The sequence below is a fragment of the Argopecten irradians genome, chromosome 10 (assembly GCF_041381155.1).
Source record: "Argopecten irradians isolate NY chromosome 10, Ai_NY, whole genome shotgun sequence".
NCBI classification, from domain to species: domain Eukaryota; kingdom Metazoa; phylum Mollusca; class Bivalvia; order Pectinida; family Pectinidae; genus Argopecten; species Argopecten irradians.
In genome coordinates, this window is record NC_091143.1 from 40,519,595 (window position 1) to 40,591,683 (window position 72,089).

The window sequence follows — 72,089 nt, forward strand, 5'->3', positions numbered from 1 at the left end:
ATTTAAAGAAATTTAATTAAGTGCTAACGGATTCACGTTTGATAAGTCTCAAGGACCATAATGAATCGAAGAGTTCAAGTATTTTTTATAATTAATATATCTAATTGTAAATTCACGAATGATCCTGGTGGTGTATTGGTTAAACCAATCGCCTTTCATCTGACTGATCAGGATTCCATCCCCATCACGGACATGAAAAGGTCAGAGTTCACCTGCCTGATCATGTGAGTTTTCTCCGGACATTCCGGTTTCCTACTAGTCTCGCATTTCCCAGACTCTCGCCTCCCTGAACGAGAGTCTGGTCCGGTTTGTGTTTGAATTTTGCGACCGGTTGAGGACGCGCTGTAACGGTAAACAATTATCGACGACAGCAGACGAAAAGTACAATACATCTTCTTTGTGCATAACGTTATCGTGAAAAAGGTAATTTGTTTTATTTTTAACTGAAAATATTTTTTTCGTTTTTTAAGTGTGGCAAACAATGGTGGTTTTTTATTATTATTTTTGTATCCGTCATATTTGTGGGTGTGATGTTTATCTATCAGCCAATGAAAAGCTTTACCGATTTTTCAGTAAGCCTCGATTTAAAATCACAAAACGGAAATACGAACCGAACCAGACTCTCGTTCAGGGCGGCGAGAGTCTGGGGAATGCGAGAATAGTTTCATACCACTCTAAGACACCTCGTATGTTTACTTCATGGCCATCGAACGTAATTTGTATACATTATATAACTTGTTTCGTAATCGATTTAAAATAAATATGGATTATATATATACGTGTAATTATGAATACAGTCTTCTGCGAAGTGTAATGGGTTAAATTTGGTAATAAAATTTAAATATTATAAGTATATGTGAAGATGATATATAGTTCAGTGACGCTTTCATTTGCGAAAAATCACACACATCCCATTTTTTTCTGTTTAAAACTAACAATGTTAAATTTTTAATTGAGATTAAAAAAAGTATTTGAAGAATCCTTTGTGAGACATTTCCCTTTCCACACAGTCTACGCATGTACACCATTAAGACTGGTGAATTTCCGAAAGACTTAATATTTACAAGGATTTCCAGTACAACATTAAATTTAGGTTTTTGTTGAACCTTACTACTCTTTATATCATATTGTATCAGACAAGCTAGTAATAACCTTGAATGTGTTGCGGTTATTTTAGAGAAGTGACACATGCGCAATGCGACCTCATAGGGCATCATGATGGGTGGTATCGACTGATGGTATATTTCATTGTGTGTTATGTAACAAGAAAAATCACCATCAGTTCAACACCACTACAGGCATATAAACACATGTGTTAGCAGACGAATGTATCTCTATAAGTCTGTGTACCTCCCTGAAGTAAGAATTTTAAATGTTATCGTTATAGTGTATCGATATAAAACAAAATAAATGCCATCGTGTTCAATTTCTCCCAGGTTTTATGAAGAAATAAATACCATTATGGTGTTTCTTAAAATCATCGTTTTAATACGTTTGAACATATCCACAAAGTAAAAAGTACTATAAAGTGTTTTTGTTTCGCGAGGGTTTATATTTAGCGAGAGTTTATATTTAGGGAGGGTTTATATTTCGCGAGGATTTGTATATAGCAATTTGGTTAAAGCCACCAACGAACATTACAACTGCAGATCATTTTCAATATCAATAAACAGTGAGCAATGTAACGCGAATTTTGGACCCCACGAATAATTTCCATATTCAAAAAGCGAATTTTAGACACCGTAAAATTAAATACTTACTTTACTGTATGATGATATTAACACTTAATTGGGTGTCTTTTACATACATATTTGTCATAGTTGCCTATGTTTGTATCAAAGTTTTTACGTGTTCAACTTAATCCTTTTCCCAATAGTTTGGATATATCAGTCGTGTTTGATGTTTTTAAAGGAGAAAAATGTTTCAAAATTTGGAGAAAAAACAATAGATGGTACTCAAACATCCTTCTGTAATACACTCTAACCTGTATTTAAAGGTGCTTCTAAGTTCAAGCGGTCTGATTCCATTGTTTTATAAAATCTTTATGTATGAACTTTGCTGTTACAAATTAAGCGGTCAAGAAAATGACACATGCCGCTTCAGAAGATAAATTAGTCTCAGTTTTTGACCTTATGTTTTTACACCATGACGCCAGTTTCCGTTGACAAACGACTTCACCTTATAGAGGTGTTAACGACATCGTGAAACAGCGTTAATTCGGTTACGTTAAAACGTGACTTTCATCACTCATAACTGATGTCTCATCCGGCTATCTTGTCATTATCTTAGTGTGGCCAGTGTGCGGGAGGTCAAACTCATCCTTCCTTAAGGAAGACCGAGATATAAAGGTCACTATATGGTACCATATCTATTGCGTTGTTTTAGGCTAAGTCATCAAGGATGCTAAATTTCATAAACATATCAATTCAAACCAATCACCAGCATCTATTTTAAAAAACTCAATGGCAGAAAATGGTTTCTACAAGTTTGTCTTCAAGCAATACACCCAAGACATTTACTACAAGGCCCCCTACGCATAAAGTCATAAAGACTATGTGTAAGGGTCCCATACCTGCTTTTAGAATAACTGCAAATAAATGTTAGAGGAACCACAAGCTATATAATCGTCAAAATGGTTGAACACGAGAACAATGGTAGAATGATATTTAAGTATGGTGGAATGATATACAAAGGAGATATTTAAAACCATCAAACGTTACATACAAAAAGCAATAGCATCTAAAACATACCCAGTGGTTTTATAATGTCAGGGTATGACCGTTGCTGACAGAAGGAGGACTATTATAAAGTTTTAGGGTCGACATCAATATTAAACAAAAACAATCATTATCGATAAGTACTGTACTATCAAATTTTCGCGAGGGTTTTTGATATTATGATATCGCCAAATGTTTCATTAATTTTGAGTTTGACTTACAGTTTTCCTATAAGATTTGACCATCTACTAATTAACATTCGCAATACCTAATAAATAATGACATGGGTATATCAAATTTTAAGAAAATGAACAAAAAAAAGCAATAAAAAAGAGGTGAGACACTTTAATTACGTAGAGTGTAAACTATATCAAACTTATATATATATATCAGTATTGACAAGGAATGCCGTTCAACACAGAATGGATGTTTGTTTCACTTACAAAACTAAGAATGGACGTTTCTAGTCTTCCTTCACCAGGTTGTCATCACTTATTAGTGTCGGACGGAAGAAGTGCTCGGGGAGCGTTTTGTACTCTCTCTCACACTATATCTGGGGAGCGTTTCTGATTCTGGTGAGTTTCTCAGAGGTATTTCATTTTTTAAATCAATTGTTATCTTTAACGATAAAAAATGGTGATAATGTTGTATAACAAGTTTAACCGCCCCACTTGAGTTTTATGATAATATATGCTTAAACAGCCTGTAATGTATCGTTGTAATGTAGGTGTTTCACAATAACAAAAACAAAGGACGGCATCAGGTGCAGCACCATACAATGACAATATAGTTTACATCTCCTGATGTCACTAGGGGCAGACTTTCACACTGTGTTACCCACATATATCATAGGTCGTCCTATATACCGCCAACGACATTCCAACCCCTGTTTGGTGCAGGGAACGTTTCGTTAGGGATTATCTAATATTTTGTAAAAAGGAATTTTAATTCCGTACTACAACAAGAAGAGCAAGAAAAACAAGAACAAGTATAACAACAAGAACAAGAATAAGAAGAACCAGAACAACAAAAACAAGAGCAAGAAAGAGGAGAGGAGAAGAAGAAAAGGAGCATAAGAAGAAAAATAAGAAAACGGACATTGATATCTTAATTTAAGTATAAGAAAGAAAATCAAGAGCAGAAAAAACACAATCTCAAGAAACATTGAAAATTAAAAAGAAAGTTATATTGATAAGATTATGATTTAAATTACAATGGTTTCTAAACAAAATTCAGTCCGTTATTTTACCAAAGGGAGATGAATGGCAGTTTTATGTTTAAAAGATGTTTTGGGAAGCTTATAGAAAAAGCATGCATAAGGCCTTATTTGGGCAAATAAGTGCCACAGATAACTTCTTTAAGTGTTGCACTAACAATGAAGCATTTATGGATATTCAAAAAAAGAACTATAATCGTCAAACCAAACGAACTAAAGAGCTCAGGATCAACGAAAGATTATTTAGTGTATTGAGAAAAAAAATTGTTGACAGTATTTTACTCGTATCACGTCAAAAATGCACTCTTGGGTGTCAATTTATTCAGAAGATTGACGTTTTCCATTCTTCTATTTGCCGTGACAATGACAGTCGTCTGTAATTTGAATACCTGTATACCGTACCTATAACTGATAAAATCATATCAAAACAAAATGATGCATTTGATACAATATTAGCAGTGCAATAGCTTCGACATGACAAATACCAGTTAACTCCCCTTGGTGTGGCTGTGGACGGAAACTTCCGGGGATACTCAAATTTCTGATGGTACACAGACCTGCATTGTGGATCTGACGGCAAACACATGTCAAAACATTAACAGAAAATGTGTCAATTTGGAGGTCGAACTTCGGTGCAAGGGTGTGTATTTTACCCAACATTACGTAATGATTGGAGTTATAAAACTGCTATCTATATTTTATCGTCTTCCGGTTAAATGTTGAGAGCTTGTATTCATACGCACGTACTTAAAATCTGACGACGTCACACTGAACTTGAGACTAGACGTCAACCTCTGTAGATTTGCGTTTCAAATCAACAATGCAAAGACTTTATCTCCAATAGCCAGTGATTTATGAGCTTATTGATTGTGGCATTTTCTGAGCAACTGTACTTGGGTTTTTTTTCATTTTACTAATTTATCAGTTGTTCTTTCTCTTTGACGTCGACATTGCATCAATTGAACAATTGACTAAAGATCCTTGAACAAAACCTTACGTTAGTTTCGATCCTGTCACCACACTAAACCAATTGCTAATGACGCATTTACAAGATCTGCATTGAGTCAGACTATAATGAATTGAATTTGTTTCTGTGATGTGTAATAGTCACTCGGAAATGTAGAACATATTGACAACGCAAGCTATAGTCAAGCATTTGCACAAACAATATCATCATAAATTTCAAAAGTGTTCAAACGTTATACGCAGCCTATATAATAAACTTTTTTTAAGATGTCAAGAGTGTTTAATGTAAATATATAGTGATATTCTATCGGAAATGTTTGTGTTCTTTATACAGTAATTTGGATCTATTTGTTTTATATTCCATTTCAAAATAACTACAAAGAAGCTGTATAAAGCAATCGATGGATATGAAATATAAGATCAAATATTTCTTGTTTCTGTAGTAATGATAAATACGATAGTGTCTCCAGAGAGGATTTAAACGTCGATAGTGTTTTTAATATATGGTAATGGTGATAAGACATTAGGATGTTTTGAAAAACGATGGTTTATTATCAGCTTTATCATCACTTTATTATCACTTCATTATTTAAATTTTGCTACTTTCACTAGTCAATAATTGATTTGCCTTAATTTTGTTTTCATATAAATGTACTAAATCTTCATAAATCTTCAAACCTCAATACCACGAGAATGGTTCGAAAACTCTATAAACGCTATGTTGACGTCATAGTAGATACATCGACGTTGCGTATTGATTTGGAAAAAACAATCCATTAGAAAATCAACGGAGTCACACGTTTAAATGTATTTTATTTCATCAAGTAGTCTGGAAAATGAATTATACGAATTGATGTTATTTTGTAATTTCATCGGGTTATGAGATAGATTTTGTTTCCTACCTGCATTCATGCAGGTCTTCGCTAGTTACATGTATGCTTGGAAACCACAGTAATGCCAATATTTATATACATCCTTTGAAATAATAACACATTTCAACAACATGTTGGTTCAGTTGGATTAGTTTAATGTTCTATTAACAGCCAGGTTTTGGTGGTGAAAAAAGAGAGAGTACCCGGAGATAAACCACCGAGTGGCGGTCAGTACATGAAGACTGTCGCACATGGAATTCAAACTTTGGACATTTAAATGCATTATGCATTTATAAGTTAATGAACCAAACTTTAATTTAGTGAAATTGAAACGATGATCATGTTAACTCCTATTAAACCATTGCGTATCTTTTAAAGTGAACATTCGGGCAAGGATGACTAAAGTCGGTAAACATGGTGTGAATGTATCCAGTATAATTTCTTATGAAATGGAAAAATAAAATCTCTCGTCAAAATCTGTCTGCGTACGAAGAAATTAATTTAAAGTATAGAAATTCTACTACGTCCTCCCGGCTCACTATGTCCGTGGTTACATTTCCACGCAACCTCGCTTTCAATGCTTTCAACTTTTCTTTACTTTAATGGTCAGAACTGGGAAACTAAGCATAACTTGACCGTCGTATTAATATGCGAGAACTTTTGGAAGGCCAATGAACGCATTTAAACTGGTTTTCTTTGCCCAACTAATCACTTTAATATATACGTCTAAGCAAAACAATATCTTTATCATTTCTTTTGTGTTAATTGATATCATATTACAGAATTTCTCAAATTGCGCTTTTATTTCAACCTATTTTGATTATACTCCCTCCCAAACAGGACAGGCATTTTAAACGTTTATTGCTGTGATACTGGTATGTACACAAATATTATCTTCCAGACTATTTCTTCATCATTCGATAGGGACGCCAAAACAACTTACACGTGTGGGAAGGTAATTGGGATACCACCGACTTAGTCACTACTTTTACTCATAGGTCATATAGTTCACCCCTAATCAGTATCCCCAATACTACTACCTAATTCTGGGTTTTCCGTTTTATTTTAAGATGTTTGGGCCTCCTTAAGTTTGCTGTTATCGATATTTGTTTGAAGAAACTTAGTGAATACACATTGTGGTCTGCATTATGTATGTACCTAATGTTAAATCAATATTGTCAAATCAGTTTGACCTCACTCATCTAGTGAAATGTGTTACAAGGTCACAAACCAAAATACGCAGATACAGAGAGGGCAGCTACCAACGGGGAAAACCATATCGCAATTATTTTCACGGGGAAAATATATTGCACGACATTGAGGTGGGCGTGAGCAATACAATCATGGGGAAGGTAATACTATGTTATTAAATACTTAACTCCAGATGTCACTTCAGTGATATTTCATATTCTCGTTTTAATACCAAAACACAAAATGTACATTTTTAAACAAAAACATTAGATAATTTATTTGTTTTCGTGTAATGCTTTACTAGCAGTCAGGGTTATAGAAACGTCTGTTAAAACATATGACGATAAAAAAGGATTATAACCATATGTCTATGGAAGTGATTGTAGTATATACAAAAATTGCCGGGCTTTTTTTTTTGGGGGGGCGCGTGGTGACCGATGGGTTAAGATGTCTCGACATATTACCACAAGCCTTCCAGCTCTGGGTTGCGAGTTCGAATCCCATGTGGGGCAGTTGCCAGGTACTGACCGCTGACCGGTGGTTTTTTCTCCGGGTACTCCGTATTTCCTCCACCAACAAACCTGGCACGTCCTTACATGACCATGGCTGTTAATAGGACGTTAAGCGAATAAACCTAAACTCAATCAGGAACGAGAAACTGCCCGGTGTAGTATTCGAATTCGAAACTCAGAATTATAGGCTAGTGTCGGAATAACTTAAACCTTTCGCAACCAGTGCCCCTATATCAGAAAGCATTAATCTTTTTCTCTGTAGAAGCTGTTAAGATATCGGTCATTGTTTAAAGTGACAATTTAGACCAAGCTGCTTTGATAACACAAATCAATACATCATAATTTCGTTCTAGACAGCATGGGTAGAAACTAAAACATGGAAAACTAAATAAGAATATTTAAGCCCTCCGGAAATATTACACCTTCAGGTAAATAAACCTTCTTATCATACTGCCACCGGGGCCATAAATGCATAATATAACACACTGGATATCAGGTGGATCACATTTATGTGATGAAAATATTAACAAGGTGTCCTGAACTGTTTTTAATAATTAGGACCTGATAATGACATAAAAAATTTAGTGTTTCACCTCAATGCGTCTACGTCGTAAATCTAAAACAATGAAATAATAACAAAATGACATTACTTATTAGCGCTAATTAATTACATGTGTAATAGATTACCGCATATTTTTGAAACAGGGACTATTTAAGTTTAAAGTTGATAACTAGAATACACTTTTGAATGTGGCGGAGATTTTCAATGTCAAGTTTAATCCATCCACTAAGTTCAATTCGGTACATAAATATCAAACGAGATGATAAAAAATATATTTTGCCATCATACAAAGATTTCATTCTCATCGGGAACGTTGACCGAATTAAGGATGGCGGAATAAACTGTAGCATTAATGCAAACCTATACAATTTTAACGCATCCGTGCATCAAAATACTTTTCATGTTGCGTGGCAAATAAAATCGAACGTTTTCATTGAAATAGGATCATAAATCTATGTTTAACATTGCACCAAAGTTTTCATTGATGATAGTGACATTCTTCAGAGCGAATGTGTGAATATCTCTATGTCATTAGCATATTTTACACGTCTCTGCTATGAGTAGAACAAGATGGGTTTTGTGATAACATCTACAAGCATCTAATTACAAAGAGAGTGACACAACAGAATATCGTCAATATATGACTCCCTCAGACGCCCATAGGCTATAGTAGCGTACATTAAGAAATGTCCTTTTCTATGGCAATGCACTGTGAACAGGTACTTTATGAACTAAGACATCGCTCTGACGATACATACGACATGTTTGACATTGCTGAAGTTTTGTACTTGAATATAAAATGATGTATTTGATTCGGAACAGGCGCCACATTGACCACAATCCGTTACCCCGGCCACAATTCAATTATCTATGAAAGTTCGGGAACAGGTAATGGCGGACGAAATGTCCTGTTGAATGAGTGGTGGGCAATTTCTGAAATATTTCAATTTAATTTTAGCTATCTTCAAAAGAGTACATGGCTCTATAAAGCAAGTACATGTATATTTACATATTCAGTTTTCTCATTTTACAATTTCAATATTTAATTTTTGATGTACCTTGTATTAACATTTTTTTTCAATTGCGATTTCATATGCATGAACATATTCTAAAGTTATCTTTTTTATTTTATGAACATTTCATAGAGTTCGTTAAGTGTAAACTAGAAATGAAACTTAGTTAAAGGAAAGAATTTTATGAACTGTACCTATTTTTAGATATCATCAAATTTTGTTTCAAAATTGAAAAAGGCTCAAACAACATGCAGTGTCTATATTAGTTTCCTTCATATAGCGATGAGTATACACATGTGCTTTAGCAAAATTGTTATTTTAGATTTATTAATAACAGATGTCATTAAGTCAAATGTCAAGAAATATTGATTCAGCAATTTTGCAGCATTAGAATGTTATTTAGATGACAGAAGCCAGTTTATGCTTTAAACAAAAAAATTCCTCAATGAAATATTTTAACCAAATGCATTATATATCACCTGTCCTGCTTTATCATACTTGAAACATGATCGCCGATATCTTTCATCTTCATCTTAGTTTTGTGCCGGATAAAATCTTTGACATGACTGCTATCCATTATTAAGAATAAATTCATGAAAATATTTTGACAAAATTGACATACAAATCATTAGGATATAAACCATCTCATGATATAAGAATGTACATTGGTATCCTTAAATGGATGTAAATAAATGTCAAATTTAAATCTTACTTCGTTAATCTATTTTAACTTACTTTACTGACTCACTGAAATAGAACTTGTTGCTGTAATGGCTTTTAAAAATATATTTATAATTCAATGAACGTCAAACATTTATTATGTTCAGATACATTAAAATTCAATAAATAATGGACAGTATTTCAGGTGAATGTTTTTGTTATGTTATCATGATAATCCATTGGCGACGAAAATATTTTAGATAAGAATGATTTCCTGTATGCTTGATTTTTTACAATATTTTATGACCTCTTCTTATCGATGTAGCTATATTTAGAAACACTTGGAATGCTTACATCAGAGCCCCTTGTAAAACAGGATTTAGATAAATAAATAAATTTAATTTAACGATACAAAAAATATATGTATCTTAGTGATTATGTATGACTCAAGTTCTGCCTGGGGAATTCGTTATGAGACTTAAAGATGCTCCACCGCCGACAGAGCATAAATGATATTCATCATTTGAACAATAATTGGTGTTAATCGTGTATATATATATGTCTTATTAAAACAAAAATAATATAAAACAATTTATTTTGCCTTCGGTGCATGTGCAATAAGTACTTCATTCCATATAGGATTTAGTGCCACGGAATTATTTCGGAATGCAATTAATTTTTTTTAACTTGAAGTAAAAATAGAAACTCAAACTTTTCAATGGTGGTAATGGTGTAAAGTAAGTAACTTTTGTAACTGAAGAAAAGTACTAAATCGTCTGCTCCTGTTTTTGATAGTGAAAAAAATACCATTTGTCAGCGGTGGAGCATCTTTAAACCTAAAATATCTTGATATAAAGACATAAATTCAATATCGAATAAATAGTTAAAGGCCCACTACCTTTCCGAAATGGCTTTTGAATTTTAAAATAAGAATGCAAAACGAGATCGGTAATTTTGTAGAGTCGTAAAAGTAATGTACTTAAATTCAATATTTCACTTATCATCAACTTCTGAAAATGAATTAAATGTTTATTTCCATAACACGGTCCTGTTATGGTTTCCGCCGTCGTCCTAATTAACGCACTTTTAGTTGAATATCACTGCGCCAGACGGCAAACCAACGAAATAAACCTTCACTGTTAACAATAGAATATGCAGAAAATTTTTGGTATTGTAATCTCATTCATCTTATGCCATCGCTATAAATCTACTCCTGTACGAGTTTTTTTCGGAAAGGTAGCGCGCATTTAAAGATAAACTTGATAAACCAAGGTAGATTATTCGTTTTTAACTATGCAGATGGAATGTCCGTTTTGATTGTTTACTGTTTTATCAATGAAATAAAAGAACTGTTCTTGCACAGTCATTGTAGTTCAGCGGGCCAAAATGAAGAAGAAATATCCGGCATCCCAGCATTCAAATGATAAAGTGTCAAAATTATACTTTCATTTTCGATTGAAAATTTCCAAAAGTCATAATATTTATATAGTTTGACCTTGTTATATTAAACATCAAAAACTGTCAAAAATGAACTTTCATTTTCGATGGAAAATTTTCATATTAAGTCATCACATAAACATAGTGTGACCATGAAACAGATTTAAATTTATTCTGATTCATATTCAGCTGAGGTACTATAGTTACACTCATAGCAAATTAATTTCCTTGTGGTTACTGATCCGAAAATAGAGTTGTCTTACTGTATTAAAAGTCTTTTTTTAGAAAAGATCTCTAAATAAATTAAATAATTAAAAGCTGATGCAGACAGAAGAGATTTCGCTGACAAATTACATGAAGCTGATGTCAGTTTTCGTGACAAATTCACTTCTAAAGCGAAACAAAAGAATTCTTCCACCTCATGTATAAAGATGGTTTGCTTTCATTGGTTTGCACATCAATGCATTGAAGCAAAAGAGAGGTAAGTTATTCCTAAAAGCTCAGGTTTTTCCATTCGATTCTCCTTTAAACTTCATTCTGGTGTAATCTAAATGGTATCAATAATAACTGTCAATGAAGCTGGAAAGCCTTACTCTTCTGAAATTAGTGGATTTATTGTGTTTGCATACGGCTTATATATCAGACATTATATTATCATACAATACATTGTAAACGTGCTTATTTTGACACAATCACATTCTAGTTCAAAGGTGGTTTTGAATAAGCTGGCGTTAAGAGGAATTCGTTCATTCACTGTAATTGTGCTAATGCTAACCGAATAACAATGAACACTATCATATTTTAGCACACAATTTCTTACACGAATGCGCTAACAGCTAAAATAGCCATGCTTACCGCTAAAATACAATTACCACCAAAATAGTCACATTTACAGGATCATTTTGCTATATTGATTTCAGCTTTTTTTCAAGACAATAACACTCAGAATAGTATTTTGTCATTATTATATATTTTTTGGTACACTAGAATCGATATAAATGCTGAATGATGATTATTATTTTTGTTCCTTTTGACCTCTTGTTGCATATGAACATATGTCATGAGTGAATAAAAAAAATCTTGAAATCTTGAAAACTAACAAAACAATTAATCCAAGTATATATCACACACACGAATATGAAATAACATATCATCTTTAGTTCGGGTTGATAAGTTTAACAGTCAGGGTCATTTAAGGTCGTGTCCATATAGTGAAGGGAAGCTCCAGAGTACTCGGTCAGTATTTTGCAACTGCCCCACATGGGATTCTAACTCGTGACCCAGGTGGATGGCTTGTGATAATATGTTCAAGTATATTTTTTATCTTACCACTTGACAATCACAGTAACCAGCCTGACACATCGATACAATTAATACTCTAAATGATTATGACGCTTACAAATTGGACCACCGTCCAAATATTCGTTTAGAATATGTTACAAAGATCAGTTTCATTACCATAACTATAAATGGAGTCCCTTAACATTAAATTTCGAAAGAAAACCATTTCAAAATTTTAAAAGCAATATGAAATATATATACGCCATAAATTTCATTCTCACGATTCAATTAGAGTTTTTAATACTTTTAAACTCCATTTACCAACATGTGGGGAATTAGAACATTACAATGCATAAGTTTTAATTTTACAAGTACAAATATCAGCTGAAAATGGTTTTGGCGGTGTAACAAAATAAACATTATAATTTACATGTACATTGACAGTGCAGTGCTTACGGTTAGACCATAAAATTGTTATCCACAAATTCATTTAACATTTTTTAGTGTTATAAGTTATTGTATCTAGTGTTTTCAACTAAATATACGTAAGGTTTTAAAACAATAATTCTATAGTGCATGAATTCCGTGTTGTAACTAATGTTTATAAGGCATCATACAATGTACAAGTTTGTCTGTCCATTTGAATGATTTCTTCACCTTTATCCAATATTGTTAGTTTTCAATAGATTATTGAAGAAAAATACTATGTAACATGTTTGTTTTGTCAAATTTATGGCACATCTAACTTTTCAGATTATTTTCTCAACTTCTTTAATGCTTTACTACGAATCTTAAAAGGTAAAGAATTCTTTAAATGTTATGTTGATGAAACTTAATCCTGTATCAGAATAATCTGATTTTTTTTCTTTTGATTATAATGAAACTAAATTATTAAAAGGGCTTAACAGATAGCGATTTCTAACGAGTTCGTACGTTTTCCGACAATTCTCTTTATCATGAAAGACCATTACAATTTCCCACTTAGAGATACGGGCGTGTTTTTTTCTTAAAATCGATCAACCAATCAAATCTCGAGACCTATATCCAGGATGTTTATAACATAGAAACATACCATTGGCTGTCCTGGATTACGGTGTTATGCAACTGTTGACATGATTTTATGGCAAAATAATAAAAGATTAGATAAAAGAAACTTATCCGAACAGCTAAGGCAGACAAGGTTTTCCTTTATCACGTTTATTATTTGATGCAGATAATAGTTTAAGTGGTGTTCAGGACCAACGCACAACTTTGTTGCCAACAAAAGAAAATGTGTCTTTAATTATCTTAATTAATTTGTATTCGTTATTTGCAAAGTTATCTGTCCTTGTGAAAATATATTGCTTATGGAGGCTTGTACTTAAAAGAGTAACGCCCTACCTTTTTAGAGAAAACGATGCGAGTTTCGATTATAAAATAATGACGTCACAATGGATACCTACAAAGGGAGGTAACGCAGTACAAAGATGGACTGATCTGTTATAACTATAATCTCATCTGATTCTAGATGCTGATTCGGTTTAAGTGTTTGGAAGGACTTATTCGATTTTGTCTGTTTAACGCCCCATAAACAACTGAGTAAGTACTCAATTTACACGGTGATTGTCAACCTCTATATTTCAGGGGTTACTATTACTGTAGTCATAGCCACCCCTAGAATAGGTCATAGCAAAACTGAAGGTTGTCTGCGACAACAGGGTGCTAATTATAGTAACTCTTGAAGTATCGGGAATGGACAACTTTACATAATTTTAGGAGACTATGGTATTTTTGCTTTTTAATTTATTTTATATAGTAGAATTCTGGAATTTTGATCATTATTTTACTAAAACTTAATATACTGTGTTCCAACTTATCATGGCGTGCAATTTAGGTTCGCAGTCAGGGATAATAAATAAAATACTACGTTTACAAAATAATATCATCATATATCTTCATTTACTTGATGAAGTTATAATCATCATATGTTTTGCAGTAATTAAAAACTCACTAATAATATGATTCAGCTAATCACTTTTTGAACAACCGGGCCCTTTCCAGGTCATTTACACATTCAGATGGACTCAGTGTTGTTTTTTATGTTAGAAAACTTGTATCTGTGAAAGGGGAAGTAACCGCTTTTAGAAGTTACCCATTTAAATGTCATTGTGCCATCTTTAATTGATTAAGTTATTTTTCTTTTTAGAACATAGTTAATATTGTACTGTATTGTCTTCTGATAGTGTTGTGACTTTGTTTCATAAAGTTTCAAAGTAAAAAGAATACACATTCGGCAAGATATACAAACTCTCTCAAACTTTTAGCGATAACAAACAACCATTTTGTTGCACAATTTGTTTTTCTTTCATATTTCTTTCACAATAAATGAAATGATGAATATTTTGTGTCAAATTAAAAATAATAATAATAAAAACAGGTTTCAAAATTGGAACATATAATACGAAAGTTGAATAAGTTTGATAAAGCAGCAAAAGATAGATGACAAATCACCAATGCAGTTCTACTTGCAACCAGTCTGTGAAAAGGGAGACAACCACGTCTAGGCTGGAGGCGGTTTTGGTTCCTCTTCTATCGCTGAAGGTAGATAATACACATTTTGTCGAATCTTATGTACCTTATCACGAATATTGATAAATTTTCAAATAGTTTTTCATTGACGATTGTCCATGGTTGTTTTGCATTTCTCTGTTGTTGAATTTTTAAAACAAAATTATAACTAACATTTTCAAATGCTATAGAAAATTATGTTTTTTTTCTGTACTTACTTATAGTTTGATTAAAATACACGAAAAGAACAGTAAGCATATATATGTATGACTTTATACATTCTCAGATGCTTGATATTATTATGAATCGATTTTAATGAAAAATTGATAGGAAATGTATACAATTTTATAAAATGCTTACTTACTTTCACAAAGCATGTCAGAGAAGGAAGCTTGCATGCTGTCCAGATCTACATGACTCGACGCGGTAACTAAATGTTCCTCCACTGGAGTGTCAAGGACATCGACGAGATCATCAAGTTCAAGGTCGTCACCAATAGCGACGACAAATACTTCTATCTTCTCTGACCTTGCCTGGACAATTTCATCAATAACCTTATCGAGATCCGTCGTACTATCGTCGATGAAGATGACAGCTATTTTTCTGGCCTTTTTTCGTCCGCCATATGCAGCCGCGTATCCAACGTCCTTCATGTCATTTAAGATGTCTCTCGAAACCTCATTGGCGTTTTTCAGATCGGAAACAAAATCTTCTTTTGATTTAAATTCATTGAGATATATGTCCTTTTCATTGCAAATTCCACGAAATAGACCAGCTTGCATGGTCCCATCGTCCATGTTTCCAAAGTAACCAGTGACGTTCGCAATCATGTTCCGGACATGCGCTGATCGGTATGAACCCATCGCAGCTGAATCAAAACCAAACATGACATCGGTGGGGCGCCTTGCTGCGCAATAAGGAAGAACCTTTTCCGGAGTTACTGCAACAGAAGAAAGCAATTATTTCAAAGAATCACTAAAAAGTCATAAAAATGCAACTTTATGAACCACTATAAATAATTGGTTTATGTCAATAATTGTTCTTGTGTCATTTTGGATATGTTGGTAGGCTTTAGTGATATTTAAGTTTGCCATTGGTAATTTACTTTACGAAATCAGACTAAATGCATTTAAAGATATATCAACTTCAGCAAAATGTCGATCCCGTTCACTGCCCTACCAATAGCGGGCTAGAATTGAAAATTGAGCCTGCTATCCCTGTTGTATTGTCTTTAAAAGGCGACTACATACGGGATCGTATATATTTCGATTCTTCATGAATTTCTAAATTTCCTAACGTCTTCCTGGACATCGCCCCACATTTGGCCATGAATGAAGTCATGTCCCGTGCAAAAATGTTCCGAGTTCTGTCCTCTGGCCGAGAAACACCTTAGTCATAAAACTCGTAGTGTCAACTTATAGTTTGTGTGTTAGTCAGTTTATAATGTTAAAGGATGGATGTACTTCTCGATGTCTTTGACAGTATTCTTCAGTGAAATAACTCTACAAACTTAGTTCCACATACAAAGTCTAAAGAACATTTCACAGTTCACATTTCACATTTCACAAGCACACAACTTATCACATAAAAGGGAATGTGGCTTTCAATAGCCTTAACAGAGTTAATAAGCCATTCAGCATGATCGAACAACCAACGATTTTGTTCATGTCATTTAAATTATAATGTTTTAGTCGCAATATCATAGCGGAGAGCTTTAACCTCACTGAATCATACTATCAATGGCAAAAGAAAGAGGCCAACCCGGTCAGATTATGCTGCCAACGAGTACTGTATAGTTTTAATATATTCGCGTTTTTTTCATTAATTTCGATAAATTCGGGAATTAAAATAAATTCTCGAAAATAATTACACATCGCTTTTTGTCACGTGAATGATGGTTTCAATAACTATTAAGTTGTTTGGTGAAAAGAAACCCCCGAGAATAAGTTCTGAACAGTAAATCGTGAAATTTTACACCGCCAAAAGTAAGCAAATGTACAGGATACTAACCGCTCCTATTAATTAGCGTTATATTTTAGGCTTACATGTATAAAGATTTGGTCAGGAGACGCATTATGAAACAATAAAAACATGCAATGTACCATCTGTTGAATTTTGTCATCCCTGATAATGAAGTAATTAAGGACAGTGATATCAAATCTTATATTTCACCTATACTAGAGGTAAGCCTCGATACGCCAGGGGTTCTGATCTCTTACGATCTCTACACCCCTGGACTATCGCATAGTCAAACTGAAGGCAGCTCAGGGGAACAAATCTGAACCAATCACAGGTATGCAAAATTTTTCTTTGAAGACTACAGAGAGAGCGACGCCCAGCTTCAAAGCCACGCAGTTAACCGCAGTGTACCACTATACGTCAAAGGACTAAAATACATGTTCTGTTCTACTGACTTCAGTTTTACTTTGAGCTAATCCAGGGGTATAGGGATCGTAAGTGATCGGAACCCCTCGAATATGGAGGATGGAGCGATGTTACCACCTTAGTGTATAGTATGGCACATTATATCGAATTTGATATCTCACACACAGCATAATGTGAAGATTCTTTTATTAGAATTTAATGTCTTTACTCCATTTGATACTATTTTACTTCTGTTCAATTGACAATTTCACACATATAATTCTCGTCGACTTTATTTTTTTCTTTAAATATGTGGTTAAAGACTACACAAGATCGTGTATAATGTTTTAAGATTAAATCAAAGATTATATTAAAGATTCAATGTAACCTAAAGTCAAATTAAACCCCACACTTTGTTGTAACTATCTAATTCTGCTGTCACATCAGTATTCAATTAAAACCTATTGATTAATTAAGCTACTGCTGCTGAAGTTGGATTGTTTGCATCCAATCAACAACAGTCGTAATTAAGTAATATTTTGGTTGTGAGAACAAATAGAACAAATTATCGGTACTAGGACAAGCCGAGACTGTGGACATATTCTTCACTACTTGTGCCACATTATGATCTATCAGAGTAACTTCTCTTTAAATCACTCCGTCAGTACTGACGGAGTATCACGTGATTACTCCGCCAGAGTGACGGATTGATGTTAAATTCAGATACTGTGATACGTCCTAACATATCACTGTCGTGTATGTTACTCATAGGATATTGTTACGAAACGAAATACACTTACCACGGCATGCTTTATAGGCCAGCGTCCCTCGGATTTCATTCAAAACGTCATATCCGGCGACAGAGAATACAAATTGGTCTGACGGTTCACTTCCAATATTCCTAAGCTCAGTGATATTGGGATTATCACCTATGCCAACAGCAAAGACGAACACACCAGTCTTCTTAAGGAGTTCAGCTTGTAATTCTGTTTCTTTCCTATCCGACGATACACCGTCCGTCAAAACCACAGCGATCTTGGTAACGTTCTTCCGCGCTTTCGTGAATTCCCTTTCCCGGAGTTTCCTTAGTGCGACTCCGGTGTGCGTAGACCCAAGCAAGTGCGGAATGCGTCCGATAGCTTTTTGTAGATCCTTGGTATTGTTGTATTTGTCGAATTTTATGACCCGATAGTACCGGTTTGAAAACAGGGCCAGACCTACCCTCATTGCAGAAGGGCCAATTGGGAACAGACTGACAACATCCTGTAAGAATTTGCGTTGAATCCTGAAATTTTTTATCCATATACTAGTGGAACTGTCTACCAAGAAAAAGATGTCGGCTGGATTACCATCGCACCCTAAAATGAAACAACTAATTTTTATTTCGGGCATTCCATACCTTAGAATGTCACTACATCATACCGTTTAGCCGGTTATTTGCGCGGACTAAATTTTTCGCTATTCGATCTAAAAACGAGAAAATCATATGTTAGCGATTTTTAGAATATTTGCAATATGGCTTTTAAAGGTAGATATCATTCAACCATTTCTTATTGTGTCGTGGATCTAGTTTTCGCGACCATGGCAATATGCCACGAAATCGCGAAAATATCATCTCCGCGAAAATAATCGGCTTTATGGTACATTGTATTTGAATACAAATCAGATTATATTAACGTGATTACTGTAAGCCTCTTCATTTTCGCGAGATAAATTTTCGTGTAATTCATCGAGAGTGCTTGAACGCGAATTCAAATGTGACGCGAACAATTGTATAAACCGTATTATGAATGCATGACCGATATCATGAGACCATTGCTGCGAATACATGTAGATGTATTAGGGAAAATTTCGACAACAACCAAGATATGAAATATTGTATATATGCGAAAATAAGTATTTTACAATCTTACACCAAACGGAGCTGCCGTTTCGTCAGGAACTGACTTAATGCGAAATTTCACACACTGACATTCCAAGTCCCTAAAGATCGCCGAACTAATTAGAAAGTTTCAGAATGATTAACCTGACAGGGAATCTAACTATTTACCCTTCGGTGACTCATTGTCATACAGATAGACAATTGAGTCATGACATTTGAAAAAAAAAATCAACATACTTGCAATAACCTTTAAGCATCATACGGCATTTCACAAAGTATCCAAAATGAAGGGAACACGTTTCAGCATTAATTGTAAAACATGATAAAACAGAGGCAACGACGAAATATACGTCATTAATATCCTGGCCAAAACCAAATTATGCAATGCAAACTTGCAATTTATCTAAAATATCCAATTTTCTATAATTTGAATTCAACTTACATACAAAGTCATCCTCATCATTCTCCGGGTTGAATGTGCTGGCTCCTGCGACCTATTCAACAGTGTGCATTTAAAATATAACATCACTTACGTATTAAATGTTTTTGATAAATATTCATTTTTTATATTTTGCAAGTATAAAACAATAAAAAAGAATCTTCTGATCATATTTTTGAAGCCGTTCTTAATATTTAATGAAATATTGGAGTTTTTAAATAGTTTACCAAAATAGAACCATATTTTCTTATCTAACAATCATTTTTGATACATAAGAAAAGATAAACAATATATATATATATATATATAGATATATATATATAACAAATACCAAAAGAAGAAACACTACACATCCTAGCATGTTGTCTCTAGACGCTGAGGAATAGCGTTTAACTGATTCAGGGATATTCATTTGAATACATATAGCAGACGTCTGCATGCCTAATTAACTACCAGTTACTTACTTACAACTTTATCCGTTTGATCAAATCAATGTTTTTTTTCTGTCCATTGTCGTCATAGTGAGCAATCTTTTACGCCTGTGTCATTATATATGGATGTAAATGTGTTTTGGTCTGTAGACCATGAGTGGAGGTATCCTTCGTTGGTGTTGATTTCTAATTCCTCCAAAGATAAACATCTAAAAATTAGATAAAATGTAAGTCTGTTTTTCTTTGTCTTCCATAAGTGAAAGAGTGAAAGAGTGAAAGGGTCATGTCAACGATAGTATACTCTCACTACTCCGAACTTAAACATCTTCAAAGAATTACGATGATGCATATACGTGTGTTGTCCTTAATCCCAAATGCTAATTAATAATCTATATTTTTCGAAATACTTGAAGATGTTCCACCGTTAACAGAACATAAGCAATACTCATCATTTGAAGAATAGCTGGTGTTTACTCATGTAAATGTTTGTCTAATTAATACAAAAATAATATAAAATAACTTGTTTTGCTTTTGGTGGATGCGTAATCAGTACTTCATTTCATATAGGGCATGGACTTTTTCAGGACGCAAGTATTTTTTATGTTTTTTATCGTGAAGTACCACATGAAGCTCACACTTTTCAATGGGGGTAATGGTGTAAAGTAAGTAACTTTTGTAACTGTAGAATACTACTTATTCATTTGAACCTGCTTTTTATATAGAAAAACATACTATTCCCCAACAGTGGAACATCTTTACCTTAACGAACGACACACAGAAATATGCTTAAAGTTTTAGCAAATGTCTTTTTGTAACATTTTGAATATCAACTTATGAATTTTAAATGAAATGTACATTATATATGTTACATAAATATCCAGCGATTTCGCTCGTGTAATATTTTTGCATATATCACTTGTATTATATGACCTGGAGCGAATTCTATTGGCTGAAAATTCATTAAGACAGAAATAATAACATGACGCCAAGAAAAATGACGTGACGTCAGGATTTTGAGAACGACGGGGCAAAATGGCGACCTCCGCTTGATTTTCGCATTATATTTTTACGTGGGATACTTTAAAATGTAGGTTGTATGTAGTTATGTATTGAAAGGTATCTTGAATTTGTGTTCATTTTATATGATTTTCTGAAACTCGTCTCTAAGTTTTGATGTTTGGTCCCATCATATTTATCTGCTTACTTAGCGGCGACTTTTCACGGTTTCTTATCAAAATACGCGAAAAAATATTGCGCTCGAAAATAGATTGGTTTACAGTAATGATATGTAAGGTGTGACTTACATTGTTTAAAAATTACGATTGTTTTCGCTAAGGATTATAGTAATTGCATATAACATGTGTCACATGGAATTCATGAATAATTTCTTGCTGATTATAAGGACATTTATCGTTAATCGATTGTTGCCTCCAACATTTCACATCTAGACTTACACAGTCACGCCCTAAGTGTGATCGGCCAATTTCAGCTGTTTGGCAGGCGATAAGAGCATTTGTTTCTGCAGCGCCACTTTAGTGTTGGTAAGTACCATGATTACATGGTCTAATGATATCTGTATTATTATGATAATTATAATTATGATAATTATCCCATTAGAGACTTGTTGATCACAGAAATGCTTTTGAGACAGCAAATATACAATGTATATAATCGCTAACGTCACGTTATTGTAGGAAGGCATTGAAAAGAAATTTAAAAAAAAAATGTATCTCATGATCTATATTATTCTGTTGCATAATTGCGTAAAATGTTAAAACCTTAAAATATTTCGTCTGAAGACGTAAGACACGACAGAAAGGCCTTGCGATGATGTTACGCGTTCTGTTTTTTTATTTGTTTGAAAATAAATATATTCAGATAATATGATTTCTGTTAACCAATGTTAAAGACTACACTTAACATCTGTTAAGGAGACAGACAGCGATGTACATATATGTGTCATACGAAGATGTTTCATTAATAAAGTTATCAATGATAGTGAAAATCAACATTAGACAATATCATACATAAAAATCGATTCAAAGAAGCAAAGCAACAAAGAAAATAAATTTTGAACAGATCGAGAAAATTGAGAGTTAATCTGATGCATTATCTTAAGTGGAAAGAAGAAATTCATTTCAAACATTGTCTATAAGCATGCGCCTTTGCGTAACCTCCTGTATATGAGTGTTGATATCGGTATAAGCCGATTTGTTGCTTCATATCATCTCACAAAAGACATGTCGAAAATTTACATAACTGTTAATTTGTGACTCAAAAGAACTTCATCAAAATGTATGAAATTAAACAAAACAGCATTATAATATCCTATTATCGGTTATTTGCACGGGTCAAAATTTATTTTTATTCAGCATTAAAATAAGATATAGATAAAATCTTACATATACAGTTCTAATTCTATTTTCGGGTGATCGGATGGTATAGTGGTTAATGCACTCGCCATTCACCTAGCCGACCGGTGTTCGATCCCCAGCACGGGCGTGAAAAAGTCAGGGGTCATCTGCTCGATCACGTGGGTATTCTCCGGGAACTCTTGTTTCCTCCCACTCTTAGACCCCTTGCGCGCTTTCATTCGGGTCATCGAAACTGATTTTATCAGTTGCACAACTTGTTTCCCAATCGATGTAAAATTTCATTATGTTAAATCTTATATAACCTATTACTCACTTCCATTCATTTAAATAGCATTGACTAATAAAACGAGGAAATTATATATTTAAGCGGTTTAAAATATTCGCAATTAGCCTGTCAGGGTATATTTGATTTTTTTTCTCAATTTTTTCAATGGATCAAAGCAATGTCATGCGACACAGCGAATCATTCCGTTAAAATAACGGGCTATATATTTTGCATTTTCTTTTTTTCATTTTTAACTCTGCAGGCAAACTCACTGAACCCTATCTGTCAATGGTGCGACCGACATGTGTTTCCAATAACATTCATAACTCCATAACCCCAATAACATTCATAACTCCATAACTCCTAAATATGCTTCGCCTGACACTCTCCCTTGCGAGTCTTGATCTAGCCCACAGAGTGGGGGTTCCCCTCAATGGTTTAGTCACGATCACAGCGGAAATGTATTCTAGGCATTCATCATATGTCTATTTATACTTTTATTGTCGGTAAACAAAATAACAAAGGTATTATGCTATCTGATTACTCGTCGTGCAGCATTTCATAATTCCCTTCTATTTGGTACTTATTCATTTTTATATTTCATTTTTTTATCTTTTTTTTTCTATTTGTGATATTTTTATCGCATATGTATACAGTTCAGAACAAATGAAAGATCACATTTGCTAATTTGTATAGATATACTCTTTAGCCGACAGATACCTTATCGAATTCTATTCATGTAGTATTCCAAAGACGAACATTAGGATATAATTTTCAGCATTTCTATTTTTTGCAGTTCTGCACAATATTTGGAATTATTAGCATGTTAGTATTTTCTTCACATGTGATGCTGTCTATATAGCAAGTAATGAACAAAATCTATGATATTATTATTTATGAACTATTAACACCGTTTTTTTCATTACTTGCAATGTACAGGAGATTCTTCTATTTCTAATTGCGTTACTGCATATCATATTAAATGATTTTTCATGGTTCGATCGACAACCACACGAGATAATTATGCAAAAAAAAAACGAAAATACTAGTTCCTTTAACTCATTTTGGGATAATAAATACAGGCAGTATTTTATTTTCGAGACTTTAATTTCGCGTTTTATTGTCTTTGCTTTAAGTGCTTTGGTTTTGAAGAAAGAAGATGTCTAACATTATACGGAAGGGATTGAAACAAATTTTCCTATAGAAACTGTATACGTAATGACAATTTCCAGTTATGTTTAATGTCACACACAAATAAAAGACCTGTCAAGGTATTGAAGTGGATGTGAGCCAGAGTTTCCTGAGAAAATTCTATCGATGCTCGACCGAAACCTAGTCCTGTTATGATTTCACTGAATACCACCATTGAGGGTATTTCGTTTTTCTAATGGTGTTTGGCAATGTAGTACATTATATGTGTCTGTGGTATTACAAAGGCATCCGAACAAATTTTCACCTGGTTTAATCCATGTATATTAAATATCTTTTTACCTTTTTCCTTGGTACAAAAGGTTCAATATAAAAATAGACACGTACATCTTTCATGGATTATTAATATGCGATATCATTTAAAAATGTGTTTTTCTTTTTTTTTTTTTACATTCAGTACTAATTAACACACTACGCGATCTCTCACACCCACGGTATGTCTACAGTCAGAAAATGTGCATATTCTACACATATTTGATTAAGTGGTTTTTATTTTTCCCTAAATATACATTTGAGTTCATTCATTCCAAAAGCCTGATGTTACATACAGAGAAACTATGTGGCCTTTTGCTCCTATCCATCTATCACGTGATAAAACGTAGTACCGTATGGACTTCGCACGTGCCGGAAAGAGGTTGGGGAAATTACATATCAATGAGGAATGTCGTCACAGAAAACGTAGTAAACATTCTATAAACACATTGTTGCTATGATCCTTGACATTTTGACCCTTAATATGCCATGTGCACACACAATACGTCGTAGCCTCGTTCTGAGTCTGCTTCATTCGTTCAGGAAGGAGCGTCACAGCCTTGTTGACCCGGAAGGTCAATCCATATTTGAGCATATCATGAATAAAACCTGCATAACTTGCAACATAACATACGCCTTTGATTTCCGGGGTGGTTTTAAACGTGAAGTCATCCACAGGTATTTAAGTCCCGTTCTCTTTTCAAATGTCAGCAAACTGCAAACATACCCAAAGACGTAACAAGTAATAATTAGCATTAATCCGGACTCTCATTATCGACTCTTTGCTTCTACAATGACGATGGACGTAATTCTTCTTACTATAATGGTAAGCATATTTAGTAAACTATGGCAAGTTTATCCAATCATTTAAGTGAGTACTATGGCGATCCATGATTACATAATTATCCAACTAGGTTCATTTGTAATATACATGCTATAGCTAAAAATGAAAATGGTAACAATGTTTTTTTTGTTTTTTTTTTTTGTTTTTTTTGCAAATTTTCTATTTTAATCTCTCAAAAATAAAGATAAATATAATGTGTTGTGTTCCGTTTCAGATGTTTACAACTGTATTTGCTGCACCAGCTCAGCCACAGACTCAAGAAGACGTGTTTATATGTAAGTTGATATTATATGTTCGTTATATTAAAACTGTTCTTCACATCGAACTCTTTAATTTTGCAAATGATTCATTTTAATCTTAGAATGTCTCATTATCTTGCTCACATCATTTCAAAATATGATTTTTCACTTCAATAGGCGAAAATCAGCATTTTATAAGCAATATATTAAGCAGAAAAAGTAAACAATAATAGAATAACTATTGATTTTATGTTACAGTATGTGACGGGAATCCGGCAGATATTTTCTTCCTCTTGGATAGTTCCTCTAGTATCTGGGAACGCGACTACAACAAACAGCTTAAATTTATCCAGAAAATCGTCGACTTCTTCCCAGTATCATCTACAGCCACAAGATTCGGAGTGGGCATTTTTGCTGACCGCTACACGCAAGTGATCGGCTTCGACGACTTTGACAATGCTGATGATCTAAAACTCGCTATTGGTGGTATTGAAAAAGGTCTTGGGGATACTCAGACAGGGCGAGCCCTACGACAAGTCAGGAGGCAGGCTTTCAGTCAAGCTAGACCTGGCGTTGGACACGTTTTGGTTGTGCTTACTGATGGAGTATCGAGAAATACACAAGAGACCAGAAGAGAAGCTGCCCTTCTGAAGGCACAGGGTATCCATGTGTTTGCCATTGGAATAGGAAATGCGTTGGATACGAACGAACTTGAAGCTATTGGCAGCGACCCCAAGGAGACCCATGTGCATGAAGTTGCGGACTTCAACGTTTTAAATAGGATACGCAACAAACTGGCCTTCCAAGTTTGTAAAGGTAAATTTGATCGTATTATCTTTTGTTTGTAATTTGCGTTGTGATATGTAATCTAAGTTATTTATCTTGTTCTGAATGCAATGTTTTTAGACTTCAATAAATTATATAAGTCTATCATGCTGTTCAATTATGAAGAAAATGAAACTATGAGATCGGTACAATATCGTTTTAATGTCAATTTTTGTTGTTTTCTATTCTAAAGCACCCATTGTAAAGACCAGAGGTGTTTTTAAATTGACTCTTTCTTTCCATAACCATTGTCTAACTATTCCACGTAGATTGTTAATATCAACATTTTTTTCTTGAAGCTCAAGGACCTGAACCATACTGCAGCGCTGGAATGAACACAGATGTTATGTTTGCCTATGACGCTTCCAGTATGGGGACGAAAAATTCCAGACATGTACAAGAGTTCATTGGTGACACAGTTCAGAGCTTCGGCAACATGGATGACGGCACTATTCAGACTGGCGTGATATCTGGACAATGTCACGGGGATAACGTCAACTTGGATGAATTCAACGACCGAGAGGCCATGGCTGCCTACGTAAGAAACAACGACTTCACGGGGGTCGACGAGATTGTGCGAGACATGCATGAGAACAGTTACCAGGCAGCAAGAGGAGGACGGGAAACAGCGAGACGCATTTCTGTCGTCATAGTGGATGAAAACGTCGAAAAAATTAGGAATTTGGAGAGAGAGATGAAGAAGGCGAAGTCAAAGAAAGATATCCAGTTTGTGGTTATTGCTGTTGGTGAAAGTTCTGAGTTTGATGTTCTGAAGCCACTTGTGATGAAACCAACTGAAGCCTTCTTCTTTGAAGTTCCATCTCATAGCGACATAGGAAATATCAAGGGCCAATTTGTGGACAGCTTGTGTGAAGGTAAGTTATTCAATATCATACATATTATTTAACAATATATATTTTATTATTTAGGCCTAAGCCTCAAAGTATCGGTTTAAGGTGTAAATTTGATTATAACGAGAATGAAAATAAACATCTAAAATATATATAATGTTAGCAATATCTGTTATAAATCTGAACGAGTTAAAACATGTTGGTCATTTTGTTTATTTGCACTTCTCAATATAGTTGTGTAAACTAAAAGTTCATGTAAGGTTATGACGTATTAATTCCTTGGACAATTGAATCAGTTTAATGATAAAAATGATTTTTTTGTAATATTTATGGTGTATTTTCACGAAGATTATTTTTACTCTTTCAGGTTTCAAAGTACCCGGCCCTAGAGGACCAAATAAAGTTTATTACGACAACTTCGAGGATATCGTCCCAATCAGCAACCTGATCCTTGACTGAAAAAATAACAGTGCCTCTATTTCGATGGGATGTGACACGACAGTATCTTAATTTGAGAAAACCAAAATGATTGAAATCCTTAGTTTATAAATCCAAGAAGCTAAATGATATGAAATTATCTATGTAATGTGACATTTGTTTCCCATTTCTTGATCAGAAAAGAATTTAAGTTGAACACCATGGTGATATCAAAAGAAAAAAAAACATTTTATAGATTTAGAGAACCAAAGGGAGCGACGAATTGACTAGATTTACAAAATATCAAAACATTAAATCTCGAACAATAATCTGGAGGTTTGGAAACAGAGAGACAAAAGGAAGGATATTGTTTTGTTACATTAACGCTGATACGTGTCTATATATTATATGCAAAGAATATATTTTATATTTATTGTTTGGTTGTACGGCATTTTTGCCTTTATGTCCAATTGTGTTATTTTTACAATGGTTGTCTAAATTTCCGACCAAACGTTGTTATCAAAACGTTGTTATCAAATAAAATTAATTTTTATCAAAATTTGTGTTTGTATTTTATGTTGCTTTTTTTTCAAATGAAAAAAAGTCTGCCTGTCTTCGAGTTTTATTTGCACTTCTCACAGACAAAATTAAGACATAAACGTTGACTATGATAAACTACTCTATTACATTTTTGCAGCGAAATAAAAGGTTTTAATGTAAACATAAAAGCGATATACTTCACTCCAGTGAAAATATCAATTTTGATATTTTCACACGGTTTTGACCAATCGGAATGCAGCATTGACATTGCAGCTAAAATATCATTTTGATTGTTACGTTATTGGTTTGTGCGCGAAAATGACGATATATTTTTATGCAAAAATACGACGTAATAATCCCAAGGGCAAGTAACTCGGTACAATACAATGGCGGAATAACCTTTGGTGGATCTAGTAGTGATGGTCTTCTGTAAATGAAAGCGGAAATATCAAAATATCAAAGTTTCCAACTCACTCGATGAAATATAACTGGTATATATATTCATCAAGAAATAAGGAATAATATCTATCTATTTAAGGATTAAAGTCTCTTTCTGGTGGTTCTGTCGAAGGATAAAGTTGAGTAGGGTATCGATATTTGGAATGGACCGCGAATCCTTATATATACAGTCTTAACTATTATTTTCATAGCTCAAAATTTATAAGACTAAAATTGGATTATATCGTTTGGTTCCGACGGGCATTTGGAACAGCCACTCGAAGTGGCGGTAATTCCCGCCAATTTATCAATGAACATACAAATAAAATGAGTTCCGTCTGATGAAGCATATATCTTGTGTTTTCCCGGTATGAAACTATAAATCGTTATATTTATCTGTTGTAAAAAAACACCATGGTGCAAAGCAGTTTGGTTTTAATCTTACACAATTTATAACCTGGCAGGATATTTAACGTAGCTGTGACGCGGCGTCCGATTCAAACCGCCTGTGTCAAGGAGGTGTGACAAACAGACAGTTTCTTCGATTTTGTGATCACTTGAGTTCTACTTAATCAGTTCACGTTTGAAATTACTTGAATACATGGATGTTTACATAGTTTCTTGACATTATTTCCGGATTTTGGAGATTTTCAAATGTATCGGAACGTCGTTTCGAGGGACATGTACAAACACAGGTAGGCCCACAGGGACCTGGCACGAAATTTTTTTAACCAATAGTATACATACATATATTATAGTATCAAGGGAATGAACTCGGCGGTCGAGAAAAACGAACCTATTTTTTTTAAACCATGATTATTTTAATAAATGGGTTCTATACAACATTGACGGATATCTTACCTTAAAGAGAAATAATTTATCTTTCCATTGAGTGCTTGATGAACAAAATTGGCCAAGTATTGACGAAGTTATGGCTTGATGAATAGGGAAATTTACGAAAAATATGCTAGGTAGACATTTCCCTGTCCGGTCGAAATGTCGTCTCGGCTCTAATGGGTACCTCAAAAACCAAGCCAAAATCACAAAATCTACGCTTGTGGTGGTAAACAGTACCCATAACTGTGTTCATCCACAATCTCCTTTGGAGGTGTCATGACCCGTACTCTGTAGAAACTCCATTTAAACATCGTGTAGCCTACTTACTTTAACCGTCACCGCCATGTTCATTTTTCTCTCGGACCGCTTCTCGACTTTACATATCGTGACTACATTATGCAAATTATGTTATGTTGTGCTTGTCGGTAAACTCGAGAAGTGTTCCGAAGAACAAATGAACATGGCGGTGACGGTTCAAGTAAGTGAGCTACACGATGTTTAAATGGAGTTTCAACAAAGTACGGGCCATGACACCTCCAAAGGAGATTGTGGATGAACACAGTTATGGGTACTGTTTACCACCACAAGCGTAGATTTTGTGATTTTGGCTTGGTTTTTGAGGTACCCATTAGAGCCGAGACGACATTTCGACCGGACAGGGAAATGTCTACCTAGCATATTTTTCGTAAATTTCCCTATTCATCAAGCCATAACTTCGTCAATACTTGGCCAATTTTGTTCATCAAGCACTCAATGGAAAGATAAATTATTTCTCTTCAAGGTAAGTTATCCGTCAATGTTGTATAGAACCCATTTATTAAAATAATCACGGTTTTGAAAAAAATAGGTTCGTTTTTCTCGACCGCCGAGTTCATACCCTTGATACTATAATATATATACATGTATACTGTTAGTTTAAAAAATGTCGTGCCAGATCCCTGTGGGTAGGCCCACTACTATAAACGTTTACCGCTCTCTAAATGTTAGCTTATATGCATATTGTTGTTTCAAACACTTCAATAAATATTAGAGATATCTATTACAAGTATTGTAAAGCTACAATTGTAGGATTCCGTTTCATTGATATTTCGAAACACCCAAACGTACATTGTGTAGGTATAAGTAAGGAGGGCCTACTATATCGCCGATTCACAGTAGGCCTAGATAACGTACAGGACTTGTCTGTCCCGCGAGGTGTACAACAATGCATTGTCGTGCTAGGTCGTTTTGGTTAAACTTATCCAACGAAAGACAGATGTTGTACTGATATATCCTATCCATTTGCGTACAACCAAAGATGTTAAAAATACAAATAGGATGTAGATCTACATGTTGTAGCGAACTGCACAGACTCACCGACACACACTCACCGACACACAACATGTAAACATTGCGACGTCATCGGAATGTGCAAAACTGTACATTGTACAACATTGTTTATTTATCATACCCACGGAAGCATTGCTAAAGGAGGTACGGTAGTAACATAAACAATGTAACTTTTCTACATTTGTATTTACACACGTACATGTATATATGTGTTGAAACCTATTTTGATACCTACATGTTCATCGAACGTACGTTCGGTCCTGAAAACACCAAAAGTTTCTGATTTTGACCATTATAAATTCATTCGCGTGGCTCCAAATTGCGCGTGACATACTCAATCTATCGAGAAATAAAGTTGAGTAGCCTTTGGTAGAAATCAACGGGGTTTATACTATCAATTCACCACTGACTGTAAATATTTTCGCGTAAACAAAATTTTCAATACATTCGCAAATACATAAATTCGCGATCAAGGGCTGTTACTAACAAGCAGGCATTCATGTAATAATTAATGTTTTATACCATTATCTGAGTACTACACGAATTCGCGAAAAATTGTATTTTCCGAATATAAGGTGGTTTATAGCATTGTTCATCATATGTTTCTTACAATTTTAGTTAAATGCCAATAGCCGAGTTGCCGACATTGACTACATATGTTATGATGAAACGTAGCAAAGGGAGTGCGCGTGTTGTTGATAAATCATGTAACTAATGCGTTTAGGGAGTTGTCGGTTAAAGAAATCTAGTTACAAGTATAATAAGTAGCTACAAAAGTAAATCAATGTAAATCAATGTGATATCATCATTAAAGGAAGAGCTTTACACTCTTTATACTTTCTGTGTTTAAAAAAACGACAGGAAAAACATTAAAGTAAGACTGAGCGACATCGTACGAAGAAAATTAGGAATTTTAAGATTAAATACATGTATATACTGGTGGTTGGCAAAAACAAATAATTTAATATACTTATTTTTTCATTTCCCTGCCACATTTAAACTACAGAAGGTTTGTTTAACAACTGCAATTATTATTTTTGTAGAATTTACAGATACACTGTAAGTAACATGTTTATTTAAAAAACCGGAGTTAGTATGTCGGTCTAGCATCGCACAAAGACCGTAGAGTTCGTAGTAATTTTTATTTCCGTAAAAGGCATAGCCATTATGCTTCACAATAACTGTGTGCGTGACAGTAAATTTAACGAATAGTCGTGCTTATCCTCATTCCATCACAAAGTATACTATAGCGTTCAAAATAGTTTTGATTTGTCAAACGATTTTCTCTCTTGGTTGTAATACTTAGGTAAAACAGACAAAGGGAGATAATCAAATATATTCGTGTAGTTTATTATCAGTCAGTATTACGTACACACGCACACATGAAGAGAAAATAGGGACGGATATAGACAACAAAAATGACTGCCTGGTGACACAAAAAAACCCGCTCTAACCCGAGTTACTACCACTCGCTATATCCACCTCTAGATTATCTCATAATAAAATTGAAGGCTCTATTTTGACACGATATGATTGAGTAGTTTGATCACCTGTTTTACATCAAAATAAAGGAATAACGTGATTGGTCAGTGTTTTTCCTCCGGGTTTACTATGATATAAGCCAGGGTAGTTAAAAACACAGTGACAGTAAACTATGCAGTATCGAAAATGCAGTTGTAGAAATAAAAGTTGAAGTGGATCAAATAAAAACTACTTTAATTTTACTTAAGTACGAAAGATTTTATGAGATATTAGATTGAGTATCTAAAAATAAACAAATATAATGCCTCATAAACATTAGTTACAACATATGATTTATGAACTGTAAAATTATTTTATGTCATATGTATGTTGAGATGGAAACATACCTGAAACATACTTTACTATTACTGATATTACTAGCTTCATGGGCTGACCGTGTGTACTCAATTCAGTGCAGTGTAAAAATGTAGATAATTATACTGTTGGTTTTTTGGTGGGTTTTTTTCCTTAATGTTGATTGGATTTTTTTTTAATTTTGTCGTTGTTGTTGTTCTTGGGTTTTTTGTTGTTTTTTGGTATTATATTATTTGTACTATATTGCGATTTATTACAAAAAAAAATTAGCTCTTATTTTTACTTCTTAAGCTCTTATTTTTACTTCTTAATTAAAACGTATGCTTTTTTGAGTATGAAAATTACGGCATATATAACTTTTTACACACACGTCGTTACTCATCTCTAAATGACAACTGTTATCCTGTCATTTGACCTAGTCTCATCATGTTTGTTTGATTAAATAAACGTACTATTAAGGACGGCCTCCAATGTGCGTGGTGTGTTGCGTGTATGAAGTGCGCGGTGTGTGTTTCGGGATAATGCGGTATTCGTGTTGTGTCTTCTTGTATTGTGGAACTCTTGCTCTTTTTATAGTGCTACAAATGTATATCACCGAAGTGTGTCGCCGAACACACCAGGAAAGGCAACATACCACACAGTAACATTATACTGACAACGGGCATACCAGTCGTCCCACTCCCTTTATGCTGAGGGCTATGTATGAGCAGAAATTACCGCTTTTATAGACTATGGTGTGTCTCAGTCAGGAGACAGAGCTCACAGGGACGAGTGCTTAATCGAGCTCCAAAAGTGAGTTGGTGTCAATGGAGACTTTAGGAAATGAAAAGTAAGTTAGGGAAAAAGAAAAAAGAAAATCCTAAATCAAGTCCCCTTTAACGATCATGCAATAGAGGAAGGTACATTTCAAATGCCCTACCTGCATGGCAGGCGGTAAGTAGACATACGTATACACGATAAAACAATATAATATACAACATTTATATTTCATATAATATAACATTTGATTAAGACATGAAATGCTGATTTATCAAACGTTTCCGTTTTGAGTATATCATATCATGGTTTAGGCCTTTAGATTAAGAACACATCTATTGTTCAATACAGTTGTACATTCAGTATGACAATTACTATGATTTACTTCAAAATTGGAAGTATTCGTGGAGTGGATTTATTTTCTTATTTTGTTTCCATTACTATAAATATCCGCGAATATATCAACACACAAATACATCAACAAATTATGAAATATGACTTAATACATTATGGTTGCAAATCGCCGAAATTATCATTCCACGAACAGTTTGAAAACTGACGCAGCGAAAATATCCACATGCAAAACAATCCAATTTTACAGTATGTATGTGAACAATTAATTTTGTTCAACCCAAAGTACTTCAAAAGTAATTCCGTTCTCACACTCAAATTTGTATCCTAAGTGGATTAATCATTGTAAATACCACTCATATTATGTAATATATGTTCGGGCCTTATACTTAAAAATAGTTGTGGTGGATAGACTTATAATGTAGTGAAGCTGTAATTTGTTCGATCCCCGCTGTCTCTGTTGGACACTCATCCCGTGGCTGCATACAGCGAACTGGTCTTGATGAAAGTCACATCTGTTGAGTTCTTAGGAAAGGTAGGTAGCATCAACATATTCTTCATTTTTTGCTAATAGGCTGATGTATTAAACTACAATACTATATTTGCTAATATTTCTATGAAGTATATTTTGTAAGTATTTAATTTTTTTCAACAACATTTTCTATTATGACTCATCATCATAATCCTCCTTCTAATCACTATTATCAATCCAGTGATTAAAAATCCTCCCCCGCCGACGAATGGTATATTTTCTCATTCTAAAACAAGAGCATTAGTTTTAGTATTTTTCTTCAGTTACAAAAGTTACCTACTTTACCTAAATTCAAGATAATAATATTAAAAGTAATCAATTGCATCCGAAAAATTTCCATAACACTATGTCCTATATGGAATTAAGTACTCATTGTGTATGCACCATTATTATTATATGCATTTTTTGGGTTAGTTACTAGTTAGACACATATAAACACGATTATACATAAGTTAATGTTCAAGTGATGAGTATCGTTTATGCTATGTCGGCGGTGGAGCATATTTAAGGTACCCCAATATATCATAGGGTCATCTGGTTCTAATGTTAAAAAAGTCAAAAATGTTCATTATGCTCTCTTACTCTTCGTTCTCATTTTCATCATTCTCGTCATCGTCATCCTTATTGTCATCAGTCGAAAACCCATTCAGGTCAGTTAAAGATGTACCACTTAGTCATCAATACTCATTTGTCTACGAAGAAATTAGTTTAAATCTTTTAAAACCTTTATCTGTATTCAGATTGCATAACTGAAACCGCAAGATTTCTGTAGATTGTCTTTATTATGTTTGATGGATGGCATGGAAGAGACTACTTTAGGCCTACCATGCTGTTCAATCTTCAAGCTAGGCAGCTGACCACCCATATTGTTCGCTGTATGCATTGAAAATGGTCTAAAGATTTTATCTATGTAAGGATAAATTTCAATTTCGTAGTCTTTATATTCCATTGGGCGAAACCTACCTTTAATATATAATCTACCTACTTGTGTATAAATGAACATAATATTTATGTTTATTTACAATAAAATGTTTTAAAATGAAATATGTTGGAGAGACACAATATAATGTTGTGTTTACTGTTAATATGTTTTGATGAAAATTGTACTATACCGGATTTGAGATTGCTAAAATAGGTTTTGCCTGATGCCAAATTTTTTTAGCAATTTAAAATTTGTTGAATTTTGAATAATTTTTAGCTTTAAGCCTAAATTTAACTTTTAAATATTCGATGACGTACCTGAGGCTAACAGTGCTCTGCATGGTTCGCTGACAGAATTTTCTTTAGCGTAAACGTATAATTTTAATAATAGTAATGCAACTGAGCAAGTATTGTCCCTACGGTATATCATTAACATCACATGCGATCGTTATTGTGACGTTTTGATGTGCATTTTAAACTTTCCTAATCCTTTTTCATTGTAGCATGAAGATTCCCAACTGCCCGGACTAGCTTGCCATTGATTACAATTCCAGAACATTATGAGAACATTATGCTAGTTGGAAACCTGACACATAAAGCTTAGAAGCATAATCTCAACGATGCCAAATGAAACTACGTAGCTGTCTTAACTAGGAAATATATTTCATAATATTTGAAATAATCAGTGAATTGTAAATAAGGGGTATACATCACTAGTTTACAAAGTTTACATTTGTGTCCCTTCAGAACAAAACAAAATATTCTGCATGAAAATTCTATGAGATCATCTGTACATTTGTATTTTCCACCCTTGGGTTCAATAATATTGAAAGGGTTAAAGGTCAAAACTTTCAAAAATGTCTCAAGACCTTCTGACATTTGGCTTAAGGCTGCAACTAGTAAGTTTAATGTCTTGTTATGAATGTAAAAAAAAACTTTTGTAAATGGTATGTGAACCCAGAATATACGTTGTTAATATGAAATAGCGAGAAATTAGAAATTATACCAGATAGGCCCTCAATAAAGCAAAAGTAATGATTTCATTTTTCCATTTCCTGTATTTAGTATCTGTGTGTCTTTTATTTGGATTTTCACAAAACTAACAAGAATATTACATTCGTCATATAATATTAAAAAATATTGTCTATTTGATGAATTTTCGTTGAATACTTATGTGTTCAAGAACGTTCTCAATAAGCATGTATCCCCTTATCTTCTTTCATAAAATATGTTAATAGTTCCTTACTACTCGAAACTATGTTATACAGTAGGTATTTAACGTGGCATCCCTAAAGCCACTTTTAAACTCTCTTATTTCTTAGACTGGAACAATTCATTATAGGATTTCAGGGATGAAATTTTATATTTTGTACCGAAAAGTAAGGTTTGAATGTGTTTGTTGACAATTTGCGGCACCTCATATCTATATATGATTATGATGGTAATGAGAAACCCATGTACCTGTCAAGTGACACTGATGTATATATCCGCCTGTTCACATAATTGCATTGTTATTGTAGCTTCTGCTCTTGAACTGACAAGTAAGTATAACACAATTACAACTTGTACACAACCCTCTTAAAAGTCTAAATTGATTTGTTGGTTGTTGCACAGCATCCAAGAGGTATCGAGAAGTTAACATAAATCTTTACATAAACATTCAAAACAAAGGGAGATTACTCGGATGAACATGTTAACATCAAATTAAAGCTATCGTACATTGATCAAAGGTTTGCTATATAACTTGTGTATATAATGATCTTGATAAGTGCATAACTACTTCTCAACACGGTCACCAACTCATTTATCGTAGTTTTATAATACATATAAATAGTAACGAATAAAAACTAAAGTTCAACATAAACCTGCCTTAGAGAATTTAAAGGTTTCCACTGGAGTGAAGGCGTCAGATCAAGTCTCCACATTTGTTTGCTAAATAAGAGTATATCAAAGTATATCACAACAACAATTCACATATTTTAGTCAGTACTTTTTTATTTAATATAAAAAAAATAAAAAAAATAACAAATGTAAAGTTCAACATGACAATGTATACAAGTGTAAAACATTTAAATAGTTAAGCGTTGATTTATGTGTTTGAACCATGTACGGCATTTCATGCCTCATCAATGGTAATGAAAGGAATCAGCAAGGCATGTAATAAATAATACAATTTGTTTTAAATTAATTGTGACAAGCAGTTCTGAATACAGACGTATTCTATGAAGAAAATGTTCAATAATTTGTATCATAAACCAATGATAATAACGATGATTATAATGATAAATTAAGATTCTGTCCAATTTATAAATCAATAGTTCATGTCAGTCCTGGTGGCGGCGTATTTGCTTTACATATATAAAAGCAAGTTTCATTTCACATCGAGTTAATCATCCGGCGTTTAGCTGTTATGTAACCATATGATGCAAGTCGTCAATGGACTCTTTCCAAAACACTGTTTTCATAAAGTTCCAATCTAATGGCACGCTTAATAATAACCTTCCTTTAAGAGACACATCATTTTCAAAGCATCATGTTATATCATCGACTTCATGTTACTCAATTTACTTTTAAAAAGAAGGTCAATGTCGAAGGTGAGTAAAACCGCATTCCGATGTCAATTTCCACTATTTTATTCCATCCTGCCGGCCGGATGACCGATATATTTCAGTACTTTCGTTTTTACCACTCAAAGACGATGTCCAATTCTCTCTGGCACTTCTCATTTCTCCGTCCGTTGTGTCTGATCGTGTCATTCGTAGTCAGGTAAAATTGACATTTCTGAAAAGAGAAAGATGACCATGAATTAATTTTCTACAGGAGAAATACATTTTGTGCAATTTAGCAAATGAAATTTTGATCTTTTTGAGTGTTAAATTGATTGATTTTTTTTTTCAATGCATCCTTTTAATTTTACTTTTACGGAAGACTTTTTCATTTGTTTTTCTTTATTACTTTCTATGCAAGCAAACATACATATACATATCAAAATAATCTGTATTTGAACATTGAACACTGATTGTGACGTCATGTGCTTATTAGTGTAATGTGAATTTTTTCACAAAAGTCGACATGAATTTCGCTCACAAAATGAATATATTATTCTGTAACATGCAAAGACGAAATACATCTCAGTTGAATGTTTATCAGCAAATATTAAAGTGCTAACCTTGACAGAACAACTCGGAGTATTCCTCAGCGACGGAGTCCAGGTCAGTGTATGAAGAAACCATCATCAGATGATCCTCTGGAGGATTGGAACAGATAGCGCCCAATATTTCTTCATCCACCTCACCAACACCAACAACATACACCTTAATTCCCATGGCCTTAGCTATTTCGGATTGTACAATAAGCTGGTCGAATTTCTCTACGGTGTCGTCCACAAAAAGAACGGTTATTTTCCTTGCGTTTTCGCGTCCTCCCCTTGCGACTGTGTAACTATATCTATGCAGCTCTTCCACGATGTTGTCCAGACCACGAATATTCTTGTTTCGGACAGCGCTGGACATCTCTTCCTTGTTAGTGTACTGATTAAGATCAATTCTATTGTTTTCACAATGTCCAGATAACATCCCTGCTCTGATCATTCCTTCGGCCATGTTTCCGAATTTCCCCACGACATCACTTATGAAGTTGTGTGCGTGTCTCACGTTCTTCGTTCCCATTGAAGCTGAGTCATAAGCGAACATCACATCGGTCTCCATTTCCGCACTACAGTAAGCTTGGTATTTGGGAACTGACAGTAAAGAAGATGAATTTAAAATACATGCTTATTTCATCTGTCTTAAGTATAATTAGAAAATCTTAAACATTCAATTTCATTTAAATAATCAACAATTACATAACTTTGTAACACAATCTGGTATTGACTTAGTCAAAATATAAAATAGTTTTAAGACTGAAGATATTTTTACCCTAAAGTTTGCGGTCGGGTTCTTTTATGTTATACAGTGTGGACATTATTATAATTAACATTTCCTCACCTCTACAGACTTTCATCGCAAGTTTTTCCTTGATAGTCTCCAATAAGGTGAAATTTGCAACTTTAGAAACAAATTCATCACTGGGTTCGCTGCCAATCGCTTGAAGTTCCTCCATGTTGGGCCCCTTTCCGATCCCAATGGCAAACACGTACACCCCTTGTTCCTTGAGGAGTCTGGCCTGCCTCATGGTCCTCTGTGTGTTTCTGGAGGCCCCGTCGGTGAGGACCACAGCGACATGGGCAACACCTTGCCTTGCATTATGCTCGAACTCTCTCCTCACGTGTCCTAATGCTCGACCAGTGAAGGTGGCGCCCAACATATGCGGGATCCTTTTTATTCTGTTTTGTAGGTCTTCAACGTTATCGAAGTCTCCAAATGATATTTGTGACCTGTACAGGTGGGAAAATATCCCAACACCGATTCTGGTTCTGGTCTGTGAGATTGGGAAGGTGGCGACGATATCCTGAAGGAATTTGAGCTGTTGTCTGTAATGAACGATCCATATGCTTGATGAACTGTCTAGCAGAAAGAATATGTCTGCGGGCTTTCCATGACAAACTGAAAAACAAATTGATATAAATGAAATAATATAAATAAGTTAATTCCATCAAATTAATTAATATTCTTCAAAAAGCTTTCTGTGTGCTTAATATTTTTTATGTTAATGAGTCTCATAGATTTAAAATAATTTCCAAATTGAGCAAAGATAATGATAAAACTGAACATTTGTGTGTTTATGTAGAATTCTTTACTCTAATTAAGTTCCAATCTTACATTTTACAACGTCAAGTGGTTCCTCTGTTGTAGTAAATGGGGCAGCAAAGGCCACAGAAATCTACAAAATAACAGAAATATTTACAAAATGTGATAAATATATGACAAAAATCAATTAAGTAGAAAATACATTATTTTTTGTCGCCACATATTCTTTTCCTAAGATTATGACGTTTATAGAGCAAATAAGAAAGTGATATGCAACAATATACAAAGATATAATTCAGATATCAGGACGATGCATAGTTTTTTTTCGATCGCTCTAGAATGAATTAAAACATTCTTGAATTAAAGCATTTATACCATTATTAAAATAGAGATTATTTATCCACAAAATTACACTTACCAGTGATAAAATGAAAGTAGGAATAAACATTTTCGCTGTGACTTTCGGTATAATGACAATGAAATATAAAGGAATTCCGATGACAGTGTATGTCAAACTCGGTGTGCAGTGCTAAATGTCAGATATGCTGATAGTTGAGTCTAGCTCTGATGTGAGGAAAATTAGATTCGAGGATACTTATATACCTGTAGACCGACAACGAGGTCTAAATGAGTAATATGGGATGGGATATGAATAGATGAACAATATTCCATATCTATAAATACAACAAATATTCGAAAATCGCGACCAAAAGATTTATTCTTGCATTCCGGAAGTGAGTGCCAAATAAGGCAATGTCAAAGTTCAAACACGCCTTCTTGTTTACGAAACGCGTGGATACGCATGCAGTGTTGGGTTTGCGTGGTACGCTTCAGTCCATATTAGGATCGCGTTCGGGTCAGCTATCATGCGTGAACTGTTGATTTACATATGCAAGAAGAATTTTACGTCAGAATTAAGTCGGAAATGAGCACGCGATTGCATTTTTACGGTCTCGGTCGGAAACGACAGTACTTGAGATATGAAATGCTCGTGAAGCAGTGACCCACTTTTACAACAATGTTTTTCTTCATGTGGTTGATGTCTCGTCTGTCCTACCGCCTCTTTCCCGCACATCAAAGGACATCCAATGTCCAAGGGAAATCAAAATATGTGAACCATATCTTTATTAAGATTTAAACAATAAAGGTTTGTGTGAAATTTTCGATTAATTAAAAGAGTCATTGTTGTTATATTTAGACGCAGTAAGTCTATACTGAATAACACACATACATGTACTGTATGATTCGGCCACAGGAATCCCCAACCATCTTGAAACAATTGGCTTTGAGCTGTTGTGTAATTATTAACTTGCAATGTCACATGCTGTTTCTCCATCTAAACGAGCCAAATCGTGTCTTCTAAACTTGATTAGCTAATTATATAACCAGACAAACAAACATGTCAGTGTGTTTCTTTTATAATGGAAGGCTATATACCAAGCGTGTAAAAAACACTTCCCATACTTATTATATATATAAGCAGACACATTTTGCTTAATACCAGACGAAATTAATCCACAACAGTCATTAGGTAAGGAATTTTGGTCATTACCTTAAATGTTTAAACGATTCTTATTGATGCAATATACTTGTCAAATTCACAAGGGAACGAAATTGATATTAAACGTCAATATCAAAGTTAACGCATTTAAACAATTACAAATCCATCTCTCCGATGCATTATTTACTATTTACCTGTATGCTAATGAGTTTGATCAGGTAAGTCGCCAACTGACATCAATAATGACAATTTGTATTACGTTATTGCATGTTTCATGTATATGTAACCCTTAAAGTATGTTCATAAATGTGGTTGAACAGATAATAACTTTAATGCTCCTTCAGTTTTTATTTCATTTCATTTTATTTCCATATGTCTGATTACGTTCAAAAGACGGGAAATGTTCCAATTAATAGAAATGTGAGTTTGTCTAGTATGTGTATATATATATAACAGAGTCAATGAAGACATGTATTTCTTTGTATTTTCATAAGGTTTTCTTTTATGTTTTCACATATGAAGCTGTATGTTCAAAAGTAAATTGTGATGTGTTTTATTTTTAATTATGGTTGACATCATTTACAATTATACCTGTGATAAACGGCCAGACATATTGATGGCATTTGAGTCTTTTTAATTAATACAACACACTAAATGAAATTGCTTACTTGTGTAAATTATTAATGGAAAACCGTCAATCATTAATAACGCATAACTCATCTTTATGGAATTTGTGACGACGCCGGAAATACTTATTGCTTTGTCTCATAATACGAATACAAAATTTACATTAAAACAACAGAAGCAAGATCATAAGTGGAAAACTATATCTATCTTTCTGCTTCATCAGTAGTTAAGGTTTATTTGTATGATAATTATTCATAACATATCGCTTTCTTCCTTTGCCATGCAGTTAATACGCTTAAACGACCGCTATTTTATGGCTATAAAGGTATAGAAGCAAACCACTTTTAAATGGATGGTACATTATTATTTTTTTTTAATTTGTTAAAGTATCTTCAGTATTTTTTCCCTTTTTTCTTCTATTTTGTAGGTTATTTTTACCGTCTCGACAGTGTGAAATGCCAGGCTCGTTAACAGTTATTTAGTATGCAATTCCTATTAATTGACTTGCCCTAGATATGTGGGCTGCCAAAACAATGATAACCAAACAAAAACATTCCCATTGTGTCATATACAAATGCATATGGCTACCTGCCATTGTTTGCATCTGTAATTTATCATAAGGGTTTAAAGGTCAGAATCAATTCACCTAGTAACATGCCTCCATTTACAATGTACATTTTCATCGCTGTGGTTTTTCTGGGAACGTAGAAACGGGTCATTTAGGAGCTAATGTTTAAAACACCTTTTCTTGGATCTTCCGGATTCGAAGGGAACCCATAAACATTTTAAAATCATGTGTCCGGGTTATGTTCACAATTTACGACGAAAAACTTTAACCTAGTTCAGAAACTATCCCAGTTAAACCTATTAAACATTTTCACGGAATTTGCCTTTCGAGGAAGAAAATGATGTAGTTCACAATACTACTTTTAAAATAGTTCAATGTACTTGTCTAAAAATAAATTTATATGTCTTCGCAGCATATTTGCATACAATACATTGAAACTAAGAACTAAATCAGATACACACCATATACACCGTGTAAAACAAAATCCTATATAAGGGAGTTCACTAGGCCAATAAGATAAATATATTCTTACTATTTGTGTATAACACACATTTCTTCTCCCTTACACCACATTGTTGTTGAATCATAAGGTTATTGATACGGGCGTTATAAATAGCTACTTGATACACAAGAACGATATATAAAATTATATAACATGTATTTATTCCCGAATCTATTAATAAGTTATCCAACACAATCGTACATGACGCCATCAATGACCTGATAAAACAGGAATGTTTTACACATCCACGCCCGAGCACATCCTTTCTGTCGATGTTTGCTGATTTGGTGGATAATTCTGTTTACTATAAGACGTATCATGTTTACTATAGAACCCCTATTTCGCGCGTGAATCACACACCAACAGCGCGGCGTGTGCGGCAAGCTATTTATAGAATTCGCTGTCTACACCCCATTCCAGCCCTTCCCCCATAGACCCGTGACATCAACACTGAAGCTTGTTTTATATCGGCTTCGAGGATGACCACATGTCCAAAATTCCTGGCGAAGGAGTAATTGAAAACGTCTTTTAATTTGGAAAACCTGTTTATGAAAAAATATATAAGCTACCATTACTAGGCGTGTTGTGTTTCAAAGCTGTCAATGTCCATGCATGTCACAGTCAAAAGATTTGTAAAAGATATACTCGGATGTTTAGTGAAGTAAACCAAATGAACTCCATTGCGAAGGAGTGGGCGCATCGGTGGAATTCCAGTTCCTAGCTATTCAGGAATGAAATTAAATTGAAAAATGACATTTCATGATAATTTTGTAATTTTTGATTTATTCATTAAATTTGTGAGAGGTTTGCGGTTTAGCCGATATCCTTTTCTAATATATTAAGAATGCAAGACAATTGTCTAATGGGGAATGTTGACAGTTTTGATATGCCAAATGAAAAAATGCATGCATGCCACATCGTGATATGTTCTTTTCCAATGATTTCATGAAGGTAAATAAATTTGCTAAATTTATTAAAGGTAACATCAACTTCTTATAAAAAACAAAAATGCAAAAAGCATGGTTGTATCTTAATCCGGCCATTGTTAAATCGAACAAAATTTGAAAGCCATTTTAAAGTCTATGACAGTGGTACATAAACGACAAAAAAAATCGAAGCAAGTCATTTATTCAACAAGTCTTTAGAAGTATGTATCGGGCATTGGCATCAATGGTATAAAATAGATAAGTATAGGAATCATCAAAATTGATATACAAATCTGTCAATAAAGACCACCCAAGGGACCAGGGGAAAATGGTCTTTATAGCCAAGTGATCAATAAACATATGATTTTGTGTTGAAATCGACCATTAGGGACTCAAAGAAAGTTGTCTAATTAAACAGGTCGTTCTTATAGCCAAGTGGTCTTTATACACATGTCATATTGATTTGAAATTGACCATTAGGGACTCAAAGAAAGTTGTCTGATTAAACAGATGGTCTTTATATAGAGATGGTCGCTAAGGCAAGTTTAACTTGAACAGTATGCTTAGATTGATAACAAAGTTCCTAACTCAAGTGGTCTTTATACACATGTCATATTGATTTGAAATTGACCATTAGGGACTCAAAGAAAGTTGTCTAATTAAACAGGTCGTTCTTATAGCCAAGTGGTCTTTATACACATGTCATATTGATTTGAAATTGACCATTAGGGACTCAAAGAAAGTTGTCTAATTAAACAGGTCGTTCTTATAGCCAAGTGGTCTTTATACACATGTCATATTGTTTTGAAATTGACCATTAGGGACTCAAAGAAAGTTGTCTAATTAAACAGGTCGTTCTTATAGCCAAGTGGTCTTTATAAACATGTCATATTGTTTTGAAATTGACCATTAGGGACTCAAAGAAAGTTGTCTAATTAAACAGGTCGTTCTTATAGCCAAGTGGTCTTTATACACATGTCATATTGATTTGAAATTGACCATTAGGGACTCAAAGAAAGTTGTCTAATTAAACAGGTCGTTCTTATAGCCAAGTGGTCTTTATACACATGTCATATTGATTTGAAATCGACCATTAGGGACTCAAAGAAAGTTGTCTAATTAAACAGGTCGTTCTTATAGCCAAGTGGTCTTTATACACATGTCATATTGATTTGAAATTGACCATTAGGGACTCAAAGAAAGTTGTCTAATTAAACAGGTCGTTCTTATAGCCAAGTGGTCTTTATACACATGTCATATTGATTTGAAATTGACCATTAGGGACTCAAAGAAAGTTGTCTGATTAAACAGATGGTCTTTATATAGAGATGGTCGCTAAGGCAAGTTTAACTTGAACAGTATGCTTAGATTGATAACAAATTGTTCAGTTCCTAACTCAAGTGGTCTTTATAAACATATCATATTGTTTTGAAATTGACCATTAGGGACTCAAAGAAAGTTGTCTAATTAAACAGGTCGTTCTTATAGCCAAGTGGTCTTTAGAAACATGTAATATTTTTGAAATTTGAAAATACATTGATATGGTTATAAGTTATTCTGTTATAGTTGTTAAATTCTAATTTGTTTATATATCCATTAATCATAAATAGACTATGAAAGATTGAGTGAAAGTAATGTTTTTGTTTTTGTTATAAATGTCTATGTTTATGGTATGAAGGTAAGAGATGTGGTGAATGAGAGCCCTCCTGTGTGGGGACATTTGTTTATATTTTTGAAGGCTGACACCAAGGCCCCAACCTTGGTAGCCTTCAGATGTATAACATGTCTGGGGTATTAAATGTTTTCGTGTTAAATTTTTTTTTTAATTCACCATTAGGGACACAAAGAAAGTGGTCTAATTAAACAGGTGGTCTTTATATAGAAGTGGTCGCTAAGGCAGGTTTAGCTTGTACTGTATGCTAAGGTTGATTACCAATTGTTCAGTTCCTAACTCAAGTACAAATCATTTCTGTTAATAAACTTTCTTTCGCTTGCGATTTATTTTCGCGAATTTCGCGATCAAGGTAAATTCGCGAAAGTTTCTCTCCGCGAAATAATATCTTATACCATTCTTGCATTATAAGATTCAAAGATACCTCAACTTAATTTTAAATCCGCGAAACTTAATCGCCGCGAAAGTGTTATAAAAGGAAAATAGCGAAAATCAGTAGCCTCAAAAGAAACTTGGTTTACAGTAACTAATTTTGGCGACAACTTATTTTTGCAATTTCGAACCTAGGGAGTTGATTTCGTACCTAGGTACTTATTAGCGTCGATTTCGTTCCTAGGGAGTTATTCGCCTCGATTTTGTATCTAGGGAGTTATTTGTGTCGACTTCGTACCTACGGGGTTATTCGTGTCGATTTCGTACCTAGGGAGTTATTCATGTCGATTTCGTACCTGGGAAGTTATTCGTGTCGATTTCGTACCTGGGAGTTATTCGTGTCGATTTCGTACCTAGGGTATTCGTGTCGATGTTATTACACGATTTACACTCATATGATACTACTGTACCATTGAGGTTACCAATTTCGCGGTGTTTAATTTTCGCTTTATCTATATATAGGTAATCACACACAAATTGTGAAAATAAATCGCACGCTAAAGCAAGTTTGCTTACAGTAAGCGGCAATCACGGTGCAATAACTTCCATCTTTTCCGACACTTGTCACAGGATGTGATCCTTAGAACCTGTCACAAACGTACTTGTGTAAAACATCGAGCAATATATGTGTTTTGTAAGGTCTATCGGAAAAGACTTTTTCAATCGGCAGCACATCGGCACAGCACGCCTCAAGTAGGTATTTGTCTACTGTGATTAATGTATCAGGAATGATGTTTACCTCTACACACTGCTTCTTCGTTACGAGAGGAACTTTTTCTGGCTACCAATTGGTCGTAAAGTTGGAAATGTTCATCTTGTTTTGTTTTTGTGATCTCATAGTGGGTGTTGCTTTGATTTTTTATATCAAATTCATAAACAAGAAAAACAAATGTGATGTGTCTTGGTCTTATAAGGATTTGGAAGATCCCAGTTGTGTGCTATGATAAGGCTACTTCGTCTAATAGTACTTCTTTTCACGTCTGTATGCCTTGATTTAATTAATTTGAAATAGATCACAGATGTGTGATTCAGGTTCACGTTCTCCAGGAATTTAATTTCAAAAATAAATTATATTGAACGCTCTCCAAATTCTAGAAACTGCTGTCTTCCAAATTCTCCATTGAGTGTAAATCAACTTGGTTTTTTTAATTCAAAACAAAATTACCCTTCAATATGGTTTGGTAAATATTTTATTTTGTTTTATATTAACTTTCACACACAATCAATGAAAATGTAAATGTTTGCGTGTCATACACTTGTTTACACAAGTGTTAATCAATCTTGACACGTGACAAATTAAAGTGAACAGTCGGGCAAGGATGGCTAAAGTTGGTGAAATGGTGTGAATGTATCCAGTATTATTTCTTATGAAATAGAAAAATGAAATCTCTCGTCAAAATCTGTCTGCGTACGAAAAAATTAATTTAAAGTATGGGAATTCTAAAACGTCCTCCCGGCTCACTAACGTCTGTGGTTACATTTCCACGCAGCCTCGATTTCAATGCTTTCAACTTTTCTTTACTTTAATGGTCAGAACTGCGAAACTAAGCAGAACTTGACCGTCCTATTAATATGTGAGAACTTTTGGAAGGCCAATGAACGCATTTAGACTGGTTTTCTTTGCCCGACTATTCACTTTAAACTGTGGATGCAAATTGCTTTTATATATATATTTATTTTTTAATCTTCTAGATTTACAGTTTAAAATATGGCATTACGAACGCATCCATGTTCACAGTAACACCTACACAATTCATTAATACCTATGACTGATCTTCAACTTATTATGAAAGATGACATTACGTGATATGGTTTTTTGAATATTTTGACCTTTAAATGCATTTATATCATAACTGAATAATGTGGCCCATAATTACTTATATTAAAGTCACGAGGATATATCAATTACCTCTGATGCGTCACGTAAGTTAATAATCCACATCATGTGATCAAATGGATTTTATTACATAGACCTCTCTGATATTTATGATAACTTCAGGAGTTAATGCAGATGTAATGATAACTCTATATAAGTCAATAAGATTAAAACAAGATTATAATTGTACGTAGATTACATATGCAGTAGTTGATATGAATGATGTACTTCGGTAACTGCGTAAAATTATCAATAGTATGCTTCATTTATTATGAACAGATTTGCTCTTTTGTACAAGCACTTATACCCCATGCATCATAATCAAAGCAGACCCTAAGTTATCTCCAGCATGTGTGTCTAGACATACGATCCTACGAGCTATGTACATAAGGTAAAATATTAAGTAAGGTCAGCACAGCCCTCATATATCATATGTTTTGGGCGTTCATTCCTAAATGATGACAAATGATTATCAAATGTTATTTTCTCTAAAATTAATGTAAAGCTAACAATTCATATTGCATCTTATACTTTACTTCATAACTAAATATTCCAAGTGTGCGGGAGAGCTGGAAGCATATCCCGCTGTGGGAGCGCTTAAAGATATATATTTACCACAAAGAGGAATCATAAAAGTTTCAAAGATGGTGGCGGAGCTAGGCATTCTATTGTTCGGTTGTACAGTTTCTAACGTGCCACAAGCGGGGAAACCCTGGCGGTTAATTATACACTTGTGGCCAGAACAGATTAAAAAATACTTGTCAGAATGTATAAGTTTTTAAAGATACAATGATGGCTTAACCGTCCGGAAGTTAGGATGTATTTATACTGCTAAATATCAATAAATAAGAATTTTCTCTGTCATAAAGTGTCTTTACGGATATAAAACGGTCGTAAAGTAGCACTAAGATTACCAAACTCGCCTATGTAATAAGTTACGTGAGTAACCTTGACGCCGGACATTCTTGTCCCAATTTCGTTTGTTTACACAAGACTGAAGACATAACTTACAAAAAGAGACAGATGGACATAATTCAAGTTTAAGACGAACAATATGTAAACAAATAGATATTTTAATGAAGACGCCTGTACATCGATACTAGAACCAGGTGTTTCTGAATAGTGAGCGTTCTCTATATCACCAGCGACATCCGACACACAAATATAATATTGACCTTTGCTGAGGTAATTATGTTTTTCAATAACTCTGTGTAATCCAATAATGACCGAGACCAGGCGGATTGTCTGATCAAAGTTCCTTATGTCTTATATTAAAAATTATTTTTTACTCGTGTCGATTTTATTGTGTCATATACCATATTTAAGCTAATTACATGAATTTATTCTGAGGACTTACATGCAATCGTTACATTACGGTAATAGTGATTCGGTGACACATCGAATCCGATGGCCATTGAGAGGAATGTGGACGCTACACTTACGTGACCACTATAATTATTTTTCACTTTTTAAACGACATTTCACCTAAAATATTTGTGATTTCAAATTCAAAATGGAAGTTTTTCAAAAATTATTTTTGTCGTTGAGACCACCTTTTTTTCTCAGAAAAAATAAATATGTAAGCAAACTGACGTTAATTACATGTTGTTTTGTCCACAAGGCGTGTTAGATATTTGTATATAAGTACTAAAGGATGCACTTTCGCCATAGGCGTTTGATACCAAGGCAAACTCTCGTTAATATTCTCTGAATTTGTACAGAAATTTTGTAAGTTGTAAACGTATAACATCCTGTTTAATTGAAAACATTTTATTCAATTTCATAATGTACAAAGAAAGTCCTTCCCTTGTCATATTTTGCATCTCATAGCATGTTCATTATCAATATAAAAGCCAACAAATAGAATCATCTAATGTCAGTAAATCATACTTCGGATTAAATAATGTCGTTTTGGATTTTCTGATGAAATTTATTTTCAATGGATTCATTCATATTGTCAATGAATACAATCTATTAAGTTATTGGAATTATATAAAATATATTTTAATAAATTTTACTGAAGAATTTATTTCGAAATAAATATTAAAACTTGGTGTCACCAATGTGTCATTGCAAATGAATGTGTCAAAATTGACACTTGATTAGCAGATTTATAAGTATTATATATCGTAGATTATATATTACATATTGCAGATTAAAGTTAAGTCAGTCCAGCTACGTGGGAGTTCCTGATTGTCCATCATCGCCAGTCAAATTGACTAGTTCAAATTTGCAAACTGCATGCTTTTATAAAAATATTTTTTTAATCGGCAATTCCCCTCAGATTGTTTAAAATGGTTGCGGTATGCCAATTTCCTATTCAAAACTATTAAGAATGCAAGGCAAGTGTTAGATCATTACATACAAATCATTTGTACATATTTAATTTGGTTTAATTGGATTAATGCCATATTCAAAAGAGCGTGTTCAGTTTAAATGGTGTAGGAAAGTCGGGAGTATCCGCATGAAAACCATCGACCAGCAGTAAGCACCTAACAACTGCCCCACACAGGATTGGAACTTTTGACCGAGAGGTGGAGGGCTTGTGGTAATATTTCTGGACAGTATATGTTATTGCGTAGTTTATATCATTAAAAAGAAATGTTGTTGAAGATTCTCTTCGCTCTATTTCCTAATAAACGCCAAATTTTGTAAAATCTACCACAAACGAATGCAGAATCTTCATCCACTACTTTAAACCCGAAACCCATCAGTCGACCTTGCAGGACCATGTGCAGTTGGTATGTGTCGAAATGATGCACGCTCTCTTCATTCGTAATGTGTTTTGATAGACACATGCGGTCTTTAGTATATCGTGCATGTGTCATGCAGTGGATTCCACTTCACCGTATGTATATCCGGAAATCCCAGATCATATGGTATGTTTATACATTACTATATGCCAGACACAGGAAACAACCTAACGATGGAGTTCCCTAATTCCCGCAATCATCAAGATACTGAATATTTTAAGAAACTGACAGAAACGTTTTAATTGATAAAAAGTGTTTCTGAAAAAATATGTATATTTGTTACTTTTTATATGTTACATGACATATGTTGATTTTAACTTCAAAAATAGATTTTTATCACACCACCGGAAGGTTGAACAGGGAATGTGTTTTCATTTTTGTAGATCTTTCGTATCTTTATAGATATGGCATTTGAGATATATCCCATGGTTTTTTATGTTAAATTGATATTACATATCCATATAAGCAGTAATTGGATGTTGAAAACATAATCACCGCCATTGATCAAGAGAATCTGACAAAAACTAAAGACCAGAGCTAACTTATAACCCCCCAACCCCCAACCAGCACCACCCCCGCCTCTTTTTTAATTTTATTCTTATAGAACTTTTTAAAGTTTTGTGAAACAATATCAAATTATTTCCACATACCTATTCTTGGTTGGAAGACGTCACTGCTATTTCAAGTGGTATTCGTATCGATGAAGTTTTACCGTATTTTTTCTTCATCTCATTATGGTGAAGGATACCACAATCACCTTTCAAAAAATTTACTACACCACCCAACTGCTTCGTCAATTGTACTCACTTAATAAAATGATGACAGGATGTTACAAAAGGAGAAAAAAAAGAAGAAGAATACCCTCAATAAGTTTGTCTTCAAAAACTTAACAGCATGTTCTTATCTTTTACATACTATACACTATGACATGATGTTTTCGTTGTTGCTACGAAAACAATCACAAGTATAAAAACAACGAAGATGGATTAATATAAAACTGCAATCATGGCACATCGACTAACCATGAAAATCCTCTTTACCACGAAAGAAGGTGCCCATGAATATCGTATAGAACTAACTCTTCCAAAACGTAATCAAGGTAACATACCAGTATTCTTGAATAATAGTATTCAATTTATGTGTTCTGGTATTTTAAGTGCATATTCATATAGTACATGTTGTAAGCAAAGCATCTTAAATTTGAAATAACACCAGATACTTAACATCATACATCCAACATGGTCACATTTAAAAGTAACACACGAAAGAGTGATGGTTTCTATCGAAGTAGACGATTAAAATAGATCACATTTCTCCTCTTTAGGATTGTGACATAAATTGGCTTTAACCTGGAGGTGTTTGGCGAGTGAATATACGACCAAAGAAATTACTTTTAACATTTAAATTGATTTGAATACCGAGTCTGACTTTATTTCTATAATCCGTGTGAGGACTACATTCTGCCCACAAACTAGTTTATTAAGCGCGTAGTAGCCATCGATGTTTTAAATGAGTTGTTAAAACACGCACATTCTTACTTGGATTTTGACTTGATGGTTTACCTATAGAATGTCTTCATCACGTATTTAAATCATTAGCTATAATGAAAAGACAATGGAAACTGGATAAAACATATTTATGTAATTGTATTTGCTACAGAACCATTGAATGATATTTGGTCATTCATCCATTTCTATGTTTTAACAATAAAATATGTCTATTAAACATTTTGTATAAATCTTCAAAATTCAAATCACATTATCTGTGAAATATTACTATTTGCGTGAAGCAGTGATGTCAGACAAATGGACCTTTCCAACGTAGTCCGCTTAAAGTTTCGAAACACGTTGGCCGACATACATCCACTAGCCCTTCACCCCGGTGTTTCGAGTTCGAATTCCTTGTACGATAGTTACCTACTACTGTTGTAGATTGGTGGTTTTTTCTGCGAATACTTTGGCTTTTCTTAATCCCTAAATATGTCATATCCCTTGTCCAAAGGGAGTTAAATAAAAACAAATCTTCAATATTTATATATCAAAACATATTCACTCTTTTAAATGTGCAACTGAACCCAGATTTAACCCAAATTTCTTTTAAATATGTCGTAGAAGAAGTAAAAACAAGCAAGCTCATCCGGAATACATGGTTCCTTTCTCTTCATATTTTTCAGAGCGCTTTCATCCTTATTTTGTTTGCCCTGGTGTAATTGAATTTGGGTAATGGTTGTTAGACTTTGTCGGCATTCTTTATCTTTGCAGAAGTTGGTTGGTTGGTTGAACAGTACGGCAGTAAGGACGTCATTACCTGTATACAGTATATTGTGTATGTGAATTAATGTATGTTTTGAGAGGCTGCGGTATTTTCGTGTAGTGTCTCGTGGTAACAGTGGTTTTCTTGCCCTTTTCATAGTGCTATCTCACTGAACACACTCCACCCAGTCACATTTCACTGGCAACAGGAAAACCAGTCGCCCAACTACCTTTATGCTAAGCTCTAGGCAGGAACAGAAACTAACACTATTATAGACTATGGAGTGTTTCGGTCAGGGGACTGAACACACAGCATTCGTCACAAGGGCGAACGCCTAACTGAAGGTCAAAAGCGAGGCGGTGTCAACGAGACGTTAAGAAGATAAGAGGAGTTATCTACAAACAAGAAAAACATTAATATCCCAAATTAAGTCGCCTTTTACTAGAATGTGATAGGGGCACAGGTGCAATTCTAACGCCCTATCCGCGGGACAGTTATGTGAAGTGATATTTTCTTTGAAAAAAACCCCAAATATATATAATTTGAATATATTGAGAAATAAGATTGTGGGTAAATATTAGATTAATTTTAATAATATCTAAAACCCCAGTCATTACCATAAAGTTTATGCGCCTTAAAATATAAATATCAAAATCTTAATTTAAAACACATACTTGAAATATTTCATATTTTTCTAAAATTACATTTTCACCAAAAACCACACATTCCGATCCCTATCCCCTAAGTGTTATCACTGATCAATTGAAATAAGACATTGATCCCCAAAACATTCACCACATAGTCATGGTACGTTATCATAGCAGACTTTCCTTCCCAACGTGACGTCACGTTTCATTCATACCATCACCGTTTCCTATCTAAGGAAGCGAAGGGCGATAGGCTAAGAGGATCGAGTAATACATAACAATGAACGCTAGTGTATATCTTACTACGCAACATGTTCAAGTAGTCTCTCGTATATTTTAATCGTTATTGACAGTTATTTGACCAATGAGAAGCAAGGAGGGCGGAGCCTCTTCCTTTTCTGGCATAGCTTACTTTGATGGTAGACGTGAGAAAATCAATCGACTCCTACTTTTTCTCATACTTAAAAATATCGCGTGGGTTATTTTTATGAATCATTTTCTTGTGTATAAATAAGACTTTTCCAGCATCTTCATCATTAACTCAAACTAAGGGCTAACTGATTACTTTAACTTTGAGAAGACCTTGTAGATAAAATGAAGCTACTTCTGTTGTTTGCTGCGTTGGTAAGTACAATGATATATCATTATATTAATTTCTAAATTCGAAATATGTATTATTATTTTTTAATTTGCTTTTAGCTTTCATGATTTTATTTTTTATCTGTGATGTGGTGTAGTAAGACAGATTAAGCATGAGGTCGTAATTAATGATAAGATATATCTATTTTTTGGCCATTACTTGGTATCCTTTGCGCATTTAACAAAGATATACAGTGTGGGTTAGTGTGGTTGTGTTGTGAATGTGGCTACATTTTACCACAAACCCATCACTTTTGTTGGTTCTCGAGTTTGAATCTAACGCGGGTATTTGCCTGTAACTGTAGGTCGGTGTTTTTTCTCCCGGAAAAAAAACATTTTTCTTCGCCACCATTATTAGTTATGTCTTTGTTTTTCTATAGTTTAAAAATGACTTAATACAAACTTGTTTTGGTTATGACCTAATTGTCATTATTTCTTGTCTAATTTTCATTCAACCACATATCTATGATACAGCAAACAATTAGTTGTTCGCTAAGTACATCAATATTACGGAATTACTGCCTTATATGAAATTACTGAATGCCTTTATTTAATCTTCATCTGATGTCTCAGCCCAGAGTTACTTATTTTGTGCTAGTAACATGTACGTACAGGATATATATAATTAAATGTATTATGTCAAGCTTGCAATGTACGAAAATTACATTGCATGTGAATAAGATTCGAGGTTGTTCATAAAGGTGCTCTCGTCAATCATAAAACAAATCAGTAATATACTTAATATATTTCACAATTTAATTAAGGCATATTCATCAATGACAAGAAATGATATTATAGCAACACCATGCTTCACAAAACACATTAGGTTTTATTCAATGTTTTATTAATCTTATTTCCTTTTTTCCTGTTTGACAGGTATTCCTGCAAGTGAATGCCCAACAAAGATGTAAGTGTTGTCAAAATCTTGTATCTTGTCGAGTTTTAGCAAGTTATAATATTAATAATAACATTTAAATTTTGCTAAACTTAACTTCTTACATTCTGCACAGACCTGCTTTTTCACTTGTAAATGCGCGAAATCATAATTAGTGAAAACCTATTATTGTCATACATAGTCTGCTATATAAGATTCGTATACACACAAAATCACTTAATACAGATGTATTTGCTTCAGAAAGAGTTAATCTAAGACTATTTAGTTCTATTGTATATAAACACATATGAATGTTCTTTCAAAAGAGGTTTATTGCTAACATCTCAATGGTATCATGCCGTAAACTGTAACCCACAGCGGTTCGTCCTGTGGAAAGAATGTGTAATGGCGAATTCCTTGAAATCCGTTGCAGTCACAAAGCCATTATTAAAATTCCATTATTCAAATGAGCAAAGGCGTCTGCTCTCTCCCGCGCATGTGCTTGTGTTTCGAACAGGTATTGGGTTTAACATTATTGTTTGTGTGAAAAATGTCATGAATTAGTAAGATAAATGGAGTCATTTTCGCAAACAATGCAATGGTAAAGCACTCAATACATATTAATTAAAAAAAAAATCATACAACAAAAATTGTTTACAAAATGTACAATTCCATAGTTTAAAATGATTGAACCTTTACTTGAACAAGTTATTCATAGTTTTACTTGTTTTGCAGCTACTGAGTCGTTGTGTGATGAGGCAGCTGATGTCGTGTTCGTACTTGACACCTCCAGTAGTATCTGGATGCAAGATTTCAAAAAACAGCTGGAGTTCGTGGACAGTGTTGTCAGCCAGTTCAATATCGGTCCTGACGGAACCCGCGTCGGAGTGATGACATTTGCCAGGGGATACTACGTCATATTCAAGCTGAATAGGTACAAAAATAATGCTGACGTCAGAAGTGCAATTAAAAGGATCCGACACAGACAAGGAGACATGACAAATACTGGAAGGGCTCTCAGCTACATGGCATCGCGCATGTTCCAGAGGGGTAGTGGTGGGAGAGAAGACAAGCCTCACATTGCCATTGTCATCACAGATGGGAAATCCCAGGAGTCAGGAAAGACACTGAAGGCTGCCGCGGAGGCTCAAAACCAGAACATCGAGATCTACGCCATCGGTGTAGGACCAAACGTCAAGGAGAGCGAGCTGAGAGGTATCGCCAGCGATCCTGATGACAGATATTACTTCTCTGTGGAAAACTATGATGACCTTCTAGCCCAGAAAGATGTCTTCAAGCAACGTGCATGTAGAGGTAATTATCAAGGCCCCGAAAAAAATGTTCAGGAGCGGTATCACTGATTAGCACATCCACGTTTCTTTTGGTACTATATTGGTTCTGATAAAAACATAGGCGATATATATTCTTTTGGAACATGTTATTTATATCGTTATTAATAAGTGGATGGGTTGTTGACAATTAAGGTGTTCTACCCAAACAGAGAGATCTTAAGATAATGTTATCCTTTGTTTTATTCTTTGTCATCAGAGATTCAAGCTAATTGGCATCTTTGTAGTGTTTGAATTATCACGTGGTTAAAAATTTTATCGATAAATTGCTATATCAAAGTAAGTTGGCACTTCTGGTAAAGAATGTTTTATGACATCGTGCAGTCATCAAGGCTATATAAATCTTCACTAACGGCAATAGGCGACAACGAACCAGATACAACAAAAAATCTTAAAACGTTTTCTCAATACAAAAATGCCTTTACAAAGTGGCGCTCTTGACAATAATGTACTTCATTAATGAAGGTGTCATACTACTCAATATATATTGTTTATCAAGCCGTGTAATGTCTAGTCAATAAAGTCTGGTATACAGGTTCGCTGGGGGCGTTCAATTAAAGGCCCTTTTGGAGTCGATAGATGAAGAGCCTGTTTGTAAGTGGATCCACTCGCCAGACCACTACCATCTTCACTATATACATTAGGGTCCTAGATCACATTTTATAAGTCTTGGCAGTTATAAGAGACTTCTTCTATTTTAAGAATAATGGTTACTTATACTAGGTGAACCGTGTAGATACATAGATATCACATTAAAAGTTCAAATCACTTTCATCGCCATAAATATTTATTTACTGTAGGTTACAAATATAGAAATAAAAAATGAAACGTAATGATATCCTTTGCAAAACATGAATAAAGCCACTTTTGACATAATGTATAAGGCAAAATATAAACTTACTTTTCAAGTTCTTTCACAATTAAACTTAGAATACACATCATATTTTATCAAAATCATTCTAGAAAATCTTACCTATACTATTGGCGTTGTTTTTTTAGGTTTCGTTTTTAACCGGCGTGAAACCTGTATACTACCTTCTATATTTACGATACCAACGATTTATAGCACGTAGACTATCCACCTGTTGCTATTAAGTAATCGATGAAAATTAATCGAATTACGTGGAAAAAATGGAAAATCTAAGTAAATAACACAGCCTTTCTTTGTAATATCGGTTTACAACGGAACACAAATAAACATCATCAATGTAAATTAGTTCATAATTTTTTTAAACATGCAACTTCAAATTCCTTTATTTTATTTCCAATTAAATGTCGCGAACTTTACTATTCAAAATATTTTGACGCCGCAAAATTCAGTAGATTTTCAGTATTCGTCATGCATACGTCTATCTCATCTAATCTATTTTTTAACTTCTTTCTAATTCGGAAAAATTATCTATTTTGAATTACCCAACATTAGCATTGCAGTTCGGTGTCCCGTTGCGCACCGGATACATATGTTTTAAAATGCACCAATAAAACGGTTTCAGACTTCCAAATAGTGCTGAACCTGTCTTCATTACCGCCCACAGTTTTCTACAAACTATACAATATAGCACCCTGGCATGACAGTGTGTTGTGTGGAGGGTCATAAGTCAGCAGGGGTACGGATCGTAAAATATCTTCGTCGTGTTAAAAAGTCTCTTACTTCACTGTTTTTCTGGAACCTTTGAATGAGTGAACTCTCATTTATGATCGAGTGGCTGCCAAAATAGCAGTTATATCTGCAGAGGAATTAACAATGCAGGCATACCGGAACAAATGTATTGTCATTAATCATAACTAGATAATTGATGCATTTAGGAACCCCTAGTGCTTCCTAACTCACGTAACTCGTGTCAGCGTGATGCGCAACTGACACGGCTACGGAAACTGAACGCAAAGTCAGTTTGCGGGGATGATTTGTTTTTGCAATTTCTCGGGACATTGCTATGGTAGTCAGAAATTAATCGATGATATATACTGATTGTAACCAGATCACAATCTTTAATTTATTTTGTTTCGCGTTTCATATACCCGTAAAACAATAGGATATATTGCATTGTTCTATATGAGGTTTGCGATAGCACAGCATTTGTTTTCATCCGTATCTATGTGATTATCATATCAAATTTTATCTTTTTTATTGTTCCTAGGATCGACAACAATACGAAGAATCACCACCACAAGTACCACTTCAACAACAACAACTACAACACCAACGCCAACAACAACAACTACAACACCAACACCCACAACAACACCTGAACCTACCCCACGACCTACGCCTAGACCGACACCTAGACCTACACCCCGCAGGACATTCAGACCCATTACTCCTAGACCTACTCCTAGAATAATCACAACTAGATTAACACCCAGGCCTACCCCCAGAAGGACCCCGCGTCCAGCCATCACCTCCATCAGTGGAGGATCGAACACATGGACACTGCCACCATTCGGGGACATTGACCCATCTATCTTCATCAAAGGTATGTAACATTTCCGACGCCTCTTTTCATCATTTGATAAGGAGTAACGTCGCCTGCATGATGCGCAGGAACATTCTATGTTTTGCAATGTTGTGTCATTTGTGGGGTTTTTTATCTTTCTGTGACGGATTACTGTAAACGTTGAAATTTTGACGGAGTGATTGGTGGTATTTTCGCGATTTCCTTCCGTAAACATTACACATGGGGCTAATTTCGCACTTTAATGACATCATGGGTTTTTTTTAAAGTATGTCATTTTAGCGTTTGTACATTCATTGCTTTCCTTCAATGAAATGATAGTGATAATTTCGGATATTAGTAAATAAAATCATCGTTTGCTATTGCTTGCTGCATGTGACTGCAGTATAATCACACTAATTTATTATACTATTATACAGCCTGTACCGGAAAGCCAGCTGATATTTACTTCTTGATGGATTCGTCGACAAGTATTGGACAATACAATTTCGAGCGTCAGAAGGCATTCGTCAAGAACATGGTTTCCCGGTTCGACATATCACAGGACAAGACAAGAGTTGGGGTCGTGACCTTTAGCAATTCATACAATCTGGAAGTTCCACTCGGATCCGCAAACTCTATCGGAAGTTTGTCCGACGCCATTCAGAGAATCCCATATGCTTACGGTACAACGAACACAGCAGAGGCGATCCGATTTGTTCGAGAAAGTGGTTTTACGGAGGAAAGGAGACGAGAAGGCGTCGCTCACATCATCATCGCCCTAACTGATGGATTGTCACGTGATCCACTTCAAACAAAATTAGAGTCGGACCTTGCCCGGAATCAAGGAATTTATCTATTTGCTATCGGCATTGGAAATGGCGCGAAACTTGAAGAACTCCAGAATATTGGCAATGAGCCCCATGACAAGTATGTGTTCCAGGTTAGAAGCTTCCGTGCATTGGATTCCATTAAAGATCTCTTGGCCGCTAGGACATGTGAATTGGATATTGAGAAACGTAAGTATACATTTCTTTAAATAAAATATAACGAAAAAGAAGTCCTTCATGCATCTTTAATAATGCAAGTTTAAAATTTGTTAAATTTTCTTAAAATAACTTTGAATTAATATAAGGCCATCCAAACGGGGAGCCATATCCTGCTAATACTTTGTTATGTTATTTTCTCTGAGTAAATATGGCTTACTATCCTTTAAAAGCTGTAAGGTTGCACATGTGAAGAGATGCGAAAAAGAATCATTTAATACAGAGAATACAATTTATGTTGGGTTTTTTCAGTTTGTGGAAGCCGGGATATGTCTGATGTCCTTTTCATGTATGACGTGCTTTCCATTGGACGAACGAAAACTAGCTACATTGCGAAATTCGTCTCCAAGATTGTCCAGAGTTTGGATATCCCATCTGGAAACGTCCGTGTGGGCCGGATGTTGTATGATTGCCTGAATGACGCCTACACCGCCCTCACATCACCCGATGATATCCATGTTTGGTCAAACCAAGTTCTCCCAGGCATCACCGATCTGATCAGGAAACTTCGCGCTTCCGGATTCTCCTCAATAAATGGCGGAAGAGAAGGCGCGAAATCAGTGGCCGTTGTGTTCCTTGATAACAGACTTCACGATATCGACCAGGTTGTTAGACAAATGGCGACCATGCCCGATACTCAGTTTGTTACTGTCATTATTGGAGCAGACGAGACCACACCTATCCCATACTTGGCTCACAACACCTTCATCCGTGTGCCGTCATACAGAGAACTAATGTCCTACAAAGACTCATTCCTAGAGTTGCTCTGTCCGGCCATGGAAATGGACTATTTTCACATCAGACTGTAATAGCCATTGTATTATATTTCCGTCCAAAACACCTAGCTAATATTTACTTCAGACAAAAAGAGGCAAAATAGTCTTAAGTCTTAAAATTTATGTAAAGTTGAACCTCGTTTTCTCGAAGTCGACGTACCTTGGAAAAATGTTAAAATATCAAGGTAAATAAATGAAGGAAGTTTGTTTGGTGGAGATCAGAAGAATACTTTGAGTAAAAGAGGATTTGCAACTTTGAGATATCGAGTTTCTGAATAATCTGAATAGAGTAATAATGCTTATGGAAATAATTCTGTCAGAGGAAAGCGAAAAGTTTTGCAGAAATACAACTGAACCAAGGGAGATAACTCCTAAAAAAGTTGCGCATTATCGGTGATTTGTTTATGTTTGTTGTTTGTCATTCGTTTTATACTTGTTCCTTGCCAAAATATTTAATGTTATAAATACATCTTTTTTATATTTTTACATATTTTTTTGTAAATGAAATATTAAAATGAAAAAAGTCTTTTGTTTTCAATGCTATACATACTTTCACTTTTACATTTATTAACTTTAAGGAATTCCTTAACTAGAATTCTCCAAGAAAAAAATCTTTAAGATAAGGAAGTTTCCCTAATTTCTGAAATCCTTTCCTACGAGAAATTTTAAGTTTAAGGAATTCCTTATGTAAAAGAACGTTTGTGATACTGAGTCCTGCTATATGCATGATTGATAGCAACACATGTTATTATTGACCGGGCCAAGTTCCATGAACACTCCTTAACTCAAATTTTCCCATAAAACACATTACGAAAGTCAAGGAAAACATGTAAAGTTAAGGAGCCTTCCTTAAAATCTGTAATGATTTCCTATGAAGAATTTTAAGTTAAGGGATTCCTTAAATTTAAGGAATGTTCGTGAAACTGGGCTTAGGTTAAACACGAACATCAATGTCGGCCGTCATCTGATACATTTTACACAGCCAAATACAAACAGGGGTGTTTGACACAGGCAGACACACTTTCTTGTTTTCCATACCACAAAATATCAAAACAACAACACATTGACTATTAGAATTAAAACAGTCATAATCCCATGAACTTTCCATTTATTTCGGTACATACTGTATAACATGAAATATTCGTTGGGTTTAATTTTCGTTGTTATCCTTGATGTTAATGAACCACGTATGTAAAAACAATTGATTTGATACATTATTGAAAGCACAGTGACATCAGTTAACCATGAATATTGCTACCCGCAAAAAATGTAAAAGTTCCAAACCACGAAAATAAAGTGTTAGCAAATACTTCATGATATTCAGTATAACCGCTCGTTAAAGGGACTAAATCATTAAAAAATCATGTAATAAAAGATAAAATGAATTATAGAACTTAAAATAATTGTAAAAGTTGTGTTCTTTGTGTTAATAACAAAATTTTAAAGTTTGGTTAACAGTTTTGTTCAAAATAGAGAAAAAACTGAAAATAAATAGAAACGACCTAGTCACTTTTTCATATTATAAACTTTCGGCGAGGTAAACAATCCCTGTGTGCATGCGCGATGTGGGAACTTTCACCGAAGGAAATCTCATCTGTCTAATCTGCTATCGACTGAAAACACCAATTTATCGACTACAAGTTCCTGATTACTTTGTTAAATCTAATAAACGTTGAAAGGTATGCAGAAGTTTTGTGAAGAGTTTCAAAGTGTAAATATTCCTATATTGCACAGGTTTTTGGAGCTATAAAGAAGAGTTTTCATTATATTATATGGTTATATACTTGATTCTACCATTATTTTATTTTCATTTGTCATGATATTAGGTACTATAGGTCATGATATGGTAATCAACAAATATTATATTGCACTCGGCCTTCGGCCTCGTGCAATATAACTTTTGTTGATTACCACCACCTCGGGTTAAATATTATGAACTAGAGCACAGTAACCCTGAAATATTCCCTTATATCACTAGTTATATAACCTTTTTCCATCTGATTTACTTAAGATGCTCCACCGCGACAGAGCATAAATGTTATTTATCATTTGAACAATAATTGGTGTTTAATCGTGTACATATGTTTAACTAACACAAAAAAAGTATAAAATAGTTTCTTTTGCCTCTGGTGCATGCACAATCCCTACTTAATTTCATATAGTATATAGTGCCACGGAATTTTTTCGGGATGCAATTAATTATTTTTCATATTATTAACTTGAAGTAAAATTAGAAGCTCAAACTTTTCAATGGTGGTAATGGTGTAAAGTAAGTAACTTTTGTAACTGAAGAAAAATATTAAATCGTCTGCTGCTGTTTTTTGATAGTGAAAAATACCATTTGCCAGCGATGGAGCATCTATATATATCTAAATTGCATGTGTATTTTTATGTATTCAAAGCAAAAGTATACCTTACATATACATTGTAGACCTATGTAAAATGTATATGTTTGCTTAATAAAGCACGTGACCTGTATACATGTATAATATATACATAATTAACGGGTGAAAATACCTCTCACTTCTTGTCATATTTCCATCACATACTTGTCCATGTATGTATCGACTATTACACTGAATCAGGCAAATATAACTGATAAAATATAAGTGGCCTCTTATAGTGGTGTTATTACATCTATATCCATTAGCCGGATGAGATTTTCAGCGATCCCGATTTTGAACTCAAAGCTGCACTCAGTTCTTTCCGTTATAAACAGCCAATGCCGACAGATACAGTTTCTTGTTGTGTTTGGCGATATTTTAACGTGTATAAACATTGCCAATATTTCAAATAAAATGTTGTAATTTTGAAAACATTCTAATTTCAGGTATAAGAACGTTTGTAGGAAGTTAAAACCCTAAAAAATCTATGTAAATCTTTTTTTTTCTTTCTAAATATATATTTTTATTCAGTAATCAGCAAATACAGATACATATGCAACATTCTTATTTTATTCTCTCATAATTTATGAATTACTATTTTGTATCAATATTAATTAATATTTGTATAAATATTACATTTTGGAATCTCACCCTTTCACTCATATAGTAGTACTGAGTTCTGTCGTTCAACAATACATTATTCTTTCATTCCATAGATTGTTTCTGTCAATTTCACCTCACACTTCCATTTTTTACATACAGCCTTCTTAAATTTCACAGAAAATCACACATTTTGGAATATCACCCTTTCACTCATTAATAGCATTGAGTTCTGTCATTCAACAATCCATTATTCTTTCATTCCCTAGATTTTTTTTCTGTCAATTTCACCACACACTTCATTATTTTACATACAACCTTCTTAAAAACAGAAATCTATGTAAATCTAATGATTTAGTCCCTTTAAGTAAACGATAAAAAATGTACTTGAATGTCTATCCGTATTGGTTGACACATCCTGTTATACAGTCTGACTCCGTGAAGAACTGATTAAATGCTTTCACTATTTTGCGAACAGGTTCATGAAACAACAATGCCCTTAAAAGTATTTCAGTGTATTCTCTTTTTTCATGTATGCTTATTTAAGAGCAAAACCAGAAGTGATACATCATCATTTAATATTTTTACTGACTAAACCTTGATTAGTAGATTACAAACAGTCCCATCAGTTACTGAATAATAACACCATTAATATTTTCTTCTAAATATATTCTCTTTTTTCCTTTGTGCTTATTTTAGAGAAATAATCCCAAGAGACACATCATCATTCGATATTCTAACTTAACCTGGATTAGTACATTACACAACACAGCAGACCAGGGGTTCTTAACTCCGTCGGTGACGTCTATCATACAGATGTAGAACAAACACATGTTATCACATAACTGACCCTTCTAGCCATATCATACGTCAATATCATAAATATCGTTAGAAGCATGTGTTATAACACTATTGTGACGTCAGTTTTGAGGTCACAATCTTTATATGACGTCGCATGATTGTCATAGTAGAAGGAAAAGTCACATCCGAGCCGGATTTCTGTTTTATATAGAGACAAACAATTAAAAGTATTACTTATATTTCTACCGATAAAAGTAATACTTTCCGAAGGGTTCATTGCGCTCCATTGTGCTGCTAAATGTTTGTCTTTTTTCATTTTGCTGTTCGTATCATATAATGTAATCGTATTCGTTTTGTGTGTTTTGATAAGGGGCAGATCGCCTCAAAAATTTGACATTTTTTTGGTCCACACGGTTGGAATTACTTCTTTGTCCCATAAAAGTTATGTGATAAATAGAATCTTACTCTCGTGACTATGTAATATGAAATGTCACTTGTCTAAAGGTTCGTGGCATATCATATTATTGAACTCGTTTGATAAATTTCATATTGCATAGCCTTTTACAATATGTATGTAAGATCATCTATTTATGTCATAACCTTAGTTAAGTCACGGTTGGTGACAGTCGAGGAGGAAAACTCTATTTATAATGGCCGATTGGTATAAACCAACTTATTTTCGCTGAGACTTGATTTCGCATTTTTATGCCCAACATTTCGAGATATTCATGTTACATATTACTTTGTATATACTTATAGGTAATTAATTGTTGCGGTGAATTATTTTTTCCACATTCTCATCAATTGTGAAATACGCGAAATATGTTAGTTAACTGTGATATATGTTTTGTTGACATGTTTATTACTATTAGATACCCTGGGTATTTAACAGTAATCAGCACAATCTAGATAAAATAATTTAAAGATGCTCCATGATATTTTTTCTCTTTTCAAACAGGAGCAGACGAATTAGTATCTTTCTTCAGTTACAAAAGTTACTTACTTTGCATCATTACCACCAAAAGCTTGAGCTTCTTATTTTAATTCAAGATAAAAAATATTTAGAATGATTAATTGCTCCCGAAAAAAATCCATGGCATTATGTCCGATATGGAATTAAGTACTTATTGCGCATACACAAAAGCAAATTGAATTCTTTTAAATGTATTTTGCGTTATTTAGACACATATAAACACGAGTATGCCTTATCGGCCGTAGAACATCTTTAAAGATGCTCCACCGCCGACAGAGCATAAATGATATTCATCATTTGAACAATCATTGGTGTTTAATCGTGTATACATATATATATCTAATTAACACAAAAAAATGTAAAATAATTTATTTCGCCTTTGGTGCATGCGCAATCAGTACTTCATTCCATATAGGATATAGTGACACGAATTTTTTTCGGGATGCAATTAATTATATTTCGTGTTTTTAACTTGAAGTAAAATTAGAAGCTCAAACTTTTCAATTGTGATAATCTTTACCTGTCTTTGGCACGTACAGTGATTATTTGTACTGGGCATGTCTCTTTACAAAATTTATTCATAAACTGTATAATATGAGATATTCGTGGGTACTTTCTTTCACGGTTTGGAACATTCAATTGCTTTGCGAGTAGAAATATTCGCGGTTAGCTGATGTCATTGTGTTTTAAAAATGCCTCCATGCATTTCCGTTTTGCTTATACATTCATAATTCATTAGAACCAAGAAAACAACGAACAATTCTACCACATATTTAATGTTATACAGTATCGATGTACCCAGTACCTCCCCTGAATACAGTTTCTTTCTGTTGCCAGTACTTCACTGTACTAAATACTGTATAGCGTAACATTTCCATTATCATTTTTGATCAGTTTTGCATCGACTAACGACTAATATGACTTTCAATGAAGGTTCACGCCACGAATGAAATTAACCATGCATAGTTCACGTTATACAGTAACTAATTCTAATTGATTGGAAAATGGTAACCTATTCATAGGAAGTGGTTCTCAGTACCTCACAATCCTATAATTCCTATCTGTACATAAATGTATTCGTTTCTTGCACGCCATAGCTCTCTGTAAAGAATACCAACATGTGATAACCATAAAGATGATTAGTCAAATGCAGAAGGAATGCATCGTCTGATGTCACGACAGAACGAAACAGAAAAAAAAGTTTAAATCATGAGAAATATTTCGTATTTTTATTTGTTTTATTGACATTTGTTGTAAATACAAAAATAACAATGTATAGAGTCATTTATTAAATTAATGGTGTAACTTCTTTTCGAGGTTATCTCCCTTCGTATACTCTCCTTCGATTTGTCTACCATTCTCCTCTTTTACACCATGCATACAATTATTATTAGAATGTCTATGATCAAGTTTGGAATCCATTGTATCTAGGACCGTCTAAACATTAAATTATGTTATTCAAATTCATGGTTTAAAAGCATGTAATTCAGACAAGATTCAAACTGAATGTCCCTGTCAAGAATTAAGGATTTGGCATCATTGCAATTTTTCATTGTTCACCAATATCTTGTTTGCTGACAAACCGGGCTGTAGCCAAGGAAAACCAAGCATTGTTGACTTCCGCCCTCTCTATAGCACAATTCGTTCAACAAATCAGTGACACATAGACGTAAATATGATGTCTAAATAAGGCTTGAACTTTTAAATAATAAATACTTGACCTATGAATATTCAGCATTGTCTTTGCATTGCCAGTTGCATACGGCAAGTTTAACCGCCCAACAGACTCTCTACTATTGTCTGACGTTTCACAGATCACCGGAGTCTCTTGCCCTGGCATCTCGTAGATACATGACCTCATTTGTGATGAGATAGCATAGCTTCTGAAGGAACTCCAGACGGTAAGCATTAAGCGACATGTAGGAAGGTATGTTCATCAGGTAGTCGTTGTGTGGGTAGGTAGCAAGATCACTAGCAACTCGAGCTAGAGACATATCACCAATGGCAATGACCATGACATGGAAATTGAGGTCACCTTTCAAAACTCTCGTTGCCAACTCAATGTTCTGTGTACTCTCGTCTACAAATAAGACAGCTAAATTCTTGGCGTCTAATCTATTTGGAAACGCCATTCGAAGCTGACCTAGAAGAGTTTCAATGCCAGGAAACATGATGTTGCTGAATGCTCGAAGGTCGGTATCAGTGGTCAAGTCAATGTTGCTATTTGGGCAGTTGTCGGATCGTCGACCTATCCTCAGCTTTCCAGAGGTGGTTTGTAGTTGTCGAGTGATGTCATGAACAAATGACGTCAGCAGTCTTGCCTTTCGGGCACCAAGACCGGGAGCGTCGTAGACAAATATGACGTCAGCAACGGAATTTGAGCCGCACTCTGAAATTTAAAAAAAAATATATTATTGAAAAAACTACAATGTCCAAATGGATTAATGGTGCTCTATTCCATTTTCTTACATAGGATCAATGTATTTGTACTTACGCAACAAATTGCTCGGTTGATCTGGAACCACTCCACATGCGCTTACAGCAACAAGGCTCCTGATTGTGGCTAGAGCAGCAAAACTGCTGACGTGGAACACATATTTGTCATCCGGGTCATTTGCGATTCGCTTGAGTTCCGTCTTATCGACGTCAGTGCCAATTCCTATGGCGAACAACTTGATCCCAGCCTCCCTGCTGAGACCAGATTCGCGCTTCGTTGATATGGGATCCCGTGAGATGCCGTCTGTCAGGATTATTGCAATCTTTATTGCGTTCTCTCTTTCATTTGCTTGTGTAAAACCATACATACGGATAAAACGTATGGCATCAGAAGTGTTTGTGAGTCCACTGATGTACTCCGTGTTATTGAGTTGTCGTTTGATCTGTTCTTTGGTCCAGCCTGACTGTAGCGACACCTTCATGTAGATGTCGGTACTATACACGATGATGCCAACTCGTGTTTTGTTATTCCTGAAGTCAAATGTGTCGATAAGACTGGTGACGAATTCAATCTGTTTCCTGAAGTCTTCTGGCCAGATGCTGTTCGAGGAGTCAAGTGCAAAGAATACGTCTGCGTCCTTGCCACCACAATCTGCAAAGACAATAGGTCAAATTATTCAGGAATAACAAAGAAATAAAGTAAATAGCACATATTTACCGTATAACAAATTGATTCAATGCAACTTAAATTACATTAAAAAAAACATTTTAATCTTCAATGATATTTTTTAAAGTTAACAATATTATTCGATTTTTATCTTTCGTATATTTATTCGTTGTCTTTTTTTAAATATCGATATTTATGTTGCGTATTTTGAGCTGTTTTGTCTTTATTTTAAAAACATAACAATTTCAAACTATAATTACTGTACTTTTTCACAGCATCGAACAAAATATTAATCAAGGGCAAATGTCAGTTATTAAATGTAAACTCTAGTTTCTGTGCCGATCAATTAAAAAAAATAACGCTGTGTGATATTTTCTTCGCAATAAATCTTTGCGCTTTGATGAATTAGTGCATTCATAATATCAATGGTATATAACACATTTAATACATACGAGAATGTGCATAAAAATGATAATGCATTGTTTTCGCATTTTCGTGAGACATTGATCGTGGAATTTTAAAACCGCTGAAATTTATTCTTCTCGTTAAAATAGTTAAAATCGCGACCCGCGTAAATAATCGGTTATACGGTAACGTATATCCTATTTGACAATCTATTTTGTAGTTGTAATATCACGTGAGAACGTGACCTATATCATCACTAGTTTCACCATTAACCACACTACCAGGCTACACATGCCTTTGATGGTAGGAAGCCTTCGAGGGATAGCGTCCTTTTAACCTCGACTTCAATGTGTTACATCCGGTCTACAAGTTAAGTAGTCGCCGCCTTGTGTACACTTGGCTCTCCAGTGTGGTAGCATTGAATGTAACGTTATTGAACATAAGGAAGTCTTGCCTATGTTACCAATTGAAAAACTTTGTCGGTGCATTATATCAATGGATAAATAATATAAATAGATTGTTTACGTGCAGACCCTGTAAAAATGAAATAACACTAATTAACCGAGACTGTCTCAATTTGGAATTTTATTTAATATATTGGATAAAAAAATCAAAACGAATGGAAAATGTAAGACATGATGTGAAAATTAGTGGGTGTAAATTTCGTTAAACATATCAAGGATTATGCATTTTGAACAGCACTGTTTCCCAAAACAAAACTTTTTCTTCAACTTTATTTATCCGCATCATATTTCATCTGAATTTTCATCGTATAATGATTTCAAAATTATCTTAATTGGAAACACTTACATTGCTTGGGCTCGTCTGCAATAGTGACATCAGGTGACAATCTATTGTAGCGACGGCTAGGCCTTTGGGCAGGCTGCTGCATCATCATTGACCATATTCTCATGTCATTTTCCGCCATAGCATCATTCGTCTTCATGCGTGAGGCTGGAGCCCACTTACCATTATTACCGGAGAGTACATTCGTTATGTCATTACCAACAGTCATTCTCTCCAGTGGCTTTTTGTCCTTGAAGAGCTTCTTGAGATATTTGTAATATTTGCCCTCTGACACTGGCTTCGTTGGAGCATTGTTGATCTCCACAGGTTCGTTAGATAGAGACATTTCAGATAAACCTCCTTTGTAAGCAAGCTCTGCAGGTTGATTCAAGACTTTGGGAGAAACTCTTGCCAAAGGTTTTGAAGTTGGTGATGACATTGAAGATGACGTCGGAGGATTTGGAGTTGTTGGGGCTCCTGTAGACGGGGCAGCGTCGGTCGTGGTTGGTGAGTCGGTAAGACGAGAAGTAGGTGCTGCAGTAGATGGAATATTAGTGGTTGAAGTTGGTACTTGTGTAGACGGGACATCACTTTCCATCGTTGACGGATCAGGACCTGGAGTAGTCGGTGCTGGTGTTGAAGTAATGACCTTTGCTGATGTTGGTTCTTGTGTTGATGGGCTATCAGTCGTTGTTGGTTCAGGCGTGGACGGGGTATCTGTGGTCGCTGTTGACGCATTTGTAGATTGGACATTGGTGGATGATGTTTGCGCATTTGTAGATGGGGCATTAGTGGTTGATGTTGGTGCAGCTGTAGATGGGGCATTGGTGGTTGATGTTGGTACATTTGTAGATAGAATCGTTGTGGTAGTTGTTGGGGATTCTGTTGATGGGTTCTTTGCCGTCGATGTTGGTGCTTGTGTGGACGGACTTTCTGTAGTTGATGAGGAAGAATCAGGACTTGTGCTTGTCGGAGCTTGTGTTGACGGCTTACTCGTAGTCGTTTCTTCCTGTATTGATTCAGTTGTGGTTTGGGTTTCGGAAACTTGTTGATGTGTTGTCGATTCAGAAGAGAAAATTCCAGTAGATACATGTCCCTGTGTGGTGAGTACTTCAGTAGTAGTTGCCTCTGTTGTCTTTAAAGAGGTCGTCGAAGACTGTGCAGCTATTTGAACACGTGCCTTTGTAGGCAAAACTTTAAACGCGTTAAAGTTGAGTGGGGCAAAGGTGAACCTCTTTGTTGGTGCCGGGCGTCGTGTGGCCAATGAAGACACTGGAACAGAGAATGGAACGAAAATTAAGAAATAAAGTATCGGCATGTATTGGCGATACCTTATTACGGTATTAGATACACAGTTACCATTGATAATTTTAATGTCAAATACTTTCAAAAACATCAATTGACGAGTTCTCAAAGGACAGCGTATATGCTTGGATATTTCTGTTTTTGTTTTCTATTGTTTAAAGTGTAATATAACTATGCGCTGTGTTCCTAAACTTACCGACCTACTTCTAATTCAGTAAGTAGGCCATTTAAAGTGATATTGTCATCATAAACAAAACCCTTGTTACTAGTGTGTCTAGTCTAGTATGAATTTCCTGGCCTTCACATTGTTAAGAGGAAGTTCTAATGATAAAGAATGACTCCAACGGAAGCTTTTCCATAGATCGCACTTACTCTTAAAAATACAGTTTGTCTATGTCGAACACGCCCATTATCTAATCAACACAAAATTTCAATATATGACTTTAACAACTGTTTTTAAACATTTTTTGACTGGCCAAAACAAAGATTCATTTAATTTCAGATAATTGAATAAAAAACATGTTACAAAGATATTTTAAAGATTTTGCGCTCAAATTTTCTTCACTGTAAAAGAATTAGGAAAAACTCCTCAATGCTTAAGATAATCAACTTTGTGTTAATACTAAATTACCAAGTACCAATATCAACAATCAAAATGTCTATTTGTAATTATTTCAAACCCTGTACCCCTTATATTCGTTGTGGAAAGCAATCTTTCATCGATGTATACTTATGTATAGTCCCCATTATGATATGGACATAGGCTAAGATGAATACAGCTTTTTTTCTGTTAAGTACTGCTTTAAATGACACTTATTAAAAATGATATAACGAATTACCGTAAGAAGTATCTGATTGCTGAAATAATGTTATAGCATGTTTCTATATTTTTAACCAATCATTAACCGACATATAGCAGTATGATGTGAAGGTTAGACGTTTGAACATTTTGCCAATGGGACAAATTGTTGACCGACTTCGGGCCACATATCTTTAGTTTCGTTTGATACGATGACCTTTAGAACATGTCAAGAACATCACAAAGGATATATCTAGTCTATTATGCATGACTTGACAGGATTTTTCTCTTATTGTGCATCATTATGCAGTTTTGGAGTCGACAAAATGTTCTGAAGAACAAGAGCGACTCTTCTAGATACTACAATAGCATTAAGGAATCTGTGTGAAGTCTGAAGATCACAAGACAAGTGCTTATGACCTCTTGTCATTAGAACACATTTGCACCGCTATGCGTGATGTCGGT

The 72,089-nt window shown here is 34.4% G+C and overlaps 5 protein-coding genes across 5 annotated transcripts in view; 2 read left to right on the forward strand and 3 right to left on the reverse strand.

Moving 5' to 3' along the window:
- Nucleotides 1–14,844: 14,844 nt before the first annotated feature.
- Nucleotides 14,845–20,299, reverse strand: LOC138333916 (collagen alpha-4(VI) chain-like). The gene is made up of 5 exons (XM_069282570.1): nt 20,124–20,299; nt 19,663–19,714; nt 18,139–18,696; nt 15,339–15,914; nt 14,845–15,001 (listed from the first exon to the last, which is right to left on the reverse strand). The coding sequence occupies exons 3-5, from the start codon at nt 18,563–18,565 to the stop codon at nt 14,967–14,969; spliced, it is 1,038 nt and encodes a 345-aa protein (XP_069138671.1). The 5' UTR covers nt 18,566–18,696; nt 19,663–19,714; nt 20,124–20,299; the 3' UTR covers nt 14,845–14,966.
- Nucleotides 20,300–24,861: 4,562 nt separating this feature from the next.
- On the forward strand, nt 24,862–27,926 carry LOC138333914 (collagen alpha-6(VI) chain-like). The gene is made up of 5 exons (XM_069282567.1): nt 24,862–25,017; nt 25,250–25,310; nt 25,533–26,090; nt 26,399–26,974; nt 27,318–27,926. Exons 1-5 carry the CDS (start codon nt 24,985–24,987, stop codon nt 27,407–27,409), a joined length of 1,320 nt encoding a protein of 439 aa, XP_069138668.1. The 5' UTR covers nt 24,862–24,984; the 3' UTR covers nt 27,410–27,926.
- Nucleotides 27,927–37,181: 9,255 nt separating this feature from the next.
- Nucleotides 37,182–40,208, reverse strand: LOC138333915 (cartilage matrix protein-like). The gene is made up of 5 exons (XM_069282569.1): nt 40,014–40,208; nt 39,668–39,728; nt 38,894–39,451; nt 38,077–38,646; nt 37,182–37,688 (listed from the first exon to the last, which is right to left on the reverse strand). The coding sequence occupies exons 1-5, from the start codon at nt 40,041–40,043 to the stop codon at nt 37,660–37,662; spliced, it is 1,248 nt and encodes a 415-aa protein (XP_069138670.1). The 5' UTR covers nt 40,044–40,208; the 3' UTR covers nt 37,182–37,659.
- Nucleotides 40,209–53,860: 13,652 nt separating this feature from the next.
- On the forward strand, nt 53,861–61,005 carry LOC138333912 (cartilage matrix protein-like). The gene is made up of 6 exons (XM_069282565.1): nt 53,861–53,976; nt 54,868–54,898; nt 55,601–56,179; nt 58,353–58,688; nt 59,087–59,665; nt 59,945–61,005. The coding sequence occupies exons 1-6, from the start codon at nt 53,947–53,949 to the stop codon at nt 60,499–60,501; spliced, it is 2,112 nt and encodes a 703-aa protein (XP_069138666.1). The 5' UTR covers nt 53,861–53,946; the 3' UTR covers nt 60,502–61,005.
- A 5,436-nt stretch (nt 61,006–66,441) lies between these two features.
- Nucleotides 66,442–72,089, reverse strand: part of LOC138333910 (collagen alpha-1(XII) chain-like) — an 8,004-nt gene continuing 2,356 nt past the window's right edge. The window contains exons 4-6 of the mRNA XM_069282564.1: nt 69,545–70,792; nt 67,721–68,314; nt 66,442–67,615 (exon numbers count right to left, since the gene is read on the reverse strand). Of these exons, the coding sequence (XP_069138665.1) occupies nt 67,035–67,615; nt 67,721–68,314; nt 69,545–70,792 (2,423 nt within the window). The 3' untranslated portion in view covers nt 66,442–67,034. The remainder of the gene's footprint in view (nt 67,616–67,720; nt 68,315–69,544; nt 70,793–72,089) is intronic.

Bases quoted from the DNA above. Each gene is read 5' to 3' on its own strand.
- LOC138333916 (XM_069282570.1), bottom strand. From the start codon at position 18,565: ATGAGGGTAGGTCTGGCCCTGTTTTCAAACCGGTACTATCGGGTCATA. The intron at 15,915-18,138 runs GTAAGTGTATTT...CTTCTGTTGCAG, and splicing joins GGCCTATAAAGCATGCCGTG to TAACTCCGGAAAAGGTTCTT. The intron at 15,002-15,338 runs GTAAGTAAGCAT...ATCTACCTTCAG, and splicing joins CTCTGACATGCTTTGTGAAA to CGATAGAAGAGGAACCAAAA.
- LOC138333914 (XM_069282567.1), top strand. From the start codon at position 24,985: ATGACGATGGACGTAATTCTTCTTACTATAATG. The intron at 25,018-25,249 runs GTAAGCATATTT...GTTCCGTTTCAG, and splicing joins TAATTCTTCTTACTATAATG to ATGTTTACAACTGTATTTGC. The intron at 26,091-26,398 runs GTAAATTTGATC...TTTTTCTTGAAG, and splicing joins GGCCTTCCAAGTTTGTAAAG to CTCAAGGACCTGAACCATAC.
- LOC138333915 (XM_069282569.1), bottom strand. From the start codon at position 40,043: ATGTTTATTCCTACTTTCATTTTATCACTG. The intron at 39,452-39,667 runs GTAAGATTGGAA...TTTGTTTTTCAG, and splicing joins ACCACTTGACGTTGTAAAAT to TTTGTCATGGAAAGCCCGCA. The intron at 37,689-38,076 runs GTTAGCACTTTA...TTCTCTTTTCAG, and splicing joins CTCCGAGTTGTTCTGTCAAG to AAATGTCAATTTTACCTGAC.
- LOC138333912 (XM_069282565.1), top strand. From the start codon at position 53,947: ATGAAGCTACTTCTGTTGTTTGCTGCGTTG. The intron at 54,899-55,600 runs GTAAGTGTTGTC...CTTGTTTTGCAG, and splicing joins AGTGAATGCCCAACAAAGAT to CTACTGAGTCGTTGTGTGAT. The intron at 56,180-58,352 runs GTAATTATCAAG...TATTGTTCCTAG, and splicing joins CAAGCAACGTGCATGTAGAG to GATCGACAACAATACGAAGA.